Source organism: Zea mays, chromosome 3 (genome assembly GCF_902167145.1).
Source record: "Zea mays cultivar B73 chromosome 3, Zm-B73-REFERENCE-NAM-5.0, whole genome shotgun sequence".
Taxonomy (NCBI): domain Eukaryota; kingdom Viridiplantae; phylum Streptophyta; class Magnoliopsida; order Poales; family Poaceae; genus Zea; species Zea mays.
The window spans coordinates 57,735,545-57,807,052 of record NC_050098.1 but is presented as its reverse complement, the minus strand read 5'-3'; the positions used below and the strand labels follow the sequence as shown (position 1 = coordinate 57,807,052).

General features: G+C 48.6%; 1 protein-coding gene, 2 long non-coding RNA genes and 1 pseudogene across 21 annotated transcripts; 2 read left to right on the top strand and 2 right to left on the bottom strand.

The window, feature by feature from the left end:
* Positions 1–30,927: 30,927 nt before the first annotated feature.
* Positions 30,928–31,299, bottom strand: LOC109945302 (uncharacterized; annotated as a pseudogene).
* A 694-nt stretch (positions 31,300–31,993) lies between these two features.
* LOC103650121 (uncharacterized) lies at positions 31,994–35,764 on the top strand. The gene is made up of 4 exons (XR_563923.3): positions 31,994–34,046; positions 34,372–35,054; positions 35,124–35,210; positions 35,432–35,764. It is a non-coding gene; the product is annotated as an uncharacterized lncRNA (long non-coding RNA).
* An 826-nt stretch (positions 35,765–36,590) lies between these two features.
* Positions 36,591–58,469, top strand: LOC100284054 (pre-mRNA-splicing factor SF2). Of its 19 annotated transcripts, none has more exons than XR_004856943.1 (15): positions 36,591–36,784; positions 37,674–37,766; positions 49,575–49,640; positions 49,855–49,929; positions 50,021–50,126; positions 50,207–50,253; positions 50,317–50,374; positions 50,572–50,621; positions 55,121–55,177; positions 55,282–55,370; positions 55,443–55,478; positions 57,046–57,201; positions 57,712–57,745; positions 57,837–57,885; positions 57,965–58,434. XR_004856943.1 is itself a non-coding variant. In XM_023301897.2 (14 exons), the coding sequence occupies exons 1-13, from the start codon at positions 36,782–36,784 to the stop codon at positions 57,852–57,854; spliced, it is 732 nt and encodes a 243-aa protein (XP_023157665.1). In that variant the 5' UTR covers positions 36,591–36,781; the 3' UTR covers positions 57,855–57,885; positions 57,965–58,434. The 19 variants fall into 19 exon arrangements, 5 of the variants coding, with proteins under 5 accessions (XP_023157665.1, XP_023157662.1, XP_035821796.1 ...); XR_004856941.1 differs by having other exon boundaries at positions 57,823–57,885; XR_004856942.1 differs by having other exon boundaries at positions 57,046–57,294; positions 57,823–57,885.
* Positions 58,470–61,287: 2,818 nt separating this feature from the next.
* LOC103650119 (uncharacterized) lies at positions 61,288–61,568 on the bottom strand. Its single transcript, XR_563922.2, has 2 exons — positions 61,430–61,568; positions 61,288–61,346 (listed from the first exon to the last, which is right to left on the bottom strand). It is a non-coding gene; the product is annotated as an uncharacterized lncRNA (long non-coding RNA).
* Positions 61,569–71,508: the final 9,940 nt, after the last annotated feature.

The window sequence follows — 71,508 nt, the reverse complement described above, 5'->3', positions numbered from 1 at the left end:
GGGTCCCTCTGGGGTCCGCCTAGTTGTCTTCACCGGAGTAGGAACCTCCGGCAAAGATATCCCTTAGGTCCCCCTCGGGCGACTGATACCCGAGGTCCCGCTCAGCCGCGGCCACCTCGCCGTTGTCCACCTTTTCCTTTCCGGGCCGGCGGGGAGCCGTCTTTGGAAGACTGCTCACGTCGCTGACGCATTTTGCAAGGTCAATGATCTCGCGACACTCTGCGGCGATGTGGCGACCGTTCGGGTGCACAGGGCATGAACCGCTGTTACCCTTCTGCGGCCGCGGGTGTTTGTTGCGGTCGCCCAGGCCTCCGGTCGTGGCTGCGACCACCAGAGCGGTGGACCGCGACTTCTGGTAGTCGCGATCCTTCTTCTTCTTCTTTCTGTCCCAGAGGATGGCCCCCGAGCCACCCGACTGGGCAGCTTCAGTTTGTGGGGGCGAGTGCCATGCACGGCCCTCGGTGGCTCTGGCGCACTTGTCGGCCAGAGCGAAGAGCGTGGGGATAGTCTCCACGTCATGTGTGGCCAACTTCTCCAACATTTTTTCATCACGTACTCCCTGTCGGAAGGCCGTGATGATAGAAGCATCAGAAATACGAGCTATCGTACCTCGCACCTTGGTGAAGCGGGAGATGAACTTCCGGAGGGTCTCTCCGGGCTCCTGCCTCACCGCATGGAGGTGGGCCTCCACACCGTGTTGCTTGTAAGCACTGGCGAAGTTCGCCATGAACCGTGCGCAGAGTTCCTCCCAGGAGTAGACTGATCCTGGGGTGAGGTTCATGAGCCAGGTCCGGGCAGGCCCAGACAAGGCCACATGAAAATATGTTGCCATCACAGTGGTGTTTCCACCTGCTGCTGTGATGGCGGTAATGTACACCTGCAGGAACTCTGACGGGTTCGTCGTTCTGTCGTATTTTTTCGGCAGGTGCGGCCGGAACTTGGGTAGCCAGGACGCTGCGCGGAGATGGTCCGCAAGAGCGGCGCAGCCCACACCGGACAAAGGGACACCCGTTTGGGACCGGGTGCCTATTGGTGTCTACGGCGCAACCGCAGCGAAGTCTTGATCGAGGTCGCGGCCATCGATGTTCTGGCGGCGCTCGCGGGCCCTTTCCAAGGAGACCCGGGCATCCTCTCCCGCACGCCTGCGATTGAGCTCTGCCCGGAGGTCGTTGGTCTGTGCGCCCCTTACTGAGGGCGAGCGCACAGATGCTGACGCCTCGTGTTGGCGTCGAGATGACCGCGTCTTCGACCTGGTCGAGGCAGAATGTGCCATACCGAGTAGTCGGTCGACATCGTCCCGCCATTGCTTCATGGCTCCTGGTGAAGCCGTGGAGCTTGGAGGGTGTCGCAACAACTCCCTGGCTGTTGACAACGCCCTCGGAGACGCCCTTGATGGAGTCCGGGACGTTTGTGCTGCTGTGCGCTGTTGTGTGGCATGCACAGCAGGAGTACTTAGTACCGGGCGACCAGGAACCTGCGGTGTGGAGGAAGCAACTTCTCCCTCCACCGCAAAGTCTACCGAAGTCTCGGCGCGGTGCTCAATGATCTGCACCATCATGCTTGGGCAAGGAATCAAGCAAAAACCCAATGCCTAGGCCCCTACCTGGCGCGCCAAATGTCGGAGAGTAGATCTCCGGCCGGGTGGCGGAGTGCACCCGCCCTAAATCCTGAAATGAGGAGGGGCTTAGGCGTCTTGCTTGATCGTTAGGTTGAACGGGAAGAACTCAAGAACACACAAGGATTTAAAGTGGTTCGGGCCGCCGGAGCGTAATACCCTACTCCACTGTGGGATGTATTGCTTGTGAGCTTGTATGAGCTTGCGAGTCTAAGGTGTGACCTAAGATTGCGTGTGTGTGTGTGTAACGTCGCATACCTCCCCTTTTATAGCTGAAGGGGGGCATGCACAAAGATGCTGGGCCCCGACAGATGGGCCCAGGGACATAAAGAATATAGCGCTTGGAGCCACTAATGTCTGTTCTGAGGCAATCTTCTTGTACCCTGACGCCCGAGATCTCCGTATCCTCGGTGTGCAGAGGAAGCTTCTTGTAGAAGGGAAGATGAGTACAGTGCGCCGCTCGGCACGGGCGCACTGTTTGCCAGCAGACTGATCAAACGTGTCGTCTGCTGGATGGGTCTGACACCGCCTACCAGCGGATGGAACAGGTCGCATTAAATGCTGAGAGGGCACGTTGCCGGTCAGCGTGGTGGCAGGCAGCGCGTCCCCTCCGCAATAAAGGCGAAGGTTGTATGGTTGTATGGACTTTGCATCAGGCTCGGCCTGCTGGCTTATGTCACGGGCCACACTCCACGCAACAGCAGCGGGCCTTCGCTTGAGCGGAAAGAGTAGAGTAAGGCCTGGACACGTGCCGGCACCGGACCCTTACCCATGCCGGGGTCCTTCTCATCCTGGGACCTTGCCAAGACCCGGACCTTACTGGGGGGAGCCTGGAGCTTGTTCGGGGGACCCAGCATGTCCTCCTGGGAGCTCCGGACCCGTTCGTACAGGGGTCCGGCGTTCCTTGGAGGTCCGGACCCATCGATGCACCTTGGAAAGTATTATCTTTCCTTGCCACGTGGTGCCCCTAGTTCTGCCCATGTGGTGGGGTCGGGAGCCGCTCTCCGTATGACCTAGGGGTGCGGTACGGGTGCAGCGCCTTCATACCGTTGAACAGGGTACCCCTGATTCAGGGTACCGACAGTATTGAATGCAAAGATCAGAATGCTTGGGTACTTGGTGTTGTGGTGGTTGGGGGTATTTATAGCCCTCAACCACCAAATGGTAGTTGGGGGTGGCTGCTGTCGATGGGCGCACCGAACAGTTCGGTGCGCCACCGGACACTGTCTGGTGCGCCGCCACGTCACCCAACCGTTAGGGTTCGGGAGCAGTCGACCGTTGGCACCGTGGTCTTCTAGTGGCACCGGACAGTCCGGTGCCACACCGGACATGTCTTGTTCACTATCCGGTGCGCCCCTGACTCTACGACTCTAACTCTACGTGCAATGTTCTTCACTGTAGCGTTGTTAGCCCTCTTTTGTAGTTGTTGGCGTTTCGACCCCGGGGGGTCCCTGGACCGACGAGTAAAATTGTCGCTGTGTGCCCCAGCCCAGATGGGTTGGCGCGAGATGGAACACAAAGGGGGGAAAAACCGCGGCTCGTGTTATCCTGCGCCAAAGGGGGTGCGCTTGCAGTAGGGGTTACAAGCGTTCGCGAGGGAGAGAGAGAGTGTGTGAGCCGGTTCGTCGGCCCGTCCTCCCGCGCGACCACCCTCTCGCATGAGGGCCCTGGACCTTCCTTTTATAGATGCAAGGAGAGGATCCAGGTGTACAATGGGGGTGTTGCTATATGCTAACGTGTCCGGCAGAGAGGTGTCAGAGCCCTGTGTACATGCCAACGTGGCTGTTGGAGAGGTGCTAGAGCCCTGTGCACGAGGTGTCGTGGTCGTCGGAGGAGCGCTGGAGCCCTGTAGAAGCACAGCTGTCGAGGCTGCTGGGACCTTGCTGACGTCTCCTTGCTTCCGTAGGGGGCTGAGAACCACCGTCGTCATGGACGCACGCGGGGAGCCATCATTACTTGTTACCGGGGCGAGCCTGGATGGGACGCCGGTCTTGTTCCCCCGTAGCCTAAGCTAGCTAGGGGTAAGGTAATGATGTACCCCTTGCGGCGTGGTCGATCCGAGCCCAAGGTCGGGCGAGGCGGAGACTCCTCCTGAGGCCGAGGCCGGGGTCGGGCGAGGACGCGATTCCTCCCGAGGTCGAGGTTGAGGCCGAGCCCTGGGGTCGGGCGAGGTGGATACCACCTTCCGAGGCTGAGGCGGGGGCTGAGCCCTGGGGTCGGGCGTGGCGGAGACTTCCTCCTGAGGCCGAGGCCCAAGGTCGGGCGAGGCGGAGCTTCCTGTTGCGCCTGAGGCTGGACTCAGCTGCTGTCAGCCTCACCCTGGCGGGTGGCACAACAGTCGGAGAGGGGCGAGCGGCGCTATTTTCTTGTCAGGTCAGTCAGTGGGAGGGCGAAGTGACTGCGGTCACTTCGACCTTGCCGACTGAGGCACACGTGTCGGGATAAGGCGCCAGGCGATCCTTGCATTGAATGCGCCTGTGATACGGTCGGTTGGTGAGGTGATTTGGCCAAGGTTGCTTCACAACGAAGCCTGCCCGAGCTAGGCTACGGGTGAGTCGAGGGTGCGCCCGTTGCTTGAGGAGGCCCTCGGGCGAGGCGTGAATTCGCCCAGGACTACAGTTCCTGCCCAAGGCTAGGCTCGGGCGAGGCGAGATCGCGTCCCTTGAGTAGACGAAGCCTTGACCTGAATTGCGCCCATCAATCTCTGCAGTTTGTGCTGATGGTGATTACCAGCCGAGTTTAGGAGTGTTGGGGGTACCCCTAATTATGGTACCCGATAGTGGCCCCCGAGCCTCAAAGGGAGTGTTGGTACTCGCTTGGAGGCTTTGTCACACTTTTTTGCAAGGGGACCGTCCTTTCTCGGTTATATTTTGTTCCGGTGGGTGCGCGCGAGCGCACCCGCCGGGTGTAGCCCCCGAGGCCTCGGAGGAGTGGTTTGACTCCTCCGAGGTCTTAATGCCTTTCGTGATGCCTCGGCCGGTCTGGTTGCTCCCTCGTGCGATCTGATCGTAGCCCGGGTGCGTGGTCAGGTTCCGAGTTTTCAGGCTGGTTTGTTGACGCTGTCAACGGTTTAGCCGTAGCCGGGTTTGCGAGAGCAACCCCCGAGCCTCTGCACGGAGCGAGAGGACGATCAAGGACTGACTTGACTTTTATCATACGCCCCTTCGTCGCCTTTCTGCAAGGAGGAAGGGGGGAAGTGCCATGTTGCCCTCGGAGGGCGCCGAACATGGTGTCTCTAGTGAGTTCCTAACGGGTGATCCGAGTGGACGCCCGTGCCCCGTTCGATAAGGGTCGGCTAGTGGCCTAGAGGAGCGCTCCAAAAGTACCTGCAGGTGATTTGCCGGACCCGGTCCCGTTTGATAGGGTCCGAGGGCTCGATGCCTCCCTCTGGTGGGATTCCGTTGCAAAATCGCTCCTACTGGTCTCAGAAATGTCCTAGGGTACCTCGAGAGCGTAGCCCGAGCCTCGGCCATGTAACGGACGTACCCAGAGTCATCCCTCGCTCTGCGTGTTCTGAGGCGGCTATCGAACCCTTCCGAGGGGCCAGCCTTCGAACCCCTGATCAGTAGTGGGCGCAGAGCCCGAGTGCTCTGAGGCGGCTGTCGAACCCTTCTGAGGGGTCAGCCTTCGAACCTCTGATCAGTAATGAGCCTGAAGCCCGAGTGCTCTGGGGCGGCTGTCGAACCCTTCCGAGGGGCCAGCCTTCGAACCCCTGATCAGTAGGAGGGCTCGAGGCCCGCTTCCTTCGCGGAGAAGGATCCCTTTCGAAATATCCCCTTTCCCGGTCCCTGTGGCAAGAGAGAGAAAGGGGAAGAGGAAAAGGATACAAATTTAAATGGTGTGGTGCACCTTTTTTGACACGGTCATCATGGTGGAGGTGAAACAACGCTGCTTCGCTTGCCAAAGGTGTTGCTTGCCCTGCCGCGGAGTTGATGCGACGGGACGGGTGGTTCGCGGGGCGGCCGCGTACACGAGCCGTTCGAGGAATGGAACACGGGTGTGTCGTCTTCACACCGTGGGAGAAGGCTCCCCTGCTGCTCCAGGAGGGGACGTGAGCCCGCAGACGATTTGACTGCTGCTTCCGCTCGTTTGCTACCGCCATTACTGTCGGTCCACTTTTGGCAATATCGACCGTCGCGCCTCTTCCCGCGGCTGACTGACCCGTGACCGATGTGCTCGACTGGCACTGTTGGGCCATGCGCAGGGTTGCCTCAAATCGCGGCACTGGTTCCACAGTTGAGAAGGCACGACATTGGCGCAAGTGGCGGTGCAGTTTCTCGCACGTAGAAACCGGCACGCAGGTTACATGACGTGTGGGCCTGAGCCTCCATGCTGGATGCGTTGAAGTCGAAGGGGTGCGTCCCCGTGGTGCGGTTGCACGCCACCTGCATGGCGGTCCGCCCTTTCAATCGCTGGTTTCGGCGAGGATGGAGGAGTGCTTGTAACCGCGGGGCGGTTACACGCTCCGCGTACGGCGGCTTTGGCTTCTTCCGTTCCGGGCCAGCTTGCATGACGTGTGGGACCCAGCCCCCGTGTCGTAGGGGGAGGACCCTGGAGCACGTTGATGAAGACTTAGCCCGCGACGCTTGAGGGAGAGCCGCCTTTAAAAAGGGATCGATCCCCCAGGCGGTAGCCATGCCTTCGCACTCCCCTCATGCATCGCGCCCTTCCACCTTCCGAACCCCCAGATGGGGAGCGCCCGCGTTGCCTTCGTCTTGTTGTTGGAGGAGCGCAACCTCACGGAGGTTGGCACCCTTCAGCCATCGCTCGGCTTCAAGGATTTTCATCAGGCAGCACGGCTGCATTCCCTCACCAATGGTCACCCAGGATGGTGACCACCAGTTCGATGGTGGGGAGAAGCAAGCCGGGTTGCGGCCTCTGCCCCGCCCTCAGCTTCAAGGATCTTCATCATCCTTGTCGGGGCGGGGGGCAAGCTGAGCTGGAGTTCTACCTCCCGCATGGACCGGCGGGCCACCTCTTCCTTCAGCATTCAGGGGAGAGGGCGCTCACCGGCCTAGCGGAGGGGGCGGACTTCGACAACGCGGGGTCGATCGGCCGCAAGCGTCATCAGCTCGAGCATGCATGGCTCGCTGGCTCAGCTGGCTCTGGCGCTGCTTCCGGTGCCACCTCCCACCACTGGGGCGGAGCGTGGCTGTCTACCCACCGTACGGGCGGCTGTTGCGCCGTGCGCACCGGGGGACCGTCAAAGACGTCGCACGCCGCTAGGGTGGCGTTCGTGTCCTTGGATTGTCTTGTCCTCACTCCGGCACGACGCCTCCGCGCGGAGGTCGGTGCCTGCCCGTCCGCGAGGACTTGAGTGGGGATCTGCCGGAGCAGGCTGGGGCGGCCGCCATTCGTTGGCGTAGCGCCGGCACGCAGGTGGCCGTTGTCGTCGGCGCGGAGGTGGTGGTCGCCAGAGGCGGTTTCTCCGCCGACGAGACCATTGGAGCCACCCGCGAATAGACCTCCAGCTCTTTGGCTTTGATAGCTTGTCCTTGCCCCTCGGGTGAGGACGTGGGCGAGGGCCTTGCTATAGCAGCATTTGCCCTGAGGTCATCGCTGCTGCTGTTTAGCCGCCCGAGGCGGAGGTCGTTGTCGCTGCTGCTGCAGTGGTCAGCGGCGAGCCTCCTGGAGTTTGTCGTCCTGCAGGCCCTCTGGTGTGGAGGTAGTTCATACCCGTGGGAGTGGAACCGGAGTTCCATTTGTAATGGCATCTTGAGTGCCGGTGTATGTTCATTGTGGCTGTCGGGGCCTGAACATCTGGGGACTTGGGCGTGAAGCCGTGTTTCTCCCTCATTTCGAGCGCCGTGACTCGCCTGTCGGCTAGCTGAACCACTTAACCGAGTGTGAGTTGCCTTGTGCGGAAGGTGACGAGTGAGGTATCCATATCCCGGAGGCGTAGGAGTCCCTCGGCTCGATCGGCCTTACCACTCAAGGCTTCTCTTGCTCAGTTACGGAACCCTTGGCTGCTCTGCGATGAGCCAGAGCCGGAGGCAGCGGTGTTAGCGTGGACAGAGGCGGAGTAGGCTCGAGAAGAGGCTTCGTCGGCCCGGGGCACGTGGCTTCCCTGGCCGAGGAGGCGCAGCAGCGGCGGCTGGAGCCTGGCCAGGTCATCCGTGAGCGGGACCAACTTCGGAGTCACGCTACCGAGGCCGTGAGCCGGGCTGATGTCCTCGGGGGACAGCTGGCTAAGGCTACGGAGCGGCCGGTCGAGATGTCTGCTCGGGCCGGGACCCTGGAGGAGACCCTGGCTGTGATGGCCTAAGCGCGGTGCTGACGTCTTCCTTCGAGGTGGAGATCCTTCCGCCCGTGTCGCCTGTTCGAGGCCGGGCCAGATTCCGCCGAAGGTGGAAACAACACCGAGGGTGCTGCTGCTCCCTCTATCGATGTCTGAACCTGCAGGAACAGTTTGTCTGTAGTATGCGTATGTTTTTCGCGGCCGCTGAGGCCCAAACATATTATTGTCGTGTTGTAAAGTTGCGTTTCCTTTCCTCTTGTTTTGAGTATCAGGACTTGTTCGTCGGTAGCAGAATCACTTATCAGAGCGAGAGTTACTTATCGCGGAAGGTGATGAGTGAGGTATCCGTATCCCAGAGGCGTAGGAGTCCCTCGGCTCGGTCGGCCTTGCCGCTTACGTGTACTCTTACTCGTCTGCAGGATTATGTTATCGATATAGTCGAGAAGGCACGAAAATCGTTCTGGCAAAAAACTTTTTGAGCGTTGAGACTTGTTCGATTAGCAGAATCGCTTATCCGAGCACGAGTTACTTATCACGGAAAGTGATGAGTGAGGTATCCGTATCCTGGAGGCGTAGGAGTCCCTCGGCTCAGTCGGCCTTGCCGCTTACGTGTACTCCGTCGTTTTCAGGACCCCGCTATCGAAGCAGTCAAAAAGCGTGAAAGACGTTCTGGCAGAAAGACTTTTTCCGAGGAAAATTTTAACGCAGAGGGGGTTCCCCCCTTCTAGCCCCCGAGGGAGGGTCGGGCTTCGCCAAGGCAAGGCTGACCCTTCCTTGACGGTTAGACTCTATTTGTGTATGTAAAGAAAACGAGGCATATGAACGACTTGAAACATCTTAAGGGTAGAAGCGACGTAGCTGTTGGATGTCCCAAGCATTGTTGTAGACCTCGCCTTGATCGTTGGCCAGCTTGTATGTCCCGGGCTTCAAAATCTTGGCAATGATGAACGGCCCTTCCCAGGGGGGAGTAAGCTTATGGCGCCCTCGGGCGTCTTGCCGTAGCCGAAGCACCAAGTCTCCCACTTGGAAGTCTCGGGGCCGAACCCCTCGGGCGTGGTAGCGTCGTAGAGACTGCTGATACCATGCCGAGTGTAGCAAGGCCACATCCCGAGCCTCTTCCAGCTGGTCCAGTGAGTCTTCTCGGTTGGTCTGATTTCTTTGGTCGTCGTACGCCTTTGTCCTCGGGGAACCGTATTCTAAGTCTGTGGGCAAGATAGCCTCGACCCCATAGACTAGAAAAAACGATGAGAAACCCGTGGCTCGGCTTGGCGTCGTCCTCAGACTCCAGACCACCGATGGTAGTTCCTTCATCCACCGCTTGCCGAACTTGTTGAGGTCGTTGTAGATCCTCGGTTTAAGTCCCTGCAGAATCATGACATTGGCACGCTCCACCTGCCCATTTGTCATGTGGTGAGCCACGGCGGCCCAGTCCACCCGGATGTGGTGGTCCTCGCAGAAGTCGAGGAACTTCTTCCCAGTGAACTAGGTGCCGTTGTCAGTGATGATGGAGTTCGGGACCCCAAAGCGATGGATGATGTTGGTGAAGAACGCCACCGCCTGCTCGGACCTGATGCTGGTTAGGGGTCGGACCTCCACTTGGAGAATTTGTCGACGGTGACCAGCAGGTGCGAGAAGCCCCCGGGTGCCTTCTGCAAGGGACCGATGAGGTCCAGACCCCACACAGCAAACGGCCAGGTGATGGGTATTGTCTGTAGGGCCTAAGCGGGCAGGTGCGTCTGTCTCGCATAGAATTGGCACCCCTGGCAGGAGCATACAATCCTAGTGGCGTCGGCCACCACGGTTGGCCAGTAGAAGCCTTGTCGGAAGGCGTTCCCAACGAGGGCTCGAGGTGCTGCGTGGTGACCGCAAGCCCCCGAGTGTATCTCCTGCAATAGCTCCTGTCCTTTGGCGATGGATATGCATCGTTGGAGAATGCCAGAGGGGCTGCGGTGGTAGACCTCCTTTTCATCACCCAGTAAGACGAACGACTTGGCGCGCCGCGCCAGTCGCCGAGCTTCGGCTTTGTCATGGGGGAGCTCTCCTTGGTGGAGATATTGCAGGTACGGGGTCTGCCAGTTTCGATTAGGCGTGACCCCATTCCACTCTCCCTCGATGCGCAGTGCCTCACCCTCGGCGGCCGAGGATGCCTCGGGCTGGGCCGAGGCCTCCTCGGGTCGGGCCGAGGCCTCCTCGGGCTGGGCCGAGGCCTCCTCGGGCTCGGGCGTGTCGTCGGTCTTGACGGATGGTTGATGTATGTCTCTGGAGAAGACGTCCGGGGGAACCGTTGTCTGCCCCGAGGCTATTGTAGCCAGCTCATCCGCAGTCTCGTTGTAGTGTCGAGCGACGTGGTTGAGCTTGAGCCCGTAGAACTTGTCTTCCAGGAGCCGAACCTCGTCGCAGTAGGCCTCCATCTTCCTATCGCGGCAGTGGGAGTTCTTCATGACTTGATCAATGACAAGCTGTGAGTCGCCACGACTGTCAAGGCGCCGAACCCCTAGCTCGATGGCGATGCGCAACCCGTTAACCAGAGCTTCGTACTCGGCCATGTTGTTTGACGCCGGGAAATGGAGGCGCAGCACGTAGCGGAGGTGCTTCCCGAGGGGTGAGATGAAAAGCAGGCCCGCGTCGGCTCCTGTTTTCATTAGCGACCCATCGAAGTACATGGTCCAGAGTTCCGGTTGGATCGGAGCTGTTGGTAGCTGGGTGTCGACCCATTCAGCCACGAAGTCCGCCAAGACTTGGGACTTGATGGCCTTCCAAGGAGTGAACGAGATTGTCTCGCCCATGATCTCCACCGCCCACTTTGCTATCCTACCCGAGGCCTCTCGGCACTGGATGATCTCCCCCAGGGGGAAGGATGACACCACAGTCACTGGATGAGACTCGAAGTAGTGTTGCAACTTTCGTCGCGTCAGGATTACTGCGTATAGCAGCTTCTAAATTTGCAGGTAGCGGATCTTAGTCTCAGACAACACTTCACTGATGAAGTAGATTGGCCTCAAGACGAGCAGTGCATGCCCTTCTTCCCGTCTTTCGACTACGATCGCGGCGCTGACCACCTGAGTGGTTGCGGCTACGTAGATCAGGAGGGCTTCTCCTGCAGCGGGGGGCACCAAGATGGGCACACTTGTAAGGAGTGCCTTTAAGTTTCCGAGGGCTTCCTTGGCCTCGGGGGTCCAAGAGAAGCGCTCGGTCTTCCTTAAAAGGCGATACAAGGGTAGGCCCCTTTCGCCGAAGCGTGAGATGAAGCGGCTCAGAGCCGCAAGGCATCCCATGACCCTTTGTACTCCTTTCAAGTCTTTGATAGGCCCCATGTTGGTGACGGTCGCGATTTTCTCCGGGTTGGCCTTGATGCCTCGCTCGGAGACGATGAACCCTAGGAGCATGCCTCGGGGGACTCCGAAGACACACTTCTCGGGATTGAGTTTCACGCCCTTCGCTCTCAGACACTTGAATGTCGTTTCAAGGTCAGAGAGGAGGTCGGAGGCTTTCCTCGTCTTGACTACAATGTCATCGACGTAAGCCTCGACCGTTCGGCCGATGTGCTCTTCGAACACGTGGTTCAGGCACCTTTGGTATGTTGCACCTGCATTCCTCAAACCAAATGGCACAGTAGTATAGCAGTACATGCCAAAAGGTGTGATGAAAGAAGTCGCGAGCTGGTCGGACTCTTTCATCTTGATTTGGTGATACCCTGAGTAGGCGTCGAGGAATGACAGAGTTTCGCACCCAGCAGTGGAATCCACGATTTGATCGATGCGAGGCAGAGGGTAGGGAACCTTCGGACATGCTTTATTTAGACCAGTGTAGTCTACACACATCCTCCACTTCCCACCTTTCTTTTTCACAAGCACAGGGTTGGCTAACCATTCAGGATGGAATACCTCTTTGATGAACCCTGCAGCCATCAACTTGTGGATCTCCTCGCCTATGGCTCTGCGCTTTTCTTCGTCGAAACGGCGCAGAGGCTGCTTCACGGGTCGGGCACCGGCTCAGATATCCAGTGAGTGCTCGGCGACATCCCTCGGTATGTCGGGCATGTCCGAAGGACTCCACGCAAACACCTCGGCGTTTGTGCGGAGAAAGTCGACGAGCACTGCTTCCTATTTAGGGTCGAGCTCGGAGCTGATCCGGACTTGCTTGCGGGCGTCGTTGCTGGGGTCGAGAGGGACGGACTTAACCGCCTCTGCTGGCTCGAAGTTGTCGGCGTGGCGCTTTGCATCAGGCACCTCCTTGGAGAGGCACTCTAGGTCGGCGATGAGGGCCTCAGATTCGGCGAGGGCCTCAGCGTACTCCACGCACTCCATGTCGCATTCGTACGCGTGTCGGTACGTGGATCCGACGGTGATGACCCCGTTGGGGCCCGACATCTTGAGCTTGAGGTAGGTGTAGTTGGGGACGGCCATGAACTTGGCGTAGCACGGTCTCCCCAGCACCGCATGGTAGGTTCCTCGGAACTCGACCACCTCGAACATGAGGGTTTCTCTGCGGAAGTTGGAGGGAGTTCCGAAGCAGACGAGCAGATCGAGTTGTCCAAGGGGCTGGATGCGCTTCCCGGGGATGATCCCGTGAAAGGGCGCCACACCGGCCCGGATCATGGATAGATCGATTTCCAAGAGCCCGAGGGTCTCGGCGTAGATGATGTTAAGGCTGCTGCCTCCGTCCATGAGGACCTTGGTGAGCCTGGTGTTGTCGATGACGGGGTCGACGACGAGCGGGTACTTTCCTGGGCTCGGTACGCAGTCGGGGTGGTCGCCTTGGTCGAAGGTGATGGGCTTGTCGGACCAGTCTAGGTAGACTGGCGCCGCCACCTTTACCGAGCAGACCTCCCGGCGCTCCTGCTTGCGGTGCCGAGCCGAGGCGTTTGCCACTCGCCCACCGTAGATCATGAAATAGCCGTGGACCTCGGGGAACTCCTCTGCCTTGTCGCCCTCCTTCTTGGCGTTGTCTTGGCCTTTGCCACCTTCCGCCGGGGGCCCGGTCTTATGGAAGTAGCGCCGAAGCATGACGCATTCCTCAAGGGTGTGCTCTACGGGACCCTGGAGGTAGGGGCACGACTCCTTGAGCATCTTATCGAACAGGTTGGCCCCTCCGGGAGGCTTCCAAAGGTTCCTATGCTCGGCGGCAGCGACAAGATCTGCGTCGGCGGCGTCGCGTTTCGCTTGCGACTTCTTCTTGCCTTTCTTCTTCGTGCCACGCTGGGCGGATGCCTCGGGGACGTTTTCCTGCTGGCGTCCCTGAGGCTGCTTGTCCTTCCGGAAGATGGCCTCGACCGCCTCCTAACCAGAGGCGAACTTGGTGGCGATGTCCATCAACTCGCTCGCCCTGGTGGGAGTCTTGCGACCCAGTTTGCTCACCAGGTAGCGGTAAGTGGTGCCGGCGAGGAACGCCCCGATGACATCCGAGTCGGTGATGTTGGGAAGCTCGGTGCGCTGCTTCGAAAATCGCCGGATGTACTCCCGCAGGGATTCCCCTGGCTGCTGGCGGCAGCTTCGGAGATCCCAGGAGTTCCCAGGGCGCATGTACGTGCCCTGGAAGTTTCCAGCGAAGGCTTTGACCAGATCGTCCCAGTTGGAGATCTGCGCAGGAGGCAGATGCTCCAGCTAGGCTCGGGCGGCGTCGGAGAGGAACAGGGGGAGGTTGCGGATGATGAGGTTGTCATCGTCCGTTCCACCTAGCTGGCAGGCCAGCCGGTAGTCCGCAAGCCACAGTTCCGGCCTTGTTTCCCCCAAGTACTTGGTGATGGTAGTCGGGGCTCGGAATCGGGTCGGGAACGGCGCCCGTCGTATGGCCCGGCTGAAGGCTTGCGGACCAGGTGGTTCGGGCGAGGGGCTCCGATCCTCCCCACTGTCGTAGCGTCCCCCACGCCTGGGGTGGTAGCCTCGGTGCTCCTTTTCGTCGAGGCGGGCTCGACGGTCGTGGCGGCGGTGCTCGTTGCCGAGGCGACCAAGGGCTGCAGGTGTCGCGTCCCGCGTGCGCCCGGTGTGGACCGAGGCTTCCCGCATGAATCGGGAAGTCGCGGCGCGATGCTCCGGGGGGCACCCTTGCCTTCGGGAGGCAGAGCTCTCGGCCCGTCGGACCGCGGCATCCTCTAGGAGATTCTTGAGTTCTCCCTGGATACACCACCCCTCGGTGGTGGATGGCTCTGGCATCGCTCGGAGTAGAATTGCCGCTGCAGCCAGGTTCTGGCCGACCCCACTGGAAGCTGGGGGCAGCCTTGCCCTGGCATCGTCAGTGATACGACGCTGGACATCCTGGGCCTGATGACGCACTTCTCTGGTTAGTGCTCGGCCTGCCCACTCCTGCTCGATGTTTTGCCGGAGCTGCACAAGTTGTCCTGCTTCCTCGTCGAGCTTGGCCTGCATCTCGCGGATTTGCTCGAGCTGTGTGTCCTGACCCCCCGCAGGGACTGGGACCACAGCTAGCTCCCACAGGATGTCAACGCGAGGTACAGGCCCAGGGGGATCGTCATCCTCCGGCATACCAAGGTGGTTGCCTTCTTCGTGACCCCCTAGATCGACGTGGAAACATTCGCGACTTGGGCCACAACCCTCGTTGACAAGGATGTGAACATCATCGGAGCAATCGGAGAGGCAGTAGTCACATGCGGCCATGAAGTCTCGCATGGCACTAGGATTACCGAGCCCAGAGAAATCCCAACCAGAGTCGGGCTCGTCTTCTTCCTCGGAACCCGGGGGCCCGTAAGTTGAGACGGTCGTCACTCGGTCCCAGGTCGACCACATATGATACCCTAGAAGGTTAGGATATGCCTTTATGAAAGCGCTCACCGAAGCGGGGTTGCTTGGTGGATCGAAGCTGAATCTAAAAGGCACAGGGTGGAAAACGGACGGTACCTCTCGATCGATGGATGGTGATGAAGTCGCGTCGGGGACGGACTGCACCGTTATCTCAGGTACGAGGCTAACGCCCAGCAAGTCCTTCGCGAGTGTGCTGGCGTCATCTGTCCGCTTGGGGTTGGCATGTTGCGGGGAAACGATGCTCTTCGTCGTCTCAGGCGCGAGGGCAACGCCCGACATGTCCCCCGCTGGGGTGTCGGCGCCGTCGGCTCGCTCGACAGCCGACGAGGTGCCGCCTCCCGCCTGGCCACAGTTGCCCCGCCTCCACCTCCTGCGGCGAGGAAGGCGGCGGGACAAGCCCGGATGCTGCTCTTCCGCCAAGGGGGGAAGACGTCGTCGACTTCGCCGCCTCTGGGCGAGATGACGGCCGTCGTTGTCGCTGTTGCGCTGCGGGGGAAGGAGTACCATGTCGTAGCTGCCGTCGAGGGACATGAACTTGAGACTCCCGAAACGGAGCAGCGTCCCGGGCTGAAGAGGTTGCTGGAGACTACCCATCTAGAACTCAACGGGAAGTTGTTCGTCAACACGCAGCAGGCCCCTACCTGGCGCACCAACTGTCGGCGTTTCGACCCCGGGGGTCCCTGGACCGACGAGTAAAATTGTCGCTGCGTGCCCCAGCCCAGATGGGTTGGCGCGAGATGGAACACAAAGGGGGGAAAACCGCGGCTCGTGTTATCCTGCGCCAAAGGGGGGTGCGCTTGCAGTAGGGGTTACAAGCATTCGCGAGGGAGAGAGAGAGTGTGTGAGCCGGTTCGTCGGCCCGTCCTCCCGCGTGACCACCCTCTCGCATGAGGGCCCTGGACCTTCCTTTTATAGATGCAAGGAGAGGATCCAGGTGTACAATGGGGGTGTTGCTATATGCTAACGTGTCCGGCAGAGAGGTGTCAGAGCCCTGTGTACATGCCAACGTGGTTGTTGTAGAGGTGCTAGAGCCCTGTGCACGCGATGTCGTGGCCGTCGGAGGAGCGCTGGAGCCCTGTAGAAGCACAGCTGTCGGGGCTGCTGGGACCTTGCTGACGTCTCCTTGCTTCCGTAGGGGGCTGAGAACCACCGTCGTCATGGACGCACGCGGGGAGCCATCATTACTTGTTACCGGGGCGAGCCTGGATGGGATGCCGGTCTTGTTCCCCCGTAGCCTGAGCTAGCTAGGGGTAGGGTAATGATGTACCCCTTGCGGCGTGGTCGGTCCGAGCCCAAGGTCGGGCGAGGCGGAGACTCCTCCTGAGGCCGAGGCCGGGGTCGGGCGAGGACGCGATTCCTCCCGAGGTCAAGGTTGAGGCCGAGCCCTGGGGTCGGGCGAGGTGGAGACCACCTTCCGAGGCCGAGGCGGGGGCTGAGCCCTGGGGTCGGGCGAGGCGGAGACTTCCTCCTGAGGCCGAGGCCCAAGGTCAGGCGAGGCGGAGCTTCCTGTTGCGCCTGAGGCTAGACTCAGCTGCTGTCAGCCTCACCTTGGCGGGTGGCACAGCAGTCGGAGAGGGGCAAGCGGCGCTGTTTTCCTGTCAGGTCAGTCAGTGGGAGGGCGAAGTGACTGCGGTCACTTCGACCTTGCCGACTGAGGCACGCGTGTCAGGATAAGGCGCCAGGCGATCCTTGCATTCAATGCGCCTGCGATACGGTCGGTTGGTGAGGTGATTTGGCCAAGGTTGCTTCACAATGAAGCCTGCCCGAGCTGGGCTTCGGGCGAGTCAAGGGTGCGCCCGTTGCTTGAGGAGGCCATTGGGCGAGGCGTGAATTCGCTAGGGAGTACAGTTCCCGCCCGAGGCTGGGGTCGGGCGAGGCGAGATCGCGTCCCTTGAGTAGACGAAGCCTTGACCTGAATTGCGCCCATCAGTCTCTGCAGTTTGTGCTGATGGTGATTACCAGACGAGTTTATGAGTGTTGGGGGTACCCCTAATTATGGTACTCGACAGTAGTCGATCGTTGCGCGGAGATAGTCATTGCCCGCTGACTCACCGGACAGTCCGGTGGCACACCAGACAGTCCGGTGAATTATAGCGGAGCGCGCCTGGAGAAACCCGAGAGTGACTGGTTTGAGTTGTACGGTCCTGGTGCACCAGACACTATCCGGTGGCACACCGGACAGTCCGGTGCGCGCGCCATTTGTGGCAGAACCTCCCAAGTTATTGAGTCCACATGCACCTGTCCTTATCCCAAACACCTCAAACGGCTATGCATGTGCACCAGATAACTTAACAGGATCCGTCCGATTGCCCCAAGGACATCGGATAAACCACTTACAACCAGAACCGCGGGATTAAGTAACACAAATAACACACACAACATTTTTGCAGCGGAAATCTTATTACCAAATTTTACAGGTTACAAAAAATTTACATTATTTTATCGGAGTGATTACAAAAGTATAAGTTTGAAATATTTGCTAGCTCAAGTGACCATCCTCATTAAGAAGTATAGAAGAAGTACTTAGACTTACAAGAAGGCCGAGCCCACTGGCACATAAACACCATCAGCAGCAGCACAAAACTAAACCTGAAAAACACCAGGGAATAAAACCCTGAGTATGGAATTACTCAGCAAGTCTTACCCGACTAAGGAAAAGACTCTCAAGGGTATGCTGGATTTGGGAATCAAGGAGAGGCTTTAGCAAAAATCAACTTAGAAACTTTTGCAGAAATAGCTTACTAAAGTGAGTCCTTACTTTCAATATTTTAACGCCAGATTAAATATTAATAGACTTTGTTTGCATATGGTCTACTTTCACCATCTCATCCATACAACATCATTTTTATTCATGAGGTTCACATCCTGACTTAGGTTGCAGGTCAGTGACCAAGTCTTCATATCCGCGAAGGTACGGTATAGGTGTACATTCGGGCCGCCCGGCCCGGCCCGGCCCAAGCCCGAAAAGGCCCGTATTGTTTGAATTTCGGGCCGGCCCGACCCGTTTGAATTTCGGGCCATGCCGGGCCGGCCCATGGGCCTAGCCCACGGCCCAGCCCGTAATTGATTAAACGTGTCGGGCTCATTTCGGGCGGCCCGAAATTATAAAAGCCCGAAATTCATTTTTTGGCCCGAAATTCACATTAGGGCCCGAAATTCAATTTTTGGCCCGAAATTCAGTTTTTGGCCCAAAATTCACATTAGAGCTCTAAATTCAAAAAAATTAATAAAACAAATAAAAGATAAGACAAATAAATTTGAACAAAATCAAAATTAATATTTGTATTAATTAAAGTTACCACAGCTATGTAATGACTATCTCGTTTATAAATCATTTTGTTAGAAGGAAAAAGAGTATAACCAGCTCTATACAAAGTTCGTAAGTTCAGTTTATTGTCTAATGTTCATAACAAAAGCAAAATTACATCACACACTCTAATTCAAAGCTATAAAAAACATCTAACTAGCATTATCTCTAGCTTTGTGTTCTTTATCAAGTATATGAAAGTGTGGAATGAAGTGTGGTTTTAATAAATATATGGGCCTTTTCGTGCCTCTAGGCTCTATATAGGTCATTTCGTGCCTGCCTTAAACGGGCCGTGCCCGTGCCCGCCCATGGGCCGTGACCTCGGCCCAAACCCGGCCCGATATAACGGGTCGTGCCGGCCCGTCACTAAATTATTTCGGGTCGTGCCGTGCCTGGGCCATGCTTTTTTTTCCGTGCTTCGGGCCGGCCCATCTGGCCCGGCCCAAATGTACACCTATAAGGTACGGCGATCCGAATCGATTATACTCAGCTGAGGATCTCCAATCACACGACATATGTAGCCCTTAACCCTTGCATATGTCAACCCGCCACCGGGGTTCTTAAGACCAGATCAGGTTCACGCAAACCGAGAGCACAGATACACCACCGTCCAGCCTCTTGCTATGGAGGGTACACGCTACTCCCGCCACCGCTCCACGCCCATTTCGTGTTATCTTATTCTGGCCTTAGTCTGCCTGAGGCAAGGCTTACCCATGACGAGGCATGTGACCAGTTAAAGGGTCCTCGGTCAGCAAGCCTACATACGCATCCAATCCTTAATCAACCTGGGTAGAACATCACCTGTTCCTAGCCCAAGTCCCGATTTAAGTATTTCCACCCTTAGGATTGTTTGTGTTCCTTAGGATGAAAAGAGCATCACAGGGAACTTTGCAGTAAGATCCCACCACGCTCTCAATGAAAATATTCTTGCAGGTAGAAGTCATCTTTCCTCAGGATAACCCCTGAGCAAGGCCTTAACGCAAAAGACAACCTCTATCCACAAGATCTGAGCAGGGCTAAGCATTATTGTAAATCATATTTTGATACTCCACCAGAAGTATCTATAAAGGTATGGATTTCAAGGAAGGCAATGCATCAAAGGGTTTCCAAGCAACTCCTATAAACCTAATGCACATTTCACTAGACTTAAAGTGTGCAAAAATTATTTAAAAACACAAGGAAGGGGTTGCATGCACCGGGGCTTGCCTGGGTAACACTAGGTTAGTGTTGTTAGACGATGTCCACTTGACGATCCTCTTCAGGTTTGTCCATTAGCATCATCCTGTGGATTGGCCCATGCTTGGGGTCGACTTGGGTCGTTCTCCGCATCACGCGATTAATTAACGTACCTGAATGAAATGCATTATGCACATGAATGCATATAAACGAGAATATTACAAACCTAAATAGTGCTACGCGATAGCGAATTTAACACCTAGCGGTGAGGCGTTGTACAATTTTGTACGCAAACACTAGTTATTAATATACGACTACGCGCAATAATTATGCTTCTCGAACCTAACTCAAACATCACGAACAACAAATTATACACATAAAATACAATTAGCCTAATCACAACTTATCAGTTAATTAATTAAATTCTGAATTAATCCCTTTCTTTATAAATTATACTACATCTTTATAAGTGATTAAATATTTCATCATCACACATGCTTGCCAAAATTCTACTCGGTCCACTAATTCAGTTAATTAATCGGAATAGTGAAATAACTTGCTAAAACTGAATCTGGCTCGATAATCGCAAGAACCGCGAAGTTGACGAGAGTTTCGTGACTCACGCAATTATCGAGCACCTAATGAGCATCGCACTAGCACAATAATTTATTCAGCGATCGAACTATTATGAATAATTCATCAGCTTACCGTTTCCACATCTGACACGAATCCACGAGATCGGTAGCGATTTTCCGATCCAGGCAATTTGTCGAGCGCTTGGGGAATATCGCGCTGCTAGCTTTGTCTTCACCCGATTCTTGGGATTTCTTGCTGACGCGCGGAACGACGACGAGATCGTGTCCGAGTGAATTTTATGGCGCGGACTGGGGAAGGACTTGGCGAGTAGCGACGCGAGAGCAAAGCGAGGTTGCGGCTGGGCGGGCTCGGACACAAGCACACGCAACGTTTCACCATGTCCAACGCGCGCGTCACAGACTCAACGTCGACTGCAAGCAGTTTCGCGCGCACGACAACGCGACGAAGGGGAACTGAATAGAGAGCTTCGCGGCAGCACGCATAGGAACAATGGAACGCTACGCGCGCGATGCAAAGCGAGCAGGACGAGAACTGGGCAGGGTCAAGCCAGGGGCATCGACGAACGCGAAGGGGCTCAAGCAGAATCGACGGTGCGACTATCCTGGCCGACCAGGGAACTACGCGCGACCATGACAAACTAGTCGGCCAGCACGAAGAGACGACGGCGAGCGACGGCAGCCGGAAGGAGCTTCAACTATGGGTGGAGCAAGAAGCCGGGCGCAGCAATGGACACCAGCTGAGATGCGCGCGGTAAGGGTCAAGCTCGGCAGGGCACCGGACTTGGGAACAGGAAAGGCGCCGAGCGCAGGATGGAACGCGCGCACAGGGAAGAAGATTTGGGCACACAAGGGAGCACTGCTGGGCACGGCGAGCAACATAGCAGCACACCGGCGAGCAGAGCAGGGAGGCGGGCGCTGGGAGCATGAGGCCAAGCGCCATAGGAATGACGCCGAGAAGGGAGATGAAGGAGCTCCGGCCATGGAGCAGCGGCGCACGGCGAGGGAGATCCACGAGCTGGGCACCAGGAGAAACTCGGTAGGGAGCGCCGCTGCGCGCAGGGGGGCGAGCAGAGCACGGCGCGTGCACATGATGGCGCGCGCGGGGAGGAGACCGAGCAGAGAGAGCAGGAGGGCGCGTGGCACGCAGAGAGGAACATCTAAGGGAGCTCGGCTGCGCGGCATGGCGAGGGAGGAGCGCTGGCGAGGAGATGTGCTCGGCGCGGCGGCCATGGAGGAGAGCAGGGGGATGGGCGCGCCGTCATGGGAGAGCGCCCGAGAGCTGCGCGGTCCGAGCACCATGGGACGAGGCGGAGTTCGGGGAGGAGCTCGACGGTGGTGCGTGCGCAGGGAGTTGGGCGCGGGCTGGCTGGGGTTGGGGCTCGGCAGGGAAGGAAGAAGCCGCGACGGGCAGTGAACCTTGGCCGGGCGCAGAAGGATGCGCCATGAGAGCACCGCGCGTAGACCAAGGAGAAACAGGGGACATGCCATAGCTGAGAGATGAGCTCGGCTAGGAGCTACGCGCGGCCGGGAGGAGGAAGAAGCAGAGCGTGCGCCGGAGGAGCAGAGGAGATGGACGCGCGCGCACAGAAGCTGGAGCAGAAGCACCACGCAAGGGAGAAGCTTGGCTGGAGATTGAAGAAGAGGCTCCACGCGTATAAAAAGGAAAGCAAGGGCGGCAGAAAAATCCCAGGCTGGGGCGGCTGGGCGGCGTAGGGGATAGGAACGGTAGTTTTTTTATTTTCTTTTCTTTTTCTTTTTTACAGAATCCCAAATATTTTTGAATTGTGAATTTTAGCGACGATTAAAGCGTCGACGCGTAAAGACGGCAAACGGCTACACACTCTATTTTCCGAATCACGAAACGGAAAATCAGAGGAATAACAGCGTAGATGGTTCTGTCCGAATTTCGTTGGGTAATTTTCGTGACGGTTCCGGTCACGATGTAAACGGACCAATTTGCAACGAGTTTGGCTTCGGTATTTTAATCTACTCTGCGTGATTGACCGAAACCAAAGCCGCAATGTATACGCGATTTCGTCGCCAAAACAGCGTGCCGAAGAATAAATTGAATTATATCCTCGCACACGGTTTCACTCAGACGACGCACGATTCAGATTATTTTGCACTGAGTATTTTAGTCGTCGAGTTCAAATTAATCTGTCCGGGATAAAAAGGAGTAGAAAGAGGTCGAGCTTCTGAATTCGGATTCGCGCGGCGATGAATTTTAATTAATCATCGGACGCACCGATTTTCGGACCGACGATGTTCCGAACATCTCGACAATTTAGGAAGAGCCCGGATAAATAGAAGTAAAAATGATGTCGCACTCGCAACAAATGGAACAGATGCGATATTAAAATCGCAATAGGCGAAAATAATTAGACCTTAGTGTCTGTCTTATTCACTGATATCATGTGCTTAAATCCGTACTCGTTGTCGAGCGGAATATAAACACCTGGGGTGTTACAGCCCTCCCCCTTAAAAGAATCTCGTCCCGAGATTCGGAGCGAAAGACTTCTAAGAGTAGAGAAGCATGTAACCCATGTCCATATCAGCGATAATTATATGGCAGTTCCAAACAAAGGCGAGTGTCTCAGAATGTTGCTTCTCTAGTGGACATAACACGTGTTGCCTTAGGCTAATTTAGAAATGCCCACCAATAGAGACGATATCTGCCGGAGGAACATATAAGGTTCCATGTGTGCAGTTTGCTTTTTCTGATGTCACTGTACTATCTGAGTATGTTGAGTGAGTGGCAAATACGCGATTTTACCCAAACAGAATCAGATACACCATCTTGGGTAAAACACATAGAAAGAAGTGTACCAACAAGTGGTTACATGAAATTCATAGCACACGAGACGAGTGTGAATGTCGAATAACATCACAGTTGACCTGTGGCTAGCCAGAAAATCCAAGTCCCTGAAAGGTGATATAGATTCGAGAGAAGCACCAGTGGAGGGATCTGTAGCTGTTGTCTTTGCAACCAATCCATTTTAGCAAGCACTAACCATGGCTTGACTTGATCACACATGCTGGAAAAGCACACGTGAGGCGATCGAGGCATGACTAGAGCGATAATTAGGTGGTCATTAGTCGATTTAATCTTGATTCTTGTAAGTATTTTCTTTAGGGTGGGTTGAACCAAAGTGAGTTTAGATAACTCGACAAATCGATCTCTAAACTTTAACCTTTGTTCACAAAGCAATTACAAGTTAGTAAAAACCAACTTGTTAAACTACTTTTGACATTGAGCAAGTCCTCTCAGTACCATCGGTAAGCCAAGGGTTGAGAGTTCACTCAGGTTAATAGGAGATTTTGCACTTGGGTAGGAATCCATTTGGTCAGGTTGTTCATCCATTTCTTCAGGCGAGATGAACTGACTTGGTTTAGGAATACATGGGTTCAATAAGGGAGCGAATGAACAAACTCTTGCAGCTCAGTAGCAGGGGAAACAGGTCTCCATTTTGAGAGCTAATCAGTTGTTTCTCAACACTAAAAAGCTTCAAGGCTTCACCTTTACACAAAGGACGTAAAGGGAACTTGTATGTGTGTAGTCACCACCAAAGTCAAGGGAAAAGAGACCACACATGAAAGGGGTATGCCCTTTTGATCCAACGGAGATGATATATGTTGCTTGATCACTCGACAAACAACATAGAAATTGTTTCAAGGGAGAGATCTACGGAAGATAATATATTAGTGTAGTTCCACAATGGATCATGACCAGAGACCTCGATACCAGCATGCGCCAAGCAGCATAACCTTGCGTGTACATTCACAAGGGGCTCTCAGTTTCGCTGCGGCATCATAAGTCCTTAATCGTGACACCACTACCGAACTGGCACCAATAACAATCTCACGTAGCAAAAACAGATTGTGCCAAGATAACACATTGATATAGTCTCATAATGGATTATAACTACTAACAGTGATACCAGCGTGTGCCGAGCAGCACGACCATGTGTGTGCGCACACAGAAGACCCTCGGTTTCGTCACGGCACCACCGGTTTAGTCATAACACCATTACCAGACATAACCAATAAGAAATCCCGCACAACACAAATAGACTGGGCAAGGGTGATAATATACAAAGAGATACTCCACCTGTATGAATAGTTACAAGTAGAGAGCCAAATAGATCATGGCCCAATGAAATGAACAGGGCATGGCCATAACCTAAACTTGATTGATGAATGAGTACGATGGGAGACTGTTAATTCAGTCCCAAGCATATTTCTATGCCCATCGCAGAGATCACAAGGTCAAGGATTAATATCTGATCAAATACGGAGGGGAAACAATCATAAGATCAAGTTGGTATGCCTTTGATAGATATGAGGAAACCAAAGGCATCAAATTAAAGAAGATGATCAGGCAGGACTTCCCTAGGTTGGGTTGATAAAGCGACAAGATAATCCACAAGGAGAGGCCGAATACAATAGAGACCTCAACCTGCATCAACTGAGCAAGGGCAGGATCTAGGATGGAAACACGACCACTAAGGGAGTTACAAGTTAATTACCAAGAACACGGACTCAAGATCCTTATTTGAAGTCCAAGTATATCTTAGGTCCAATAAAGTGATTATCTAAGCATTCATTTGCATGGGCTTGGTCATGGAGTGATAACGAAAAATTCAAACTTTGGGTCATGGTTCACTAAATAAGAACATGGCCTAGTTTTGGGTTTAGGCAATCAAGTTACCAACCTTCTATCGGCACATCAAGCACAAGAGCAAACACATATAACACCTAAATAGATTACCTAAAGAACGGAGGACAGCTATTACATCGAAGTTTATAATTCAACATTACACCAGATTATCTACAATCACTGGTTTCTGGAATAAGGATGAGAGAAGCATTTTGGATGTATAGGTGACAAACATGATGCAACAATCAGGATGCATGCTCGTCCTACACGTCCTCACTGATTTTGCCAACATAATGTGGCAATAACGTTCTATACCGGTGGCATACTAACGATTCTCACGGTATTTTACTAGTCGTCAGCTACACATATGTTTTCGAGGTTAGTGTACCTGCAGAAAATTCCATCACAACCCATTTCCCAATGATGCAAGTCACACATGACAGTTTATCACAGTTTATACTCCATATATTGCTATATGGAGGCCAGCTCATCATTAAGCGTTGAGCCACGCATAGGCGCCGTTGCCACACTTTAACCATAGGGCAACTCATTATGGTAACTCACCTTCTTACCTGAGCGTAGGTGCGTCGTTACAAGTACAATACACTTCTCAGTATTCCCATGTCTGTATACTCATACACATCCATGGGGTACTAAATTTCCAGAAAAGTAAATACTCCACATCGCAGCCTTCATATATACATATGTGGAACATGTATATAATCAAGCGCCACAATTAAGCACTTCCCTAGACCGACGTTTGTTCGGTCATGCTCTCACATCTCACCTTACCTGAGTGTCGATCCATTCAAAACTGGATGGCCTCAAAAATAACAATACACATGTATGCAATACCCCCGGTTGTGGGTTAGTGGTTTTGAACTAAGCCACCTGATAGTCCTTAGTTTAGGGCTTACAGAGGATGTCGCTAGCATTATGGTTTTTCAAAGCTGTTTTTCAAAGCTAAACAATGTGTTTAGTTGAAAATAGGTTTTCTAAAACCAAAACTTTGTTTTGAAAATACGTATGTGACAGTATTATACTTAATCCTGCTCCGATACCAGCTGTGGCAGAACCTCCCAAGTTATTGGGTCCACATGCACCTGTCCTTGTCCCAAAGACCTCAGACGGCTATGCATGTGCACCAGATAACTTAACAGGATCCGTCCGATTGCCCCAAGGACATCGGATAAACCACTTACAACCAGAACCGCGGGATTAAGTAACACAAATCACACACACAACATTTTTGCAGCGGAAATCTTATTACCAAATTTTACAGGTTACAAAAATTTTACATTATTTTATCGGAGTGATTACAAAAGTATAAGTTTGAAATATATGCTAGCTCAAGTGACCATCCTCATTAAGAAGTATAGAAGAAGTACTTAGACTTATAAGAAGGCCGAGCCCACCGGCACTTAAACACCATCAGCAGCAGCACAAAACTAAACCTGAAAAACAATAGGGAATAAAACCCTGAGTATGGAATTACTCAGCAAGTCTTACCCGACTAAGGAAAAGACTCTCAAGGGTATGCTGGATTTGGGAATCAAGGAGAGGCTTTAGCAAAAATCAACTTAGATACTTTTGCAGAAATAGCTTACTAAAGTGAGTCCTTACTTTCAATATTTTAACGCCAGATTAAATATTAATAGACTTTGTTTGCATATGGTCTACTTTCACCATCTCATCCATACAACATCATTTTTATTCATGAGGTTCACATCCTGACTTAGGTTGCAGGTCAGTGACCAAGTCTTCATATCCGCGAAGGTACGGCGATCCGAATCGATTATACTCAGCTGAGGATCTCCAATCACACGACATATTTAGCACTTAACCCTTGCATATGTCAACCCGCCACCGGGGTTCTTAAGACCAGATCAGGTTCATGCAAACCGAGAGCACATATACACCACCGTCCAGCCTCTTGCTACGGAGGGTACACGCTACTCCCGCCACCGCTCCACGCCCATTTCGTGTTACCTTATTCTGGCCTTAGTCTGCCCGAGGCAAGGCTTACCCATGACGAGGCATGTGACCAGTTAAAGGGTCCTCGGTCAGCAAGCCTACATACGCATCCAATCCTTAATCAACTTGGGTAGAACATCACCTGTTCCTAGCCCAAGTACCGATTTAAGTATTTCCACCCTTAGGATTGTTTGTGTTCCTTAGGATGAAAAGAGCATCACAGGGAACTTTGCAGTAAGATCCCACCACGCTCTCAATGAAAATATTCTTGCAGGTAGAAGCCATCTTTCCTCAGGATAACCCCTGAGCAAGGCCTTAACGCAAAAGACAACCTCTATCCACAAGATCTGAGCAGGGCTAAGCATTTTTGTAAATCATATTTTGATACTCCACCAGAAGTATCTATAAAGGTATGGATTTCAAGGAAGGCAATGCATCAAAGGGTTTCCAAGCAACTCCTATAAACCTAATGCACATTTCACTAGACTTAAAGTGTGCAAAAATTATTTAAAAACACAAGGAAGGGGTTGCATGCACCGGGGCTTGCCTGGGTAACACTAGGTTAGTGTTGTTAGACGATGTCCACTTGACGATCCTCTTCAGGTTTGTCCATTAGCATCATCCTGTGGATTGGCCCATGCTTGGGGTCGACTTGGGTCGTTCTCCGCATCACGCGATTAATTAACGTACCTGAATGAAATGCATTATGCACATGAATGCATATAAACGAGAATATTACAAACCTAAATAGTGCTACGCGATAGCGAATTTAACACCTAGCGATGAGGCGTTGTACAATTTTGTACGCAAATACTAGTTATTAATATACGACTACGCGCAATAATTACGCTTCTCGAACCTAACGCAAACATCACGAACAACAAATTATACACATAAAATACAATTAGCCTAATCACAACTTATCAGTTAATTAATTAAATTCTGAATTAATCCCTTTCTTTATAAATTATACTACATCTTTATAAGTGATTAAAATATTTCATCATCACACATGCTTGCCAAAATTCTACTCGGTCCACTAATTCAGTTAATTAATCGGAATAGTGAAATAACTTGCTAAAACTGAATCTGGCTCGATAATCGCAAGAACTGCGAAGTTAACGAGAGTTTCGTGACTCACGCAATTATCGAACACCTAATGAGCATCACACTAGCACAATAATTTATTCAGCGATCGAACTATTCTGAATAATTCATCAGCTTACCGTTTCCACAGCTGACACGAATCCACGAGATCGGTAGCGATTTTCAGATCCAGGCAATTTGTCGAGCGCTTGGGGAATATCACGCTGCTAGCTTTGTCTTCACTCGATTCTTGGGATTTCTTGCTGACGCGCGGAACGACGACAAGATCGTGTCCGAGTGAATTTTATGGCGCGGACTGGGGAAGGACTTGGCGAGTAGCGACGCGAGAGCAAAGCGAGGTTGCAGCTGGGCGGGCTCGGACACAAGCACACGCAGCGTTTCACCATGTCCAACGCGTGCGTCACGGACTCAACGTCGACTGCAAGCAGTTTCGCGCGCACGACAACGCGACGAAGGGGAACTGAATAGAGAACTTCGCGTCAGCACGCATAGGAACAATGGAACGCTACGCGCGCGACGCAAAGCGAGCAGGACGCGAACTGGACAGGGTCAAGCCAGGGGCATCGACGAACGCGAAGGGGCTCAAGCGAAATCGACGGCGCGACTATCCTGGCCGAGCAGGGAACTACGCGCGACCACGGCAAACTAGTCGGCCAGCACGAAGAGACGACGGCGAGCGACGGCAGCCGGAAGGAGCTTCGACTATGGGTGGAGCAAGAAGCCGGGCGCAGCAATGGACACCAGCTGAGATGCGCGCGGTAAGGGTCAAGCTCGGCAGGGCACCGGACTTGGGAACAGGAAAGGGGCCGAGCGCAGGATGGAACGCGCGCACAGGGAAGAAGATTTGGGCACGCAAGGGAGCACTGCTGGGCACGGCGAGCAACATAGCAGCACACCGGCGAGCAGAGCAGGGAGGCGGGCGCTGGGAGCATGAGGCCGAGCGCCATAGGGATGACGCCGAGAAGGGAGATGAAGGAGCTCCGGCCATGGAGCAGCGGCGCACGGCGAGGGAGATCCACGAGCTGGGCACCAGGAGAAACTCGGCAGGGAGCGCCGCTGCGCGCAGGAAGCAATCACGCAGGGGGGCGAGCAGAGCACGGCGCGTGCACAGGATGGCGCGCGCGGGGAGGAGACCGAGCAGAGAGAGCAGGAGGGCGCGCGGCACACAGAGAGGAACAACTAAGGAAGCTCGGCTGCGCGGCATGGCGAGGGAGGAGCGCTGGCGAGGAGATGTGCTCGGCGCGGCGGCCATGGAGGAGAGCAGGGGGATGGGCGCGCCGTCATGGGAGAGCGCCCGAGAGCTGCGCGGTCCGAGCACCATGGGACGAGCGGAGTTCGGGGAGGAGCTCGACGGTGGTGCGTGCGCAGGGAGTTGGGCGCGGGCTGGCTGGGGTTGGGGCTCGGCAGGGAAGGAAGAAGCCGCGACGGGCAGTGAACCTTGGCCGGGCGCAGAAGGATGCGCCATGGGAGCACCACGCGTATACCAAGAAGAAACAGGGGACGCGCCATAGCTGAGAGATGAGCTCGGCTGGGAGCTACGCGCGGTCGGGAGGAGGAAGAAGCAGAGCGCGCGCCGGAGGAGCAGAGGAGATGGACGCGCGCGCACAGAAGCTGGAGCAGAAGCACCACGCAAAGGAGAAGCTTGGCTGGAGATCGAAGAAGAGGCTCCACGCGTATAAAAAGGAAAGCAAGGGCGGCAGAAAAATCCTAGGCCGGGGCGGCTGGGCGGCGTAGGGGATAGGAACGGTAGTTTTTTTATTTTCTTTTCTTTTTCTTTTTTATAGAATCCCAGATATTTTTGAATTGTGAATTTTAGCGACGATTAAAGCGTCGACGCGTAAATACGGCAAACGGCTACACACTCTATTTTCCGAATCACGAAACGGAAAATCAGAGGAATAACAGCGTAGACGGTTCTGTCCGAATTTCGTTGGGTAATTTTTGTGACGGTTCCGGTCACGATATAAACGGACCAATTTGCAACGAGTTTGGCTTCGGTATTTTAATCTACTCTGCGTGATTGACCGAAACCAAAGCCGCAATGTATACGCGATTTCGTCGCCAAAACAGCGTGCCGAAGAATAAATTGAATTATATCCTCGCACACGGTTTCACTCAGACGACGCACGATTCGGATTATTTTGCACCGAGTATTTTAGTCGTCGAGTTCAAATTAATCTGTCCGGTATAAAAAGGCGTAGAAAGAGGTCGAGCTTATGAATTTGGATTCGCGCGGCGATGAATTTTAATTAATCATCGGACGCACCGATTTTCGGACCGACGATGTTCCGAACATCTCGAGAATTTAGGAAGAGCCCGGATAAATAGAAGTAAAAATGATGTCGCTCTCGCGACAAATGGAACAGATGCGATATTAAAATCGCAATAGGCGAAAAAAATTAGACCTTAGTGTCTGTCTTATTCACTGATATCATGTGCTTAAATCCGTACTCGTTGTCGAGCGGAATATAAACACCTGGGGTGTTACACCATTACTCAGCACACTTTGTTTCTTTTTGCTCCTTTGTATTTGATACCTAACTTGAATATTTATTGGTTTGTGTTGAACTTTTATGCACCTGTAGAACATATATTTAGAGCAAACTAGTTAGTCTATATATTTGTGTTGGTCATTCAACCACCAAAATTCATAGTGGGAAAATTTTAACCCTATTTCCCTTTCAGAGAGCATGGTGTGGACGTGGTTAGAGATGTTGGGGCTAGGAGAGAGCAGAGATTGCGTCGATTTGGGCGTAGGAAGCGGACGCGGTTGGAGAGGCTGGGGCGAGGAGACTCCATGGATTGCGGAACTGGGCAGAGGACTCGCGGAGACGGGGGATTGCGTCGATCTAGTGAATTGATCTGGGCGGAGGACTCGTGTGGGGGCGAGGAGAGCCGGTGGGGGCACGCTTCACCACAGATGGTATGGACGCCCACTCTAGGAACATATAGAGTAGTAGAGATATATAGATATATAGATAGATAGATATAGATTCCTGCGTTTTAAAGAGCACACCGTGCCATAACAAATGGGCCTTAGACTATCTGCACGGTGCTTTGGTATACTTGCGCTAAACACATGAGAAACCAAATGCTGCAACGCTATACGCTATAGCGTACTGTATAGCTCCGGAGCAACATGATTTCGTCAAATCTAGCGCAAGTTGTTTCATTTCGCTACTTGTGTTGATGATTCCAAAAACATATATTATATAGAGGAAAGAATATAGTAGTTGAATTATAATGAATAGAATATGTAGTAGTTGATATAGAGAATATATCTCTACTACTCTATAATCCTGTAGTGTAGGCGTTCACAGTGCACCATGTTCTGCTTCCGCGTCCGATTCCCCCGACCTCGCCTCACCCGCAATCTCCGCTGCCGCGCCCACGCCCGCGACATCCACCACCCCGACCTCGCCCCCCACCCGCGGAAATTTCGCCCGCGAGATCCCTCTGCCCATCGATGGAAGGCGCCATTAACGACGTGCGAAACTCGCTACCGCCCCCACGACGCCATACCATGCCCTCGCCCCCACCCTCCGCACAGATCTACGAAGAGGCCGCCACCCCGCCCCCGTTCTTGCCCCTCGTCGGCGTCGACCTCACCGCGGCACGGGCTGCACTCCTCCGCCCCGCTCGCGGCCGCGGTGCTGGGCCACCTCCGGGCCTCTGGGGTGGCCGTGCTCCCGGGCCTGACGGAGTTGGAGCTGGCGGGCGCCGAGGCCGAGATGGGGTTTGCGTTCCCGCTCGACCTCCGCGCCGTCCTCGCCACGGGCCTGCCGTTGGGGCCCAAGTTCCCAGACACGCGGTCGCGCGTGGGGCTACGGTCCGCATTCGACCTGCCCATCGCGGCGGCGGCGCTGCAGATCACGCGGGGCACGCTGTGGCTGCGCTGCTGGGGCGCACGCCCCGCCGACCTTGACTGCGTGTTGCGGCCCGCGCGCTCCGCCATCTGCCGCGCAGGAGAAGCATCGATCCCGCGCAGGAGAAGATCCGGTCCCTGCCGCTCAAGGCTATCCACGCGTCTCATCCACGCGCTATGGAAGAAGCGCGCCAGGAGTCGCGTCACTGACTTCCGGTTCCCGCGGCCATCTCCATCGACGCGGCCGCGGTGCTGGCAACCTCCGGGCCTCCAGGGTGGCCGTGCTCCCGGGCCTGACGGAGCTGGAGCTGGCGCTTAGGGAAGGCTCCTCCATCTGCAGCTGCAAGCTCCCTGTGATAGCTAGAGGATGAGGGAGGTGGTGGCTGCTGGCGGAAGGCTCCTCCAATGGCAGATGGGTGGCATTGCAGTCCATGTCCTCAGCGGCAGAGTGGACTTGCGAGGTACATGCCAAGGTGGAGGAGCACCCGACCTCCGATGCTAAGTGTTGCCTGTGGGGGCGGGGTTGTAGCAGGCCTTATCGGTGCAACAACAGCCGCAGCAGCTAATGCTGTACACGGTGCATAGGTGTGCCACTAGCTACAAGACCAAGTGGGATGAGCTGCACCCGGTTTCCTAGGTGCTGCTACTTGAAATCGAGTGGTTTCCTAGGTGCTGCTACTTGAAATCGAGTATGACTCCCTCTGCATTCTTGCATGATGTTCTACTTCTACCTCTTGATTATTTGTTTCTCTTTGGCAAATAGGAGACACACTGTGTTGTTGCAATCAAAATTGTGGGCTTCTTGGGGCACATTTTGCTCTTGATTTCATTAGTACGATGGTGAATGGAGGGCACATTGTGATTTTTTAGATCAGAATTGTGGTTCCTTGGGCTGCCTTAATGTGTTGATTTCTTTTCTTTATACGATGATAGATATAGAATTGTCTAATTGCAGGTACAAGGTGCTAAAGCCATCATGTTTACCAGTTTGCTACATGTTCTCTCAATTTGGTAGTAATTGTCAGTTTGGAACATGTAATCTGAGTGTTAGTCAGTTTGCTACATGTTTCTGAATTTGTGTCAATCTGAGTTTGGACCATGTTATCAACTTTTGTCAATCTGCCACCTGTAAGTGGCGCTGCTATCTGTTTCTGAATTATTTAAGTTTTGTTCATGCATGTGGCATTGGTATCTGTTTCTGAATTATTTTGATTTGGTTCATTTAAGTGGACCATGTAATCTTGTCTCTATTCTTTTGAATTCAGTAAGTTAGCTGAGGGGAATTGCAGCACATGAAATAATGCAGGAAAGATAGATGCAAACGTATCAGGCCCATTTAATCTCTACTGGCCCACGTAGGCAAATTCAAATATTTAAGGGTTAAGTTTTCAGCAGTCTGTTGTGGGTTTAAAAAATTTTAGGGAAACTTTTTTTACAGCAGCCCCCAATATAAAGTTTTTGGAAACAATTTTTAAGCAGTCTGTTGGAGTTGCTCTTAAGCGTGGTGATGTCGAGCGTGTCCAGGTTAGATTTCTTGAATTCAAAATTGTCTGAGAAGTTTTTTGAAATATTCACTTAATTGTTTTGCCTGGAAACCACCTTGCATTTGATGGTACATGGTTGCACGATCACCAAACAAATTATACAATTCTCTTAATCCTGATCCTCAGTGTATGTTCCTTGATTTCTAGGTGTCCAATATCGAAACTGAACGATCTCGAATGTTGACACCCTGTCGTTTCCTACCATTTCAGGTGGTGTGCAAACCTGGTAGTCTGAAGACATACAAAAAGTTCGAGGCGGAAATATATGTCCTCACAAAGGATGAAGGTGGCTGGCACACTGCCTTTGTCACAAATTACAGCCCCCAATTCTACTTCAGGACAACTGATGTCACTGGAAGAGTTGAGTTGCTTGGGGAGATGAAGATGGTTTTGCCCGGTGATAATGTAACTACGAATTTTGAGTTGATATCACTTGTTCCTCTTGAACCTGGTAACGACTGCATTCTCAATTTCTTTCGACAGTATAGAACTATAGATCAGGTCTTCTGACAACATGTTGTGCTTCGTGATGCCATTGCACGCTCCAAGCTACTTTTTTTCATTGAATACTAAAGAAATTCATATTGGATAGTCAACTCATGCCTTTGATGCAGGGCAAAGATTTGTGCTTAGGGAAGGAGGAAGACCGGTCGGTGTTGGAGTCGTCTCCAAAGTTCTTAGCTGATCAGTTTCCACTTTCTTCTCCGTAGCAATTCAGTGAACAAACGAGTGTTGATATGTCCGACCTGGTTAGAAACGAGCGCAAAGCATCGGGTTTTTTTTTGCATTTTTCTTGGGATGCCTGAGCAAAGGCAGAGCTGGCTTGGCCAGTGGCCACCATTTTATTGTTGAGGTGTGGTGCTGTGTAACACCACGATTAGTTTGGTGCTTTTCTTTTGTAGTTTTTACATTTTATATATAGGTTTAATTTAGATCATTAGGTCTTCATATAATCTAATGGTGAATATTTTTCTCCTTTTCTCGATTAATCTTGAGATTTCAGTACCCTCTCCGCGCACGTGGATGCTTCTTTTGACTATGTTGTATTAATATAAATATATACATTCCTCGTTTGCCATTAATGACTTCATCCTGTGCATTCTCTCGATGATAAACGCAGGTTTCTGAAAGCCAGGAAGTTCGATTCCAACAAGACAATGCAAATGTGGTCAGAGATGTTGAAAGCCAGGAAGTTTGACTATTTTTTGGGTAAGAAAATATGCCTGAACATTGTTTAATAATGAGATGGGTCCAAACAATTGTACCAGTGTGCCGGAAACCCTGAATGCCAATAGTGCCTTCTGTTCCTTCTGTTTTGGAATAGCGAATATTGAGTATGATACATAAAATTTGTTATCTTAATGCCAGGAACATATTTGATCACGCCATATGTACATTTCCATTAAGGAAGTGTAATTTATTTGAATCGAGAAAGAGGGCACATGTAATAAAATTCAATATTACTATTTTACATCATTTACTCCTGTGACCTACTATGTTAGTTATAATTATGATAATATGCTTTATTTTTCAGCATTGACCTGATTCTCCAAGGGAAGAAGCAATTTGACATGGATCCTCCCGCCGGCCCCTTTCGGTACTAAAGTGAGGTGCCCTGTAATTTAGCTCTGACTCTAGGGATCATACCAAGTATTTGGTCAGGTGAAGAGAAATTTGCACAAGTGTTACTAATATTAATATCATAAACTACAAAGTATTTGATATGTGCATGCTTAAACTGCATTGTCTCAGTCTTGTTCTAGATACACCAGCAGTCAACCATATACATGGAATCTGTAGTATAGCTATTTGTCACTACCTTGTCACTTGGGAGCATTGAATTAAATACCAGTGTTTTATATATCAGGTTCTGTTCTTCAACCTTGGGCATGCCCACCCATCCATACTGAGTACTGACACCGCTTGCATTTGGTCTAGATATGTGTGGAAGTTCTTGATCCCTCACCCCCTTCTATTTTTATTTTTTTCTTTCCAGACTTTCTATGCTACAAGATCTGAACAATATAAAGTACCACCTTAAGAAAACAAGTATATTATTTTGATTTTGCATACCAGATTTTTTGTGCTGCAAGATTGTACATTTGTTAATTCTGAATGTGTTGCCTGCAGGAGGACCCGACTATGATTGAATCCTACAATAACAAGAGAACATCTGGCTGATCTGGTGGTGAAGGAGTTACATCTACGCTAACCATGGTATGTAATAATTGTGCTTATTTTTCCATCGCGCTTTATTGCGGAGGATGAACACGATGTTGCTTGCAGGAGGAACCGACTATGATTGAATCCTACAATAACAAGAGAACAGTTGGCTGATCTGGTGGCGAAGGAGTTACATCTACGCTAACCATGGTATGTAATAATTGTGCTTATTTTTTCATCGCGATTTATTGTGGAGGATGAACACGATGTTGTCTGGTTTTGGTTGCAAAAGGATTAACCGCATGAGTGCCCAATTTACTCACAATACTTTGTGGTAACAGAAACCATTGCCTTGACTGATTGTTATAAAAGATGTTTAGCTGTTGTTGATTAGCACTTGACTAAAATATTATTTTGTTGATTTTGGGCAGCTCAAGGTCATTGGTGATGGTGGTTATCCAAACGACCACTATGACAAGGATGATCATCAATGAGGCCTTGTGTCGATAATTATAATAACAACTTTGTGAAACATGGTTTTGCCCCATCTTTGCAGCATCATATTGTCCTATAGTATTGTAATTGATAAGTGTTTGAGCATGAAGCAGGTTAGGTGGTGTTCTACACCTACGAATTACGCAATCACATATAGATTGTTTCTATGGGTTTTTAGCCATGTACTGTAGTGAATCTTTATTACTGGCATACAACATCTCACAACAGTTCTAATAATGAGCAATAAACTGATATGTATTTACTGGTTTGGTGGTAAGCTTGAAGTTTGCCGAGTAATATGAGTTTAGGCTCAAAAAGCTACCAGAACCTACATGTTATTGTCTGTGTTACTTCATTTGTGACTAGATGAGTGCCTTTGCGTTGCAAGAAGAACATTTATCATGAAGAACATTTATCATGATAACTTATGTACAAATGAGTTATAATGTTATAAGTTATCGTGATATATGTTTCCGTTGCAACGTACGGACACTCACCTAGTAGAGATATAAGTGCAAAAGATTGTAATATAGTAAGGAATCTATATGCCTAGACTATAAATAGTGATATAGGGTAACCTCCACTGCGGATAGCCTTAGGGTGTGTTTGGTTTGGCTTTTGGCTTTGGCTTTTGCCCCCTAAAAGCCAAAAGCCAACCAAAGGGCTGGATCTAGGAAGCAGCTTTTTCTAAAAGCCGACTTTCTCGTAGTGCAAAACTGAAAGCACCCCTGGACCTGCTTTTAGTGGCTTTTGGATGGAACTGTGAAAACATATATCGAAGAACTTTTAACGACTTTTAGTGGTTTCCACCAAACGATTTTTAGCTTTTTAACAGCACACAGCCTACAGCAGCTTTTTCCACAGCTCACAGCCCACAGCAACTTTTTCCACAGCCACAGCCCAACCAAACAGACCCTTAGTATAGGTCAAGTAGATGTTATTTGTTGCAAAGGGTGAACAAAAACGGCCCATCAGACCACCGCCGCTGAAACCCATGGCGGCCCACGAGGCCACAGCACGCCTGCAGCCTGCAGGCTGCAACGTCGCGGTCTACCGCACGAATCTCGAAGCGTCCCGCACCCACATTTGCCCATCGCCAGCTATATCACCACGACCACGGGACTCCTGTCGCAGGTTCCAGTATTCCACCACGCGGCGTCGCCTGCCGAACCCCGAACCTTCTCGAGGTCGAGGCCCCTCCCCTTTCGCCAGGAGGTGCGCACGGCACGACTAATCTCCACACTCCCCACTAGCTTTTCTTCCCAGTTTGCTCCGATTTTGATTCCATGGTAATCGCCGCCTGTTCCTCTCGTCGTCTCGTCCCTACCTTTCCTCTGATTGCGTGGGATCTCAACTCAATCTCTCCTTATATAGTTATATGTAGCTGTTGAGTTCGTTCCGGTTTTGTTTGACGATAGTTGAGTAGACCCCTGGCAATCCACCCTTGCACGGTTCTTTTAGGTTTTTTGTTCGTCATTTGCAGCTGCCATTCTGCCTAAATTGTTTAAGCGAACCTCCTCCGGGGCTCTCTTTGTTGAAGTTCGCCACGGTGGCCCATGTCAGTGTGATGTAAGGTTGGAGTTGGAGCTGCAATGACATAAAACATAGAAGCCTTGATGCATGATTGAATACGGTACATGTTATTATGTTTGAAATACCCGTGTAGTTTGATTAAGCGCGTATCAGTAGGTGACATACAGTGCAGATTTGTACATTTTTTTTAACACATAAAAGGCAACTAGAGAATATGTTATAGACTCATAGTGCTCTTTGTTACAATTTCTGTTGAAGCATCATTCTTTCTTGGTCAAGGTCTCATGGATGCTGCTACTTCATTTTTTTTAATAATGCTCGGCATATAGTCATAGGCCACCATGTTCTTCCTGTTGTTTCGATTTTCGACTAGGATATTTTAAATGAAATTCCGTGTCTTGGTATTACCATGCTGTTGTTTTGACTTTCGACTGGGATATTTCAAACAAAATTCTGTCTCTTGCTATTACCATTGTATGACTGCCTCCTTAGAAAATTGGTGTAGGGTTTTAGGTAAATGACACATTCTTGGAGAACCATATTCTGGTGACCGTACTATCTTTGGCATGCTAAAATTTCGTTGTGTTTGCCCCAGCATTTTCCCATTTTTGAGACAATGATGTACTTACCCGTGTTTAACTGCAGAAAACAATGAGCAGGCGCAACAGCCGTACCATCTATGTAGGCAATCTCCCTGGGGACATCCGTGAGAGGGAGGTTGAGGATCTCTTCTACAAGGTGGATTGCAATTGTTTAACGTGTACCTTTCTTCGATTTTTCATTTTGCAAACAAGTGTTGGTTGGTCAGGGCATATGCTAATTCCTAACAAGTCAGTAACATTTTCTGTCTCAGCAAGACAGCAATTTCAGTATCCTATTAATGTGAGAATGTAGTATGGAGCTGAATGTTCACATTTTTTATTTATGATATTAACTAGCATAAGTCTATCTAGCATTCCCTTAGAGCATCTCCAAAATCTTATTTAAAGTCTTCCCTAGCTTAAAATTCTTGGGAAAAACAAAAAAACTAGCCTTCAACAGCTTCCCTAAATCCTGCCCAACTTATTGATAGCCCCAAAACTCCCCTCATTTGTAGTTACTAATAGGGAGACTTTTGGTTCCTCCAATACTATTTCCTACTGCCACATCACCAGTACTCCCGCCACTACATTGCCATTTTTGTTTCCGGCACCCCATCACCACTACCTACGTCGTCCCATCGCCGACCCATACGTTGCCGGCCATCCAACGCCAGCTATTCACCGTCAACTGGCTCATTGTCTACGATGCCCCTTTGCCACCCTGTCCCCCAGTTATGCTCCACTACCTACCAGCTACAACACAGTGGGAAAAAATAACGTGAGAAAGATTACCTAGGTCAAAGATGACATAATGCTCGAATGGATGCGGGCATTAAAGATGATCTGACCTAGTTTAAATTATTTTTGGTATATATTTAGGGGAACTGTTGGAGATTAAAAGAAAATCCACTCCCAATAATTTTTAGGCTGCTCCCAAAAACCATGTTGGTGCAGCATTGCCTGGTCCCAAGTCCATGTACAAGTAGGAGGGTTGCGTGAGGCGTGGCAAGCAAGCTATAAAAACTTAGCCACTCATAGAAAACTGTTGGGGCATAACCCTCTTAGCGACGTGCCATATCGGAACCCGGGTATGGTGTTAAATGGGAAAGGGCCGGGCAGCCAGCCCCTTGGTGGCGCGTCGTGTCGTGATCTGGATGCGGTGTCAAGTGAGCAAGGATCGGGTCGTCGCTTCCTTAGTGGCGCGCTACATCGGCGCCCGGGTGTAGTGACAAATGGGCAAGGGTCTTCGCATCTGTCTCAACGGGTGCAAGGGGTAAGGAAGCTAGTTGAGCCGGCTAGGATCCGTGTAGGTAGTTGGAACGTAGGGTCCCTTACAGGTAAGCTAAGAGAGTTAGTCGATGTAGCGAGCAGGAGGCACATTAGTATCCTATGTGTGCATGAGACAAGATGGAAGGGGCAAAAAGCGAAGGAGGTGGAGAACACTGGTTTCAAATTTTAGTACTCAGGAACAGTGGCAAACAAAAATGGAGTATCCTGATTGATAAGACCCTTAAGGATGGAGTGGTGGACGTCAAAAGGCAGGGAGATAGGATTATCCTAATCAAAATAGTTTTGGGGGATGTAGTCTTGAACATTATAAGTGCATATGCCCCTCAGATTGGTCTCAGTGCGAGCGAGAAGAGGAAGTTCTGGGAAGACTTAGATGGCATGGTCAGAGCAATACCCACCAATGAGAAGCTTTTCATAGGAGATCTCAATGGTCATGTAGGTTCAACAAATGCATGTTATGAGCTGGCTCATGGAGGTTTCGGGTATGTTAGTAGGAATCAAGGAGAGGATATTTTGGACTTTTCTGTAGCCTACAACCTAGTGATAGCCAACACTTTCTTCAGAAAGAGAGATTCTCATTTGGTGACTTAGCAGTGGCCATCGTTCGAGCCAGATCGACTTCGTTCTCACAAGGAGAGAAGATAAACAAGCATGTTTGGATTGTAACGTGATACCCGGAGAGTGTTGTGCCCCAACATAATCTTGTGGTGGCTGACTTCCGTTTTTGGATCCGTACCCATATGGATAAACAAGCCAAAATTGCGAGGATGAAGTGGGGAAACTCAAAGGGGAGACATCCGAAATTTTTAGAGAAAGAGTTTTTGTGGAGGGCGCTTGGTTCGAAGAAGAAAATGCATACAACATGCGGATGAAGATGGCAACTTGTATTAGGAAGGTGGCGTCATAGGTGTTTTGGGTGACCAAAGGGAGCAGAGGTGAACCTAAGGATACTTGGTGGTGGACCGAGGACGTTCAAAAGGCAATAAAGGAGAAGAAAGAATGTTACAGGAGCTTGTTCCATGATAGGAGCGCGATCAACATAGTGATGTATAAGGTGGCAAAGAAGACTGCAAGGCAAGCTGTGAGTGAGGCAAAGGGTCGAGCCTATGATGATCTTTATTGAAGACTAAGTACAAAGGAAGGGGAGAAGGATGTCTTTAAGATGACTAGGATTCGGGAAACGAAGACGAGGGACCTCAACCAAATTAAATGCATCAAGGATGGAGATGGATCAACTCTTGGTGAAAGGACAAGACATCAAACAACGGTGGCAGAGTTATTTTGACAATCTTTTCAATGGTGAGAATAAGACTATGGACACCCAATTGGATGACTCCTTTGATGATTTTTTTCTAGAACGCGTAGGAGAACTGCGCATCTTATATATTAGAGAGGAAAAAACATATTACAACAGAGGAGATGTTGCTGAGCAACTCTCCCCTTATAAACCCGAAAGTGATTACAGATTGTTGCTGAAACTTGACCCGATCACGCCCAGGGCAGCAACTGAGCCCAAGCTCCCAAACTCCTTAGCTCCTGCTATTACCCAGCAAACGTATTCATCCGAGAAACACCGGAAAATCGTGGGTAATGAGGGAGCCTCCCCATGGAACACTGCTCTGTTTCTCTGAAGCCATAGACCCCAAGCCCCCAGGATGATTAGAGAGTTAAGCCCCTTTTGTCACGTCTTGACAACCCTAAGGCTTGCCTTTCCCCACCAGTCTGCAAAATTCTCCTCATCAGCTGTTGGAGTGAGGTGCCCCAAACCAATAGCAGCAAGACTAGTGTGCCAAAATTGCCGGGCAAAAATGCACGCAGTAAGTAGGTGCTGAATTGTTTCTTGGGCTTGATCACACATGGGGCAAACATCTGGGTGTGGCATTCCCCTCAACTGTAATCTGTCGGCTATCCAACATTTGTTCCTTATAGCCAACCAAAGGAAGAACTTGCATTTAGGAGGAGCCCAGGTCTTCCATAATCTCTTCCAAGGCTCAAAAACAGTACACAGGACCCAAGAATCAGAGGTCAAAGAAGCTTTAAAGAGGATGAAAGGGGGCAAGGCAATGGGCCCAGATGGTATTCCAATAGAGGTGTGGAAATGCCTTGGGGATATTGCTATCGTTCGACTAACCAAGTTGTTCAACCATATTTTTCGATCAAACAAGATGCCCGATGAGTGGAGCAGGAGTACATTAGTAACAATCTTCAAGAACAAGGGAGATATTCAAAGTTGTACCAAATATCGAGGGATTAAGCTCATGAGCCACACTATGAAGCTATGAGAGAGTTATTAAGCATCGCCTGAGAGGAATGACACATATCACCATGAACCAATTTGGATTCATGCCTGGAAGGTCAACCATGGAAGCAATTTTCTTAATAAGACAAGTCATGGAGCGGTATAAGGAGTAGAAGGAGGACTTGCACATGGTTTTTATCGACTTGGAAAAGGCTTATGATAAAATAACTAGGAATCTCATGTTGTGGGCATTGGATAATCATAAAGTCCCAACAAAGTATGTTACGCTCATCAAGGACATGTATGACAAGGTTGTGACCGTAAGCAGCGAGACTCTAACTCTCATCGAGAGGATGACACTACGAGTTGGGGCAATTTTCTGTTTATTTCTCACACACTACTCAAATGCCATACTCACCTAAGGGTTGGAGACACATATTTATAGCCCTAGAGGCTGCACTACCACACAACACAACACACTACACAACAAGATTGTCCTCTAGATGCTAAAAGCTAAAAGAGACTAAAGAGGACAGTCAAAAAGCTCCTGCTGTCCTCTAGATGCTAAAGAGACTAAAGAGGACAGTCAAGATGCTAAGATGCTAAAAGAGGACAGTCAAAAAGCTCATGCTATCCTCTAGATGGTCAAGACTTATTCCATCATTCTCCCCCTAAGTCTTGGGCGTCGTCTTGTGGGAAAGTTTGGCCATCCCGGACCTGAAGCAAAGCTCAAGAAACTTGATCCTCCCAAGGGGCTTGGTGAGCAGGTATGCAAGCTGATCCTTGGTGCTGATGTAGTGCGCCTTGATGCTCCCTTCTGCCAAGCAGTCTCAGATGAAGTTGTATCTCACCCGGATGTGCTTGCTCCGTTCATGGAACACGGGGTTCTTGGCCAATACTTGAGCGGACTGGCTGTCCACCCTGAGTTCCACCGCTCCAGTGTCTCTCCCGAGGAGATCACCGAGCAGTCGAGCCACCCAGAGCGCCTGAGTCGAAGCAGTGGAGGCCGCTATGTACTCAGCCTCGCAGCTGGACATGACCACCACCTGCTGCTTGATCGACTGCCAGCTAATGAGGCACTTGCTGAGGAAGAAGAGGATCCCGCTTGTGCTCTTGCTAGTGTCGATGTCACCAGCGTGGTCGCTGTCGCTGTACCCGACAAGGTGTGCCTCCCAAGGGCACCTCGGGTAGTAGAGACCGTGGTCGAGAGTTCCCGCAACATAGCGGATGATCCTCTTCACAGCCTGCTCATGCTCCGTCTTCGGTCGCTGCAGAAACCGACTAACGTAGCCGACGGAGTATGCCAAGTCAGGCCGTGTGTGGACGAGGTAGCGAAGGCTCCCCACAAGACGCCGGTACTGTGTAGCGTCCACCTCCGTCGTGCTGTCGCAACTCAGCTTCAGCCTCTCCATCGGAGTGAGAGCTGGGTTGCAGTCGGTGAGCCCAGCCAGCTCAACAATGCGCTTGGCTTAGGCGGTCTGGCGAAGTGTGATCCCGGAGTCTCCCTGGTGCACCTCAATCCCTAGGTAGGAGAGATGCCCCAGGTCACTCATTTGGAAGGTGGCCTTCATCTCTTCCTTGAACGCTGCCACCTCTGCATCCTTGGCGCCGGTGATCACCAAGTCGTCGACGTAGACACCCACCAGCAGGGCACTTCCTCCATTGCCCCGCCGATAGATGGCCGCCTCGTGCGGGCTTGGCGTGAAGCCCATTCCTTTGAGCGTGGAATCCAGCTTGGCTTTCCACGCCCTCGGTGCCTGTCACAGGCCATAGAGAGCCTTGCGCAGGCGCAACACCTTGCCCTCCTTGCCAGGGATCGCAAAACCTAGCGGCTGTTGTACGTAGACCTCCTCCTTTAAGCCGCCGTTAAGAAACGCCGACTTGACGTCCATGTGATGAACGTGCCAACCCTCCTTGGCTGACAACGCAAGGAGGAGTTGCATGGATTCCATCCGTGCCACATGGGCGAAAGCATCGTCGAAGTCGATCCCCTCCTGCTGTAAGAAACCGTGTGCCACCAAGCGAGCCTTGTGCTTAACGATGGCACCGACTTCATCCCTCTTCAGTTTGAACACCCATTTAAGGGTGATCGCGCGATGACCATGAGGGAGCTCAGCGAGCTCCCAAGTGCAGTTCGTCTCAACCGCGTCCATCTCCGACTGCATCGCGGCACACCAAGCCGCGTGTTTCTCGGCCTCCGCGAAAGACCGAGGCTCGCCATTGTCGCATGCAAGATGCAACTTTCCTGCCAAAATGCGAGACGCCGGGCCCGGCACCGACGGGTCGATGAGAAGGCCCTCCACCTTTCGATACCGCAACGACTCGCCGTCGTAGCACGCGTCGACGTGCTCTTCGTCGTGGGAAAGCGGGGTCACGAGCTCCACTGGGTCATGTTCGACACGACCTGGCGTCGGAGAGGATGTTCCCGGGGAGGGTACCGTCGGTGCTGGAGTACGTGGCGACGGAGAGCTCGCTGGAGCCGGAGTCGTGGGTGGATTGCGTGGTGGCGAAGAGCTTGTTGTAGCTAGAACTGGAGAGTGTGGTGTTGGAGTCAGTGGAGACTTGGGGGCTAGGGTAGGCCTACTCGAAGAAGGGTCGCCTACTCCCCCGGCTCCCTCAAAGTAGACGTACTCGATGGTGAAGTCGTCATACGTCAGAGTCGTGCCGTCGTCCACCGCCTTGTCCCAGGCCCATCCTCGCCCTTCATCGAACACTACGTCGCGCGTCGTGCGCACACGCAGTGTTCCTGGGTCAAGGATGCGGTAGGCCTTCGAGCCCTCCGCGTAGCCAATGAACACCCCTGGGGTGCTCCTGTTGTCGAGCTTGCCGATGTGGCCAAGCTCCTTGGTGAACGCGAGGCAGCCGAAGACCCGTAGGTGAGAGACCGCTGGCTTGCGCCCATGCCAAGCCTCGTACGGTGTCATCCCGTTGAGTGCCTTGGTGGGCGAGCGGTTGAGGATGTAGACCGCTGTCACCACCGCCTCTCCCCAGAAGACAGCCGACATTCCCCTCTGTTTAAGGAGAGCGCGAGCCATCCCCACAACCGTCTGGTTGCGCCGCTCGATGACACTGTTCTGCTGCGGGCTGTACGACGCGGAGTAGTGGCGCTGAACGCCCTCATCCGCGCAGTACGACGCGAACTCAACCGCCGTTGTCGGTGCGCAGTACGCGCAGCTTGCAGCCGCACTCCGCCTCCACAGCGACCTGCACACGCCTGATGGCATTCGTAGCCTCTCCCTTGCTACCAAGGATCATCACCCACATGTAGCGGGGGAGATCGTCGACGAGCAACAAGAAATAGCGTCGTCCTCCTGGTGTGGCTGGTGTCACCGGACCACACAAGTCCCCATGCACGAGCTCGAGCGTCTCCTTAGCTCGGAAGCTCGACTGCTGGGGAAAGGGGAGCCGTCTCTGCTTTGTCAACACACAGACATCGCAGAATCGCTCCACATGGTCAAGGCACGGCAAACCTCGTACCATCTCCTTGGCACTGAGCCGCTTCAGGGCCTCGAAGTTAAGAATGTTCGAAGCGCTCGTGCCACTGCCATGCCCTGTCGTCCCGACGAGCAGCAAGACAACAAGGTTGTGCCACCTTCACGTTGAGGATGTAAAGCCGATTTGGACTCCTGCGTACCTTGGCAAGAAGGTGACGAGAGGGGTCCCAGATCCTCATGACTCCGTGCTTGACCTCCACGTGCGAACCGTTCTCATCCAGCTGTCCCAAGTTGATGATAGAGTTCCTCAACGCGGGGATGTAGTAGACTCCGGTGAGCAGCCTGTGCTCACCTGACGTGGCGGTGAAGACGACTGAGCCGGCGCCCTTGATCTCTACGCCGGAGGCATCCCCAAACTTGACGGAGCCTCGGACGCTAGAGTCAAGCTCGGTGAAGAACTCCCGTCGACCGGTCATGTGATGAGTGGCGCCGGTGTCGAGGCAACATCCTTCGATCATATCTTTGCTGGAGCCGTCGCCGAGGAAAGCGCGTGCTTTCGACTCATCAAGGTGGAGGAGTGCCGCTGCGGCCGGTGCCGCTGGAGATAGCTCTATGCTTACATGTGCTAGGAGCAGAGCCTCCCGCTCCGCCTCCGCCTGTGCGACGTTGGTGTGGCCACGTCGTGGCTGTCGACAGTCCCTGGCCCAGTGGCCAAGCTTGCCACAGTTGTGACAGCCGTTGTCTCGTGCCGGCTTCTTGTTGCCGACGGCCCCGCCTTGGGCACCTCCACGGGCACCACCCTCAGCATGTCCTCGCGCCCCGGCCTGGGCGCCTCCACGCGCCTTGCGCGGCTTGCCGCGTTTGCGGCCTCGTGTCGAGGAGGACTCCCCCTTCTTCTTGTCACCCTGGCAGGCCTCCCACTGCTCCCGAGTGAGATGTAGCTTCCCGTCGATAATGATAGGCCCAGAGGGAGTCTGTGGTTCGTCGCCATCGACCACCTTGAGACGACCTATCGCCTCTTCGATCGTCATCGTGGAGAGGTCTAGCAGAGACTCGATCGAGCGAGCAATCTGCTTGTACTTCTCGGGGATGCAACGGAAGAGCTTCTCAACAGCTCTCTTCTCATCATAGGCGTCGTCGCCGAACTGCACCATCTTCTGCAACAGTGTTGAGGCGGAAAGCAAAGTAATCAACATCCTCACCTGGCTTGAAGGCTAGGTTTTCCCACTCCTTGCGAAGTGCCTGTAGTGTGGTCTTGCGGGCACGATCGCTGCCGATGCGGGTCGCAGCGATGGCGTCCCAGGCCTCCTTGGCAGTCCGCTTCTGGGAAAGCGAAAACTGCATCTCGAGCGGGACTGCAGCAATGAGGGCATCCAGCGCCCGTCGATCCTCGTGGTAGTCGACGTCGCCATACCGAACTGCTTCCCACATGTGGCGAACCTAGAGCCATACCCTCATCACCGCGGCCCACTCGACGTAGTTGGTCTTGGTGAGGGTAGGCCACCCACCGCCGGGACCGATGTCCCTGACAATGGCCTAGGCCATGCGACGACCATGGTACCGATCCGGGGAGGGAGAGCCGCGTCGCCTAGAGGCCGCGATCTCCGTCCACTCGGTCGCCGTCGCCAGGAGCACCGCCGGCGTGTCTATGCCCGTTTGGGCTGCCGCCGCATGCGCCCTCGCCCGGAGCGCCATCGGCGCGTCGGCGCCTATCTGGGCTGCCGCCACGTGCGCCCCCATGGGGATGCGCGGCTGCCCACTGTGTCGGCTGCTCTCGCGCTGCTTCCCTCGCCAGCCTAAGCTCTTCGTCGGTGTTGTCGTCGATAGAAGCAGAGCTGCCGGCTCTACTGCCGCGCAGAGCCTCGAGCTCTGTTGCCGCCGCACGTGCAGCATCCGTCGCCTCCGCTGCTTCTACTTCCGCTCTCGCTGCTGCCAGTTCCGCCGCCGCCAGCCGTGCTGCCCTCGCCGCTGTCGCTGCTTCCGCTGCTGCTGCTCGCTCGCGTTCTTGTGCCGCGGCGACCTCGGCCTCCTGCTGGCGCCGCGCACTTGAAGTGACCGAGCGTAGGGACATGGTGGGCTAGTGAGGGATCGCTGCGTGTGGAAGAGGCTGTCTCAGACGAAAGGCTGCTCGTCCGAGCAGGAGAGGAAGGAACAGTTGGAGCTCTTGTTGTCGACTGAGTGTGGGGAGAGGCGTGAGAAGGAGATGAGCAAAAGATGTTTAGGCTGTAGGATAGTTTGGTTCTGATACCAATTGTAAGCAGCGGGACTCTAACTCTCATCGAGAGGATGACACTACGAGTTGGGGCAAATTTTTGTTTATTTCTCACACATTACTCAAATGCCATACTCATCTAAGGGTTGGGAGACACATATTTATAGCCCTAGAGGCTGCACTACCACACTACACAACACACTACACAACAGGATTGTCCTCTAGATGCTAAAAGCTAAAAGAAACTAAAGAGGACAGTCAAAAAGCTCCTGCTGTCCTCTAGATGCTAAAGAGACTAAAGAGGACAGTTAAGATGATAAGATACTACAAGAGGACAGTCAAAAAGCCCCTGCTGTCCTCTAGATGCTCAAGACTTATTCCATCAGTGACTAGCGTCCGAACAACTGTGGTGATACAAATGTTTTTCAGATTAACATAGCACTACATCAAGGTTCAGCTTTGAGCCCTTATCTATTTGCCCTAGTGATAGATGAGGTCACAAGGAATATACAATGAGATATCCCTTGGTGTATGCTTTTCGCTGACAATGTAGTTCTAGTAGATGAAAGCCGAGAAGGAGTAAATAGAAAGCTAGAGTTATCACGTCAGACCCTAGAGTCAAAAGGATTTAGAATTAGCAGGACCAAAACCGAGTATATGAGATGTGACTTTGGTACTACAATTAGTGAGGATGGAGATGGGACTGGTACCAAAGAAGGACACCTTTCATTATTTGGGATCGATGCTACAGAGAGATGGTGATATTGATGAAGATGTTAGCTGTAAGATCAAAGCGGGGTGGATGAAATGGTGTCAAGTATCGGGTGTCCTATGCGACAAGAGAGTGCCACAGAAGTTGAAAGGCAAGTTCTACAGGACGGCGATTAAGCCTGCTATGTTATATGGGGTTGAGTGTTGGCCTACTAAGAGACGACATATCCAAAAACTAAGTGTCGCGGAGATGCGTATGTTGCGTTGGATATGTGGGCACACAAGATTGGACCGAGTGAGAAACAATGACTTACGCGATCGGCTAGGAGTGGCGCCAATTGAAGAAAAGCTTATTCAACACCGGTTGAGATGGTTTGGGCATGTCCACCGGAGACCCCCAGAGACACCAGTGCACAGAGCCATTATAAAACAGGACAATAATGTGAAGAGAGGTAGAGGGCGGTCAAACTTGACATGGGAGGAGGCAATCAAAAGGAACTTGAAGGAATGGTATATCCTAATGGAGTTGTGTTTGGATAGAAGTGCTTGAAAAAAAGCTATCCATGTGCCCGAACCGTGACTAGGCCTTTTCTCTTTTAGTGCTCTCAAAAGCTTTTTTCTCTCCCCTTTCTCTCTCTTTCTCTTTTTGGTGACTTCTTGTTGGGTTTCAACTTTAGCCTACCCCAACTTGCTTGGGACTAAAAGGCTATGTTGATGTTGATGATGTTCCCAAAAACCATGTTTTGTGTAAGAGACTGTAGTCCTTGGTGTATTATAGGAGATGGGGTCCAATATATAGACTCACATGACCCTAACCCTAATGGGCCGGCAGCCCAACAGTGGTGCCGACCCACACACACAGTCTAACATCCCCCGCAGTTGCAACGGGGGCACCACACACGATGAGACTGGAGTAGAAGCCGAAGGGTTGAAATTCCCCCGCAGTCGCAGCGTCGTGAGGGTACGAATGTTGCGGCTGGAGTAGAGACCGATGTGTACTCCAAGAAGACGATAGCCCCAAGATGTCGAGGTAGCCGAAGTCGAAGTGGCTGTGGTCGGGAGAAACGCAGCAGTAGCCTGTTCTTTGGGAGGGGTCGACGTTCGAGCGTCAACGATCGACAGGACGACACAAAAGGACAGCAACAACCTCAGGGCCTTCTTGCTTCGATCCGCGACCGGTCGTCGAGGAGCCTCGCCAGGGAGGCCGGCAATAGTGCACGCTTCTGCGCCAGTCAGGGTGGCCGTGCCCATGGCAGAAAAGAAGGGGTATCGGCGGATCCGGTCGGGAAAGCCACGACAACGACGGATCCAACCATGAAGACAACGATCTGACTAAAGGGTTTAGGGAAGGAGGACGCCCGTCGGCCATGCCAGAGGGCCGGCAGCGGCTGGGGTGGGGCTGGACCTAGGGGCAGAGGCTGGCCGGCGGTTGGGGAGGGAAACCTAACCCTGATGCCATGTAAGAGACTGTAGTGCTTGGTGTATTGCATAGGAGATGGGGTACAATATATAGACTCACATGACCCAAACCCTAATGGGTCGGCATCCCAACAGTGGTGCTGGCCCACACACACAGTCTAACATTTTGGGGTGATTTTTTGGAAGTCTTTTGGAGATGGTCTTAGATCCACCAAATATAAGTCCATCACAACTTTGTGACATCTTTTATCTTCATTCTTCCATTCCATGTCTATACTTGCTTAAAGGCGCTCTAATCAATTCAGTGAACTTGTTATCTACCATTCTACCTTAACTTAGCAACAATTGGTGGCAGTAGGGTCATTGTATTCCTTACCTTAATCTTGTGCCAGTGTCCAAATGGACTATCAGAGGGAGTAGTATATTATCAGCATTTTGGTTGAGGGGGATCCCAAGATTTACTGTTTGAGTTTAATACATGTTTTTTATTGAGTTATGTCAACTAAAGAAACTCTATACTTCTCTCTGCCTGAAGTAAATAATATTATCTGTTTTGCAATGATGCTCGATACCTTTTATTTTGTCTCTGCTTCACCTATACTTTCATTGAACCGTATGACAATGCCTTAATTTTTTTTCCTTCGATGTATGATTGTGCAGTATGGCCGTATTTTGGATATTGACTTGAAAATACCTCCGAGACCTCCTGGATACGCATTCGTTGAGGTGAGGCTATTTTGCTATTGTCTGAATCTGTAAGAACGATACATTCTTTTATGGGGCCTGCTTTTAAATACATGCAACTGCTCCATTACTGTGTTCAGTTTTAAAATATATTTTTCAGCATGCTTTAACCTTTCAAATCAAACTGACTGATATAATTAATTTCTTTTGATGTCACCAAACATTTGGTGCTAACAAAAAAATGATGCTTTTATAGTTTGAGGATCCACGTGATGCTGATGATGCAATTTATGGCCGTGATGGGTATAACTTTGATGGCTACAGGTTGAGGGTATGTATATCAAGCTTTCATTTAATGGTTCTCCTAGAAGAGAGGATTGATTTGTGTTTTCTTGCATTTGCTGAAAATGCATTCTACTCAGGTTGAATTAGCTCATGGTGGCAGAGGCCAGTCTTATTCTTATGATCGTTCAAGCAGCTATAGCAGTGCATGCCGTGGAGGTGTTTCTAGGCGCTCTGATTTCCGTGGTTGGTACTTCTGTCATATGAGAAAGTTTACTTTTAGCTCCTTACACAGACTCTCAAGTTTCATTTATTGAATCATGCAGTTATGGTCACTGGTTTACCCTCATCGGCATCGTGGCAAGATCTGAAGGTAATTTCTTTATAATTCACTTATTCCAGGACCTGCTGGAAAGAACTCATTACTACATTTCAGGACCACATGCGGCGCGCTGGTGATGTCTGTTTCTCTGATGTATACCGTGAGGCTGGAGGTTAGTTGTTAAGAACCCCTGGACACGTTTATTGCTATTTCATTACAGCATATGGTGTTAAACATAATCCCCAATTTTGTAATCATTGTTTCCTAACTTATTGCTTCACTGCCCCTTTGAAGTATGATGAAATATTCGGGCTTTATTATGAATTTCTACATATTAATGATATTTGCTCCTTTTTTCTTGTGCTGCAGAAACTATTGGAATTGTGGATTATACAAATTATGACGATATGAAATACGCGGTGGGTTTAGAATGCCGTTTATTCATTGCTTCTAATGTGCACTTAAAACCATTTTTTCTCATCTGTTCAGACGATCTGTTTTATTGTTGAAGAGAGTTCTCTAATTTTTATATGTTCTTTCCTGTTTCATTTTTTAGATAATGGAAAAATCATCCGACCTTGGCCTCAAATGAGGTTACGGCCATTTATTACAAGGGACGGAGGCATATTGCCAAAACTCCTCCTATGACCACATCAGAGAACCCCAACTAGCCAAATTGAAGAACTTCAGCTACCGAACCACAGCTACTACATAGTTAAACGCAACGCATACCCCCATCCAAAATTGCTAAAGAACTGTAGTAGCACCCTCTCCACATTACGACATGAAGACTTTATTAACTCTTGGTCCTCCCTTCTAGGCTGAACCTGAGACCAGAAGCGGCACCAATATGTTGCTCTGAAGGCTACCTGCACACATGATTTAGGAGATGAATTATTGAACACCACATCATTTCTACTTAACCAAATAGCCCAACAAATTGCCGATGCAACGGTTAATAGTAAGTTTCGCACTCTGGGAAGCCTCCCGCTCGCCCAAACCCCAAACAAATCATTAACATCCCGAGGAGGTCTCAACCCCGTGCTTATCTGAATCAACCGCCAAATGAATGACGCATACAAACAACTGAAAAACAGGTGCTTTATTGTCTCCGGTCTACTACAAAAGCAACATATCTTATTACCATTCCAATGCCTCCTAGCCAAGTTATCCTTTGTTAATGTTACCCCTCTTTTGAGGTACCACATAAAAATCTTAATTTTCAGAGGAAGCCTAAGTTTCCAAAGGTCCTTATTATCCACCCCCATCCCATTGTTAAGAGATGCCAGATACAGAGACTTAACCGTAAACATCCCGTTGGCGGTCAAGTTCCATCTGAACAAGTCCCTGTTTGAATTCAATTCGGTATGCGCAACAAGTGAGACCAATTGAAACCATTGGACCCTCAACTGTTGAGCCAAACCCCTCCGAAAGGAAATATTTAAGGGCACCGTGGAGAACACACAGGCAACTGTTGAGTTCTTCCTCGCTAGGTTATAAAGAGACGGAAAACAGAGTTTTAACGTTCCCGACCCGAGCCAATCATCCTCCCAGAAACGCACCTGGGACCCATCATGAATCACAAAGGTTCCTTTACTAATGAATGTGTCCTTAACTTTCATAAGACCACTCCAGAAGTGTGAATCAGTGGCCCTGCGCTGCGCCTGGGATAAGGTTCGATTGGCCAGATATTTACGTCTCAATAATGATTGCCACATTCCTTCTTCATTGAGAAGTTTATACAACCATTTGTTTAAGAGGCATTTATTATGAACCTCTAAATTCAAAATGCCTAGCCCGCCAACCTCCTTAGGTTGACAAATTACATCCCATTTGGCCAGCCTATATTTTTTCTTATGGCCCTCCCCTTGCCAGAAAAAACGCGATCTGAAATAATCTATCTTCTCCAGCACACCTTTTGGTACCTCAAAGAAAGACATCATAAACATCGCTAGACTGGTCAACACAGAATTAATTAATACGAGCCGCCCTCCTACTGACATAAGTTTTCCTTTCCAACTACTGAGCTTTTTCTCGAATTCGGCCTCCACTGTTTTCCACTCACCAATTGTCAACCTACGGTGGTGCATAGGAATCCCAAGATATCTGAAGGGCAGCCCACCAGAACTGCAACCAAACAGCCGTGTGTACCTCCCTTCATCCTCTTTTGCCTTCCCATAACAGAATACCTCACTCTTGTGAAAGTTTATTTTAAGACCAGATAACTGCTCAAAGGCACATAATATGAGCTTCATATTCGTTGCCTTTTCCAGATCGTGATCCATAAACAAAATTGTATCATCGGCGTATTGCAGAATGGATAACCCCCCATCTACCAAATGCGGCACCAAGCCCTTGATCTGGCCATTTTCCTTTGCTCTATTAATCAGGGTAGCAAGCATGTCCACTACCAAGTTAAAGAGGATAGGAGACAGCGGATCGCCCTGCCTCACCCCTCTTTGGGTCTGGAAAAAAGGACCCATGCGATCATTAACTCTAACCGCAACATGGCCCCCCTTCATGAAAGACTCGATCCAACTACACCAGGTACTTGAAAAACCTTTCATACGAAGGGATTGTTGAACAAAGCTCCACTTCACCTTATCATAAGCTTTCTCGAAGTCGATTTTGAAAATGACCCCATCCCTTTTCTTCGTATGTAGCTCATGAATAGTCTCATGTAAGACCACCACCCCCTCCATGATATTTCTTCCTGGCAGGAACGCAGTCTGCAGGGGACTGATTACATTCTGCGCAACCTCCGTGATCCTCTTAGTCGCAACCTTTGTGAAGATTTTGAAACTGACATTTAGGAGACAAATTGGTCGGTATTGTTGAACCGAGATTGCCTCCCGAGTCTTAGGAAGCAAAATAATAGTCCCAAAGTTAAGACTATACAAAGGGAGATTCCCTGTGTGTAACTCACGAAACAAAGCCATAAGATCATCTTTAATAACATCCCAACAGATTTGATAAAATTCCGCCGGGAATCCATCAGGACCTGGAGCCTTGTTATGTTCCATACTAAAAACCACCGCTTTTACTTCATCTTCAGAAAATGGCTGGGTGAGCTTCTCGTTCTCAACTTGAGTAACTTGTATTATATCATCTCTAAGATCCTCATCCAGAGTAAAAGACGTGCTTTCTGGGGGGCCAAAGAGATTTTTATAATAACCAGTTATATGACTTTTTAATTCTCCCTCGTCGTATAACATACGAGCTCCATCCGTCATCTGGAAGATTCGATTCTTCCTGAATTTTCCATTGGCTATCATCTGAAAATATTTAGTATTACTATCCCCCTCCAGGAGCTCCTTGACCTTCGCTCTTTGATACCACTTTATTTCCTCCTCCCGGAGTAGCTGAGCAAGCCTGTTCTGTAAGTAGTTGCGCAGATCCAACTCCGCAGTACTCAACAGAACTATTTCAGCTCTCTTATCTAAATCATCAAGCTTAGCGATGATCTCCTTTTTTCCTTTTTCAACAACCCCGAAGTGTGCATTGCCCAACCCCTTAAGTGTTGGCGTACCTTCTTTATCCTGGCTTGCCATTTCTCCAAAGGAGTAGAACCTCTTGTCTCATTTACCCAAATATCTTTTACCATATCCACAAAACCATCCCTCAGAAACCAGCCTAGTTCTAACTTGAACGGAGGAATTGTTTGGGCGGTTACAACACCTGTACTAAGAAACAGAGGAGTATGATCGGATATATTTCTCGACAAGGCATGTACCGAAGCTCTAGGGTATTTTCCCTCCCATTCTGTAGCTAGCAAAATCCGATCCAACTTCTCATAAGTCGGAATATCCCTAGTATTAGCCCAGGTGTACCTTCGCCCCGACATCTGCAATTCTCTTAGATCAAGACCATCAATTACCGCATTGAATAGGAACGGCCAACGATGATCAAATCTATCATTATTTTTCTCAGATGGAGATCATAAAATATTAAAGTCTCCCCCAATGAGAATAGGTAACGTTTCTGTATTGCTCAAACGGACTAGCTCAGAAAGGAATTCTTGTTTGAAGCAGTCCTGGGCAGGGCCATACACCGAGACAAGAGCCCATTTAAAACCATCTGCCTTATCATGCAAATTAAACTTAATAAAGAAATCCCCTTCCGTGATGGCACCAACATCAAAGACATCAGCGTCAATTCCCAACAACATCCCCCCAGATCTACCATGAGGTTCTTTGCAATGCCAGATAAATTTTTTCCCAGCACACAAATTCCTTAGTAGATGATCTGGGAAGGATTTGCGGCCTGTTTCAGAGAGGGCAATAAAATTGAGACCGTGTTCTTTGGTCAGATCCGAAACGTATCTAAGCTTTTTCAAATCCTTGAACCCATTGCTGTTCCAAAAGATTCCTTTCATTGGTAAACAATTAATTAATAATCAAGCTCGACCTTTTTTGTTAGAACACAACGAACCCTGACTAGATGGTTTTGTACAGACTGACTTAATCAGCCCATCAGTGCCATCCGTCTCTTCATTCATAATATCCCCACACAAATGATTTAAAATGAAATGATCAAACTCTTCGTCCTCTACTACTCCCTTCCCCATAAAATCAGATAATTCAGCCTTGTTCTTACCCACTAGCTGATCCTGAACTCTATTAATCTCTAATTTTTTCAACTGACCAATAGAGGAAGCAACTAAACTAGGATTAGAATCCGCTAAAATGCCAATATTTTTAAAAGAATCAAGAATATAATTATCGGGTAAACTAATAAAGGAAACATTGTTACCTTTAGTCGGCTGGTCGTCCAGGTTGTATCCCGCTTTCAGCCGTACTGCTCGAACAAGCGAGTCTTCACTCACCGAATCTGAGCGGCGCGAGCTACGACGCAGTGCTTGCACTGTTCCTCATGTGTCATGATTTTAATCATGCATTTTCCTCTTGTCATCCTGTAGATTAGGAAGCTTGATGACTCACAGTTCAGGAATGCATTTTCAAGAGCATATATCAGGGTATGTATTCTCATGTTTGCCCCAGTTTAGTTTTGGAAATTGTTACAATGCTTTGCATCATGTCTATTTGATTATGAATTATTTTGATTCTTATTCTATTATAGGTGAGGGAGTATGATGCTAGATCACGAAGCAGAAGCCGTAGCCACTCGTACTCTAGAAGCCCCAGCTACAGCAGGAGCAGGAGTCCAAAGTATGTATACATGCTGACAAATTTGATATCCAAGTCAGATGGCAGCACTAATTCTTTTTTGTTGTTATTTAGATCTGTTTCTCAGTCACCCTCATCTGTGGATGAAAGGTATGTGAATCTATGTCATTTAGAAATGTACATTTGTGAAACTGAGAGTGCTAATATTGTTCGAAGGAACCCGATTGTCAAATAAATGGTGAAAGCAATCAGATCTTGTTGTGAATCATCATTGATGTATTCTGCACTACACCTATGGCGCTAAAAATATTTGAATATGACATGTCATCATTTTGTATACAAGCTTAAAGCAGGGCCATGGTGGATGTAACAACTGATAGGAGATTGCACATTAACTTAATTATTTCCTACTATCTGATACACTTTCGTCAAACAACGAAATGCCTTTCCAGAGCTGAGACTGCCTTATACAAACTTCTACAAATACAGCTTAAGTTTTTAAGTGTGTGCTCTACCCTAACCTTATAGAACATGCTGAAGGTTTGGCTCACAAACTTCTAGATAAATCTTTCAATGTCGTAGCAGGGAGTATTAGATCCATCAGAAGCTTGCCAAATTGAGAGGGTATATAAAGAGGTGTTACCAGAACTTTCCTTCTTTCAAAACAATAGTTTTGTCGCCTTTTCCTGTCGTATCAGTCGTCTACATAGCATGCCAAAACCCCTCTGTTTCTTTTTCCTCATGGAAAAGCTTCAGTCCCCTTCTTATTTATCAACTTCATACAACATTAACCCATAGTTATCATGGCAGCGCGTAGGCGCTGACTAGGCATCCAAGCGGTCGGCAGTGGATGCCATGCCTCGTCGCCTCGCCTGAACCCAGTTAGGCGATGGTAAGACATCTCCTAGAAGCCCACCTAGCTGTTGAACTAGGCTTTAATGGGTCTGCCTTGTGCACTATACGCCCAGTTTCCTCTTCTTTCCTCTGCTGCCACCACCGTTAGAGCCGCTAGATCGCTCACGCCGGCTGCCTGCCGCGTGCCTGTGCCGCGCGCCCGCGTGGCCTACACAGTGCACCGCCCACAAGTCGCCTACACCAGCGTTGCTCGTGCGTCGTGCCGCCTGAGCTCGACCATGGATGCTTGCTACTTGCTGGATTTATATTTATTTGCTAGTTTTTCATATATCATGTGATATATGACTATATGTTGCATTTTTGCTGCTGGAGAAAAGGGCGTCTTGGCAGCACCTAGGCGGTTGTCTAGAACCTAGGCGTCTAGGTGACCGGCTGGCGAGACCGTGGCGCCATGATAACCATGCATTAGCCTAGAGCTCTTTTTTCTGAGTTGTAACAACATATTTTCGTGTTTTATATTTTAAACGTAGAAAAAGACTACAGATAAAATTCACCCCAGATTTTAATGATAATAACAATATATTTCAAAAGATTTTTTTCTGTTTTTTGTTAAAGCAAGAGGAAAAACAAAGTAAGGTGCCAGAATTTTAACTTGATATACTTTGGAACACCTACTAAAATCATCTGTGTTATGTTATTTTTTTGATGTATTGATATCTCTTTAAATTAGTATAACTTTTTGTGTTGTACTGATTTCTCTTTAAAATAGTATGACATAAATTTGCTCTGTGGTTCAATGATTAAACATACCGAGCTTGTTGGCTAACCTCCATTGTTCAAGGTTTGCTTTTGTTTTTCCTAGATTTGGCCATGCGGCGATCTGGGGGCTGCATTGATATAATACTGGATGTTTTGAGAATCGGAGTGGATGGTTTGGGACTTCGGATAGTAGAGATGGATTGTGATGCATGTATGACAAGTGGGCTACAATCAGTCCTAGGAGCAAGATAGGCTGACAGTAAGAAAATGTGAAGTAAAGCTTGTGGTGTTATTAAAACAAATGTCTACTATTAAGTTCAATGACCCCATATAGATGGACAGTAATTTATAGGTTTGTGTTTTTGTTTAACTAATGCTGCCACCTTAGTAAAAATTTCTATGGCGCCTTTTGCATTTTGGCTCTCTTTAGCCATTTCCTTGTCAAGGTTCACACTAGCCGAAGTTGACATTACAACAAAATTCAGTATACACATTGCTTTGTTTGCTTATTTGTATTCCAGTTATGAGCTAATTACCTGATAGGCTGAAAATCTATATTATTTTTCTGAGAGTATTACCATAAACACCAAAATGTGTCCTTACATTGCAGCTTCGCTCCTGTTTCAGTTCATTCATATGCCGTGGAATGTTGCCTCTTTATTCACATCTCGAGTTGCCAGTTTAATTTTTATCACAATTTTATATCAGATATTAGAGTGCTACTAACACATCATTAAGTAATGGAATTTGTTTCTTGTACCTTCTGCAGATCGCTATCAAGATCTCGATCCCCAATTTCTTCTGTAAGTATCCCACGCTCATTTCAACCGAGCTTGTCATAATCGTCTTGTTCTATGCAATTGATTTAACTCATTTGCAGCCTTCTCATGCAAGATATGCGACAAGCCCTAGGAGCAGAAGCGCATCCCGTTCTCGGTCTCCTGTAATTGCAAGCTTCCAAAACAACCATTTATTATGTTGCTAGGAACTTTCATTCTTATTTAGTATTTTCTTGCTGTCAGGTGAGATCCGATTGAACTTTGAGAGCCCTTGAAGCAGTGAGCAGCCCCAGGGAGAAGAAAGGAACTTGAGAGTATGCCGTGCCATCACAATGGTCCGAGTGATTATGCTGTTGCCACTGCTCCCTCACATTTAAGAGGTTTCCTCTTATTTAGACGGAGCATTTAATTAACATTATCTTGCTAAAGAGAGACTTATGCGTAGTCTACTTGTGTACTCGTTCGTTTGTCCTCATGTTCTTGGCTTCAGGAACTCTGGTTTTTTATCATTGTACCCATAGTAAAACCTAGATGTAGTTGGGGTATGCCGTATGCGTCTATATTCGGTTGGTCGAATGTAAATCTGGATGCATATATGCATCTGTTTGGTTTCATTTAGGCCTTTCCTTGGTTTCGTGATTAATGACAACATAAGCTTATTGCTGTGATCAAAGTATATTTTGTAGAGGTAATTAAAGCTAGTCACACAATAATGGAGATTGCTTAGACAACGTATGGTTTTTATGCCTCTAATTATGGATTTTTTTTGTTTATTATAGACCACGTTTTGATTTTGAGAGGATTTTAAAGGACGGAAGACGGATTGTCGTTTGGAGTTGGGAAACATTTCTCTTTTAACCATAACATAAAGAGGGATACTACAAAGCGTTTGTTTGGGTACCTTAGTATTTACCTCAATACACATGGATGGCTCAATCTCCTTCAATACATACTAGAATATCTAAATATAACCAAAGACTAGAATATCCAAACGTAGCTAAAGAGAGAATAGACCCAATACACATGAATTGTGGGATCAATCTCCTCCAATATATGCGTATTGGGGTGAATAGTAGAATATCTAAACATAACTAAAGACTAAATATCCAATTTCATGTGGGATCAATCTCCTCTAATATATGCGTATTGAGGTGAATATTAGATATGTATTGAGATGAATAATAGAATATCTAAACATAACTGAAGACTAAATATCCAAACGTAGCCAAAGAGGGAATAGAGAGGGCATGCACTAGTGACCTAGTTAAGTCTAATGTTTTCTATATCGTACTATAAATCGTATTATAAAGATCTTTCTAATAAAGAAGGTACGAACCGGTAAATTTGATCTAGTTAACTCTGATAATAATGATTTTAGTGTGGTGTGTACTTGTCTTCATCTCTAATAGGTAGGTGCCCGTGCGATGCCACGGAACATAAATTGCGAACCTCCAATGGACTTCATTTGAGACAAGTGATGCCCAAGAAAATGGGGGTAAACTGACACAGCTATCACTTGCATTACTTGCCCTATGCGCGGAAGAATCTGACACAGCTATCACCCATGAAGATTTCTGATTAACTTGTGGAAGCGGACTTCATTTGAGACAAGACAACAATACCAGTGTTGAGCTTGCCACTCGGCCATGGCACACACGAGAACACGGGATGATCAAGTAAGAACTGAACATAATGCACTAATACAAAAGGCTAGATGGCGTTCGCTTCCTTGCTTCACAGGAAGCATAGCTGATATACAAATCAAGATTTATGTTCCTTGGCATCGCACGGGCACCTACCTAGTATAACTGAAGGACATTAGCAGATCATAAGCTCATGACTTGATTGTTCAACACAGAGAACAAAATATTTTTCCGATTTTCATACATCCCACTGCATGTATCACCTGTCACTAACGCTCCCTACAATCATGAAACTAAGACTTATTGACATGAGCAGCTTACTTTATTCTAAATGAAGGATCGTTGCGTCGTGATAGTTTAGCTTGGCTAAAAAAACATATATCATGACATACAGATAGTGTTCAGCTCAGCGCTCAACATGACGCTAGGGCAAAAGTCGAAAGAAACTGCATCTACTTCTTAACGAGCAGGGGGCCCACATTATCACCGGTTGCTTTGTTGTGCTTCACATGGGATCCATCGCACAGTGGGAATGTTCCTGATCTCCAACACCTTATCATAAAGCAAAGCAATCAAAGGTCAGAACCGTTTGGAACTATGAGTAAATGCGACGCTCAAAATTAATTATGAAATTTGTACCCTAATTGGCTAAAACCATTCAGAACTCTGCACATGCATACATCTGCACTCTGCAGTATAAAAACTAACCTGTGTAAAAGTATCTGTGATGAACTGGGTTCTTCTAATTACGCAGATTTGTACCAGATGCATGCTCATGTACAAATAGATAGGTCACATAGATGGAATCAAAATAAGCTCATGATTGATATCGAAAATGGTAATGTCATGAACATTCTTAGTTCACTAAGACAAATAAAGTGTCTGGGTTGTGTAACTTGCTTTCGTCCAACCCCTACTGCTAACACAGGAATTTTGTTTGGATGTTTTCCACTGGGAAATATTCAACTTGGCTGACATTTAGAATTGCATACCATGTCACTGCAAGTTCCTCTGGTGTTAGGTCATAATCCAGTATATAGTATATAACTCAATAGATCATTCATATGGCTACAATTGAGATCGTTTGCGGAGATGTCCATGATGATAAAATTTTCTGTGCTCTGTGGCACAACATCTGTGATATTCGCACAAAAAATTCCAGAGAGTTCGGAGGACCACGAATCAGAGCATAAAAAGAGACTACTCCATCACAGGGAAACACTAACTTTAGGCTACTCCATCAGAAGGTAAAAACTGATGCCAGCGTACAGTCCCCAACTAAAACTGCAAAATTGACTACCTGGCGCTTAGACACCAGAGCAACATTCAACTAAAACGGTGCCCTCGTACTCCGAGTACGAGGAAACCCCTAAAAGATGAATCAATCCAGTGGTTCTGCAATTGGCGCCCCAAAATCTTAGCATCACCTGAACCCTAATCCTAGCTATTACTGACGCTAAACCTGCCATCCAAACCACAATACACAGTCAGCTGTCAGCCAGTCCCCCCACCCACCCAACGAATCATCGATCACCATTCCCGCCTCCACCAAGCAGGCGTGCATCAATCATCAGGAAACCAAACTGGCTATTAACTGCGTTTAATAGCCAGTTTCATTGTCAACTAAATTTAGTTTTCGTATAGACTTATAAAATAAGGATAAGTTCCCATAAATTCACACAGATTGTAAGGTACTGTTACTTTGCAGCGGGAGTGACCCCCCTCAAAAAAACACCCACTACAACCACCCAAAAGAGAAAAATAAAGAACTTGAGGCATGCCAATCTGTACAGTACCTTTCTAGGAGTCATGGCACTCTCAACCTCAGAATTTTGTGCGTCGCAAAGACATTCTTCCAGCGCTGCCTCCTTAGCTGCTGCAGCTTCTTCAGCCCTTTTAGCAGCTTCAAGTCTTTTCTTTTCAGCTCGTTGGAATGCTGGAGGGTCAGAACCACCTTCTAGTCCACCCGACAGTTTAGTGAACTGGGCAATCAGACGAATTGTCAAAAGCAAATGTAGTCTAGTCTGCAAGTCAATGTGTTGTGTGCATTGTAGATGAGAACTACCTTATTGTAGCATTTTTCACAAAGTCCATGAGCAAAATGCTCAAAACCTTTACCCTTGTGTTTGCAGAGAATTTCTCCAGACTTGGGCGAATGTTTTGAAACAGGCTCTTCATTAGATTCATCAGCTGTTGCCAGAAATTCTTCAGTCTAACAAAGGGGCATGAAGATATAGGCATGTTCACATCTTAAGAGAACTGTTTAAAAATGCACTGATGATAACATACATTAAGAATGACAATAGAAGCAAGATATTTAGTAGAGTTGGTGTAGTAGGTATTAGGTGCTTCAGAAAATCGTGAAGCTAGAGTTATAAGTCTTTAGAGCATTTCTAATAACGGGACCTATAAAAATATCCTATAATTTAAAAATAAGTATATTTTATAAAATTTAGGGTACCAACAAAACATCTCGCTCCTATAGTAAAGCTTCAAATCTAGATTATAGGGTAGCATACTACGATGTAGTACATTTGAGGCACTTAGAGTGTGTTCTATAATTGTTTAGCCAAATTTTATGAAATGAGGCACTATTGGAGTAGTTTTTCGTACGTAGACCATCATTTTCAATTTAAGACACCAGTTTAAGATATTGTTGGAGATGCTCTTAGAAGACATTTAGATAAGTCATTTTGTTTATGATTCAGAATAAAAATATTTTTAAAATTATTTAAATTAATATTATAATCTACAGCTCCACACTGGAGCTGGAACTTTGAACCATCCCAAACACCCCCTATATAGCTTAGATGAGGCCTAAAACAAGTTTGGATGAAAACCTATATAAGGTTCTAGAATTAGATACATTCGAAGAGTTTTAAGGCATCAGACCCTGATGTTTTAGGGTTGTTGCATCAATGGTGACGGTATGACATCTTCATGTATATTTGAGTTAGCCTAATTGTCAGACCCTATGAATAGCATAGCGTCGCTGGACCTTGTAAATGGTAGAGGTCCAGACCCATTGGAATTAGCATGATGGTTTGCGTAAATGGACCACAGAGTTTCGGAGTGCATGAAGCTGATTCGATGGTTAGCGTCGAGCCATATGACATAACTATTGAAGCTAGAGTTCTTTCTATAGGATTGTCGAACCCCATGAACAATGGCAGTGTTATGATTCGATGCTCTCTATTATTGATCAGAGAAGGTTTTGTAAGCGTTGGAATGGTACAATGGTGTGCCGGACAATACACTTGTAACAATAACTCAAACGATTAGTTCTAACATAGGAAGTGCATAATCATCGTTGTGTCTTGTTGGACCTGTTGGACCACACGAACTAATCCTATGGTTGAACATTGGATGGTCCAAAGGTCATGAGTTTTGACTAGATTTAATGTAACAGATAGTCGTTATAAATACTCTACCGACTAACCCATAGTAGTGATGTTGCTCATTTTAATAGTTGAAGCATTCCATTTGGAGTGTGAGAATGCTTCTGTCTAATGAGGGACTTGAGAGCTCAAATTCACTTGTAACGACTTTATTGCGCATGATATAGTAGTGTGCACGCATGGGTCCCTATGAGCTTGGCAGAGTCAAGTGAGAGATGTGCTTATTACTCTTGGACTTGGTGATCAGCATCACATAGATCATTCGGTGGCAATTGTGAGTGTGATGATCACCTGGAGAGTTTGTAGGTAACTCGATTCAGAATTGTACATGGTTGTGAGTGGTTCACCGCGCTGGAGCGATGAAGAACAAACTCATAGAGAGCACTTGGTCCTTGCATAGATCAAGGGAGAGTGACACCCATGCGCAGTGTTCTAACATGGATTAGTGGGGAGTCCCAACTCTCTGAGATCTCAGCAAAATACTGAAGAGTCTAACCCTCGCTTTACTACAAGTTTTTATATATGATCAATTTTTTAAGTATTCACCTTTTTAGAATTTCCATGTTAGTATAGAGTTGGAAACTAGTTTATAATGCTCTTTGTCACACATTAGGCGCTCGGGTAAAGTTGGGATTTAATTTAGGATTGAATTTAAACAAAAATTTTAGAAATCATTCCCTCTTGGGTATCTTGATCCTTTTAATTAACGTAGAAGGTTTGCGATGATTAGTTTATCTTAATCGCTTTGACTAAAGATGTTCGACGTGAATGGACCTTCTATCTTTGAGGTTGATGATTTTACAACAAGAACACAAGAACACACAATTTAACTTGAGGTTTGGTCACACCACAAAGGTGTCCTACTCCTCATTGAGACGCCCACAAAGGGACAGGTCTCTTTCAACCCAAATCCTCCTCAAGCCGACCACAATGGTCAAGGAAATCTTTTCTCATAGCTCAAAGAGCGAGTAATACAAACTTATTGAGGCCATCCACAAATTTAGAGACTCTCAAGCAATCCCTATCCATCAAGGAACACAAGGTTCCAAGAGAAACAAATCCTCACAAAAGTTAAGGTTCCAACGAGCTCAAGAGAAAGAGAGGGAGAATAGAGCGATGAAATCACCAAAAAATTCACCAAACTTTACCTCACACCAAGGGTCCTTCAAGTAATTGAAGCGGATGAGATTGGGGTGTGACAGAGGGAGTGAATGCTCTTGTTTGAGAGTTGGTCAGCCAAGAATTCGTGGCACACCCGGGTTTAAGGGACACACCCACGCGCGAATCAAATGTCAGCTGGGATCAAATTTCACACATATGATGGCTCATGGTATAGAAACGAATGTCACATCTTTACTATATAATAGGAGTTCTGTACAAAATAGTTAAATAAATACATCACGAACTTATCGTGGCATCCTTCGTGCTCCTTATCTTGTGGTACCTGTTCTTGACCTGGGGGAATGTGAGTACATCAAGGGTGAGCTCACATACGTTCATCACTCAATAAGTTGTGGGGAATAATGTGCTTGAGCTCACTTTTGGTGGGCTCATGTGAAGTGTAAGGCTTACCAAAGAAGATGGTTAAAGCTGAGTATTGCTTTTAAAATTGCTCAAAGTTTTATTAGCAATTACTAAGTATAAGTAGATATCAACCCAATTAAATAAGAGATCACAATTAATAATAAACCCATAATGCAATGTAAATGACAAATTAATTTTAATTCCATAAATTAATCATGCGAGGAGAAGAGGCAGGGTAGCACTACGAGGCCTTTACAAAGTTCCACTAGCTTCAGAAAACCCGCTACGGTTTCTGAGAAGGGCAATATAGGAATCCCTCGTCCAAAAAGTCATCGCAGCATTATCGACCCGAGAACCTCCCTATATCGCAGCTCCTCTACCGCCCTTGCCTCTTTCGGGTAAGGTAGTCCTCCACTAGCTTTCCTAATTAGTCAGCCAAGGGCGTCCCATACCACCCTCGTGGTAGCACTGTTATTCAAGTTAAGCTCCATTTTCCAATTAACACAATGATCTTGTCATGAACAATGATTAAAACAACAACAAAATTGGAACATGATCATAATTCAAATGTAACATTAATCCCAAAACCAGGTAGAGCAATAGCAAGTCTACCCCTTAGTTCATTTGTCTACAAGGGGTGGGGTAAACAAAACTAGGGAAACCTATTAAGTCCTATTAAATTAACGTGAGCATGTCACAGTGATTAACCGAGAACATTATTAGGCAAAGAAGAGTGATCAAGGGCACAACTTGCCTTAGACTTGAGATTCTAGGTACTTCACCAATTTGGTCTTCGGGTTTCTCGTCACCTTTCCTCTACTCGTAGTAATACATATAATCAAGCAAATAATGGGTATAGTAACATTACACTAAAGCATGTGAACAAACTGCGTGAGATCATTTTATGCGTCACTACGAGATCGCTGGTTCGAGAGGCACTAGAATCGGAGCTACGGTTAAAAGATATGGTTTTTAGAAGATCTAGGTGGTTGAAAAGTATATCCTGCATTTATTAATAGAAAGCATGTGAGGAGAATATTATAAATGAATAACTAATTTAATATTATCTAATTTATAACTTGCTTTAGAGGTCAATTTTCTCATAGTATAGCTATAGAATCAAAAGACTACATTAATTATATTTAGAAAAGCTAATCTCATACACATAGGTTGAATAAATATCTAATTATAAAAATAAGTGGTATGTCTAATTAATGTGTGTTACTGCATAGTAAATATTTATACGAAGTTAATGCCACTTGAACGGATCAAATCGGGGTTAAAACGAATAAGTTATGAGTTTTCCAGGTTGTTACAATTATTTTTACATTAAAAAGTTATTTTCTATTATTTTCTAATCATGTGGATGGCGGGTATCATTTTTAAAGACTTGAGGGTCAATTCCACAAGAATCAGGACCGAACTACTATTATTCTTATCTTTCGGTGGACTGCGGGTGAATTAGACAATTTCCCAAGGGCTCTTTATTAAAAGTGCACGCGCTGCCATAATCGTGCACATGATCTGGCCACTCAATCTCAATCATGCAGTCCGAATTAGATCTATCCCTAATCTGAACCGATACACAACACATGCCCTTGAATTTGATTTCCATGGTGCAGATATTGCACCTGAAGTGGTATGGCGAAGATATAATCCTAGCCATCCGTTCAGATCTGACGGCACACGACACCATCCCCATCCCGTGGTCAGAGCATGGTGGCGGTAGCATCCGCACCACGGCGGCACCATCGCTGGTGGCACGCGCCATGGTGCTTATGCGGCCCACTATGCATGCGGGTAGGTGAAAAACATTCCCAGGAATATGGCGAACCAGGAGATACGATCCTTACCGACCAAGTGGGTGACGATGATGCTGTCCAAGGGAAGCAGCGGTTGCGCGTGCGACAGTAGCCTTGCTTCGTCGAGAAATTCATGGCTATCTGATCCACCAAGCACCCACCGACCTAAGTTCACACGCTTCATGCCCCTGGTTCCTCTTCCGGACCACACAACAGGGACGCCGGAGTTCCACCACCTCGGTTAGCCAATGGCGGCGATTTCCTCCCTGCGCTCCACTTTATCTAGTGATGGCGGTGAGTTCTCTGTGAGGGATGCTATAGGGTGGACGCGATGGATGCTCTAGGGTGAGGAGGGTGCGGCGCCATTAGCTTTATGCGCGGGTTGTTTGGATCGTAAAGGGATGAAAATGGTCGGAAATGGTATTTATTCGGTAATAAGTTTTTTAGTCGTTTTTCTTTGATTGCGAATAAATAGAATATAGAATCTACTATACAAATTTGTATTCTTGTTTTTAACATCCAGCTTGTAAAGATTCATAAAAGATAAACCTTAAATTCATCCTATATTTTCTTAAATAATAGATATAAACTTCGGTATGGATTCAGAAACAAATTCGGTAATTTTTTCAACTATTTGTGTTGTAGGGACCAAATAACATATAAAACAATTTATGTAATATTTTATTCATATTTGTACTAATGTGCTTGATAACATAGGAAAAGAGCAACATCAAATTTTATACATATCTATTTTAAAATATTAAATTTGTCCTAACAGTTCGGATTACCACTTTCATCCCTAATCGTAACAATTCTTGGGCTTTGCGGGAAATCAGTTAGGCCGACGCGTGAGCTCTGCTCCATGTAGAGAAGAATAGGTTGTTGCCAAACCCACACGAAAGTGAGACCAAACGAGAGCAGACGGGATTACGAAATGGTCCACCAGTCAGCGACGACCAGAGCATAAATTCAGAACGCTAAACCAGTAGGCCCACCTGCCAGCGACCATCTACACAACAAGGAGAGCCTAGCTAGGGCCACAAGTCAGCCAGTCATCCCTAGGACGCACTGGGATACCGAGTTGGGCTGGGCGGAGTGTGGGAGAAGTGGGGTTTGCTAGTCCGAAGTGAAATTTGGCCCACATGAGTCTTTCTCCCCTTTTCTTTTCTTTTGTCTTTTCCTTTTGTTTTAATTTCAATTTAAATTTAAATCTAAGTTGAAGGTTTAGGAATTCAATTTAATGCACAATAAAAAAATCTCCAGCATGGATGCAACATTTCAGTTTATTTACTTCTCTCTTATTTAAATAAATACCTCTAGATGTACATTAGTAAAGGAAATCTTCACCCAATTTATTTATTGATTTATTCCACTAAGTAAATGCTTTTAAACGAACCCACAAGGTCACGTATTTAAAAAAAATAAAATTATTCCCTTAAGAGGGTAGTTTAAAATATATTACTTACCAAAGGAATAACTAGTTCATGTAGGAGTCTTAACCTAAAAATGCAACTATTAAAGGCAACAAAAAAAATCTTAAAAAGTATTTTTGTCCGAATTATTTGGAGAATTGTCCTAACTCCCAGAATAGTAATTTGAGGTGTTACAAATTCTACCCCTTAAAAATAATCTCGTCCTGGAGATTAGTTAGAAAAGGAATGCAACAAGTTTGGTTTGTAGTTTAGCTTTGAGTTTCTAATTGGTTCAAAATCGAGGGTTTTTTCTTCTTTTAAGTACAAATTAACAGGTGCTTTTAAGAAAGCATGGGTACCTTTTAGATATAAGATAAGATATGGTCAGAGCAAGGGTAGATTATGACAAGAAAGAAAGACTCCATCTAGAATGGTGAATCTTGATTCATCTAAAAATCTGGTTCTACTCATATCCTTCCTTGTCGAGGTTGACCTTCTTCTTTCCTTCAGTCTTGGTGTGATCATTTGAGTTAGGAACATATAGTTAAAATAGCTGAGATACATGGGTAGGTAAAAATCTTGTTCATCAATAGGTTTAGAATTGATGGATTATGCAACCCATCAAGAGTCCGTAGGTTAGGTTGTTACTCATGATTTGAGTTGGTTTAAGGCACCAATTTAGGACTCTGTGAATTAGGTGTGAAAAGAGGTTCTAGCTGTAGAGTTTAATCTATTAACTAATCAGGGTTAATTTACTTTACCATTTTAGATAAGTGCAAGAATATGAGCCGATTAGACTAGTATTATATAAAACTAGATTAGATTAGGTTGGACTAGTTCTACTTAGATTAGATCATATTAGGTCACCTTAGTTCACATCAGATTTAGATGGGATATAGATTAGATTGATATGACTAGTTAAGACTAGATAAGATCTAATTAATTTGGATTAGATCATGATTGTTACTTTAGGATGAGATAAGCAAAGGATAAGATAGAATCTTTTTAAGGTAAGATGAGTCTATAAGATAGATCTATTTTTTATATAGGGATAATCTACCTTTCTAAATATATTTAATGCATATATGTATTTAGATGCAATTGTTGATATTACTCTACAACCCATCACACTCAATCATAGAACCAAATCAGACATGTATCATAAGAACAAGCAATTAAATGCATAGATACCTACAAAAAAATATTTTTTCTCCTAGTATTAGGTGTCCTATTCCTAAGGGTTACTTTAGGTACATGATTTCAAAGTGTGAAATCTTATTTTGGTCTTAAGAAAGAAAAGGTAAGAGTAATCAGAGTAAAGCAGCAATACATGAGAAAAGATTAAGGAAAGTTTAGAAAGAACCAGAGTAGCAAAGGTAAGTAAGTAAGGGTTGTCTAGTTCTATCTAGGTTACGTCCTACAGTTAACATTAATCTTATACCACTTCTGTCACACCCGGGTTTAAGGGACAAACCCAAGCGCAAATCAAATGTGTGCTGGGATCAAGTCTCACACATATGATAACTCATGGTACATAACGAATGTCACATCTTTATTATCTAGTAGGAGTTCTATATAAAATAGTTAAATAAATACATCATACAATGACAACAATCTAGCAACCATAGTTGACTGTTGAGACGACGACCTAGACCTCTCACGAACTCATCATGACATCCTTCGTCCTCCTTATCTTGTGCTACTGTTCTTGACCTGGTGGGATGTGAGTATAGCAAGGGTGAGCTCACATACGTTCATCGCTCAACAAGTTGTGGGTAATAATGTGCATGAGCTCACTTTTGGTGGGCTCATGTGAAGTGTAAGGCTTACCAAAGAAAATGGTTAAAGCTGAGCATTGCTTTTAAAGTTGGTCAAAATTTTATTAGCAGTTACTAAGTATAAGTAGATACCAACCCAATTAAATAAGAGATCGCAATTAATAATAAACCCATAATGCAATGCAAATGACAAATTAAGTTTAATTCCATAAGTTAATCATGCGAGTAGATGAGGCAGGGTAGCACTATGAGGCCTTTACAAAGTTCCACTAGCTTCAGAAAACCCGCTACAGTTTCTGAGAAGGGCAATATAGGAATCCCTCGTCCAAAAAGCCATCGCAGCATTATCGACCCGAGAACCTTCCTATATCGCAGCTCCTCTACCGCCCTTGCCCCTTTTGGGTCCTAATTAGTCAGACAAGGGTGTCCCATACCACCCTTGTGGTAGCCCTGTTATCTCAAGTTAAGCTCCATTTTCCAATTAACACAATGATCTTGTCATGAACAATGATTAAAACAACAACAAAATTGGAACATGATCATAACTCAAATGTAACATTAATACAAAACCTGGTAGAGCAATAGCAAGTCTACCCCTTAGTTCATTTGTCTGCAAGGGGTGGGGTAAACAAAACTATGTGAAAGGGAAATGGGCTTAATCATTTCCTATAATCGATTTTGGTGGTTAACGTCCATCACAAACCACGTGGACTAATTAGTTTGCCAAGATGTCATTTATCTCAGGTGCATAAGGTTCAACACAAACCAAGAAAGAAATTCAGTTGGGGACACAAACATATTTGGAGCAAAGGACATGAGAGTGTGCAGCCAGTGGCGCACCGGATAGCGTCCTGTGCACCAGGCCCGCGACCAAGCGAACATGCCACTCTCGGGTTTCTTCTAGGCGCGCTCCACTATAATTCACCAGACTGTCCGGTGTGCACCGGATATGTCTGGTGAGCCAGTGGAGCAACAGTCACTGCACGTCAACGGTCGACTGCAAAAGTGAACAGTGATGAACAGTGCGCGTCAGAAGTCAGAGCAGCGAAGCCAGAGGTCACCGGACATGTCCGGTGTGGCACCGGACTATCCGGTGCAACAGCTCCAACGGTCAAATCGCTCCAAACCCCAATAGGCGTGCTGACGTGGCGCACATCGGACAAAGAACAGTACATGTCCGATGCGCCACCGGACTGTCCGGTGTGCCCATCACCGGCAAAAACAGCCAACGACTAGGAAGTGGTTGGAGGCTATAAATACCTCCCAACCACCTCCTTCAATGGCATCCAAGTTTTCTGAACTCCATATTCATTGCAAGAGCAAAGCCAAACACTCCAAGACACATTCAAAGCATTCAATCCACTCCAAGCTCCCAAAATCAACTCTAGTGCTTAGAGGCTTGTGAGACGATTATTTGTGTTCTTTTGTTGCTCTTGTCGCTTGGATTGCTTTCTCCTTCCCCATTCTTATTTCTCTAAGTGCTTGTAAAGCTAGCAAGAGACACCTAAGTGTGTGGTGGTCCTTGCGGGGTCTTAGTGACCCAAGTGATTAAGGAGAAAGCTCATCCGGTCTAAGTGATCGTTTGAGAGAGGGAAAGGGTTGAAATAGACCCGGCCTTTGTGGCCTCCTCAACGGGGACTAGGTTCTTTGGAACCGAACCTCGGTAAAACAAATCACCATGTTCAGTTGCATTGATCCTCGCTTGATTTGTTTGCCCTCTTTCCTCTTTCTAAAGTTTCCTTGCTAATATTGATTTGAGTTTGCTCCCAAACGTCATCCTCATCAATTGAGCAACTCTTAGAAAGAGAAACAATCTTCCGCACTCGAATTTAATTCTAACGCTAACCCCGGCCTTAGTGTGTATTTAAGTTTATAAATTTCAGGTTTCGCCTATTCACCCCCCTCTAGGTGACTTTCAATTGGTATCAGAGTTAGTGCTTCATTAAGAGTCTAACGAACTCGAAGTGATGTCTGGAGATCACGCCAAGAGGGAGATCGTAACCGGCAACAAGCCCACGTGCTCGAGGAGGACTCTTTCAAGGGAGTCCGGCGACAAATACAAGGAGGAATCCTCTTCCTCCATCAAGTCACTAAGGAAGGGTGACAAGAAGAAAAAAATGAAGAAAGTGGTCTACTACGAGACCGACTCTTCATCACCTTCCACATCCGACACCGAGTCGACAACTTCGAAGCTCCATGAGCACAAGAAGTATAGTACGATGCCTCTACG

Bases quoted from the DNA above. Each gene is read 5' to 3' on its own strand.
- LOC100284054 (NM_001156952.2), top strand. The intron at 49,641-49,854 runs GTGAGGCTATTT...ATGCTTTTATAG, and splicing joins CTGGATACGCATTCGTTGAG to TTTGAGGATCCACGTGATGC. The intron at 50,127-50,206 runs GTTGGTACTTCT...TGAATCATGCAG, and splicing joins TAGGCGCTCTGATTTCCGTG to TTATGGTCACTGGTTTACCC.